The sequence below is a fragment of the Glycine soja genome, chromosome 6, assembly GCF_004193775.1.
Source record: "Glycine soja cultivar W05 chromosome 6, ASM419377v2, whole genome shotgun sequence".
NCBI classification, from domain to species: domain Eukaryota; kingdom Viridiplantae; phylum Streptophyta; class Magnoliopsida; order Fabales; family Fabaceae; genus Glycine; species Glycine soja.
In genome coordinates, this window is record NC_041007.1 from 21,295,969 (window position 1) to 21,368,057 (window position 72,089).

General features: G+C 31.8%; 2 protein-coding genes and 3 long non-coding RNA genes across 20 annotated transcripts; 2 read left to right on the plus strand and 3 right to left on the minus strand.

The window, feature by feature from the left end:
• Positions 1 to 1,265: 1,265 nt before the first annotated feature.
• On the minus strand, positions 1,266 to 2,022 carry LOC114416691. Its single transcript, XR_003667550.1, has 3 exons — positions 1,677 to 2,022; positions 1,479 to 1,563; positions 1,266 to 1,380 (listed from the first exon to the last, which is right to left on the minus strand). It is a non-coding gene; the product is annotated as an uncharacterized LOC114416691 (long non-coding RNA).
• A 5,494-nt stretch (positions 2,023 to 7,516) lies between these two features.
• On the minus strand, positions 7,517 to 8,153 carry LOC114416690. The gene is made up of 3 exons (XR_003667548.1): positions 8,093 to 8,153; positions 7,786 to 8,004; positions 7,517 to 7,691 (listed from the first exon to the last, which is right to left on the minus strand). It is a non-coding gene; the product is annotated as an uncharacterized LOC114416690 (long non-coding RNA).
• A 27-nt stretch (positions 8,154 to 8,180) lies between these two features.
• Positions 8,181 to 29,802, minus strand: LOC114416689 (phosphatidylinositol 4-phosphate 5-kinase 1-like). 15 transcript variants are annotated; one of them, XR_003667545.1, is made up of 13 exons: positions 18,958 to 19,058; positions 18,285 to 18,318; positions 17,685 to 17,757; positions 17,107 to 17,472; positions 16,009 to 16,156; positions 15,698 to 15,736; positions 15,466 to 15,591; positions 14,943 to 15,020; positions 13,357 to 13,667; positions 12,833 to 12,888; positions 12,379 to 12,434; positions 10,536 to 10,609; positions 8,181 to 8,404 (listed from the first exon to the last, which is right to left on the minus strand). XR_003667545.1 is itself a non-coding variant. In XM_028381662.1 (11 exons), exons 2-7 carry the CDS (start codon positions 28,767 to 28,769, stop codon positions 19,054 to 19,056), a joined length of 588 nt encoding a protein of 195 aa, XP_028237463.1. In that variant the 5' UTR covers positions 28,770 to 28,820; positions 29,678 to 29,802; the 3' UTR covers positions 16,975 to 17,269; positions 17,356 to 17,379; positions 17,685 to 17,757; positions 18,211 to 18,284; positions 18,958 to 19,053. The 15 variants fall into 15 exon arrangements, 11 of the variants coding, with proteins under 11 accessions (XP_028237463.1, XP_028237460.1, XP_028237458.1 ...); XR_003667544.1 differs by having other exon boundaries at positions 16,009 to 16,493; XR_003667546.1 differs by lacking the exon at positions 17,107 to 17,472.
• A 12,382-nt stretch (positions 29,803 to 42,184) lies between these two features.
• Positions 42,185 to 45,305, plus strand: LOC114414078. 2 transcript variants are annotated; one of them, XR_003667116.1, is made up of 5 exons: positions 42,185 to 42,665; positions 43,860 to 44,004; positions 44,249 to 44,472; positions 44,783 to 45,153; positions 45,227 to 45,305. It is a non-coding gene; the product is annotated as an uncharacterized LOC114414078 (long non-coding RNA). The 2 variants fall into 2 exon arrangements; XR_003667115.1 differs by lacking the exons at positions 44,249 to 44,472; positions 44,783 to 45,153; positions 45,227 to 45,305 and having other exon boundaries at positions 43,860 to 44,159.
• Positions 45,306 to 51,829: 6,524 nt separating this feature from the next.
• LOC114416692 (myb family transcription factor EFM-like) lies at positions 51,830 to 55,320 on the plus strand. The gene is made up of 4 exons (XM_028381663.1): positions 51,830 to 52,236; positions 52,810 to 53,445; positions 53,980 to 54,056; positions 54,502 to 55,320. Exons 1-4 carry the CDS (start codon positions 52,038 to 52,040, stop codon positions 54,991 to 54,993), a joined length of 1,404 nt encoding a protein of 467 aa, XP_028237464.1. The 5' UTR covers positions 51,830 to 52,037; the 3' UTR covers positions 54,994 to 55,320.
• The last annotated feature ends 16,769 nt before the right edge of the window (positions 55,321 to 72,089 follow it).

Here is a 72,089-nt window from a genome sequence, read left to right on the forward strand (position 1 = left end):
TTTCTACATCGATTCTAAGGGCGAAACCGATGTTGATTGGGTAGATTTCTACATCGGTTATCAGTCAACCGATGTAGAATCGGTAGGAATGTGAAGGTTTCTACATCAGTTATCAGTCAACTGATGTAGAATTGGAAGATTTTTTACATCGTTTATCATTCAACCGATGTAGCATGAGGAGATTTTCTACATCGTTTATCAGTGAACCGATGTAGAATTGAAATGATTTTTACAACGTTTATCACTCAACCGATGTAGAATATGGATTTTTTTATTATTATTTTTGCAAAATTTATAAACCAAGGTCAAATTTCAGCTATTATGTATTTCTCTTCACATGTATAATATGTACATTGTACAGTTCCAAAATATTATAGTAAAGCATTAAAGTTACTAGAAGACACATTCAAAGAAACCAAAATAACTGCATATGTTCAAACATAGTTTTTGATATAAACACCAAGTAGATTACATACTAAAATATCAGAATAAACTTTCTATAAACATCACAACCAAGCTGTTGATGTACAATTTCCATACTACAATGACAATATTTAATAAATTTAATTATTAAATTACAAAACATCACAACCGAAAATGATGGAAACTGTAAGCCAAATATGCAATGAACAATCATAAAAGTATGTTCACCAAACTATCGGTGGTATTCCAACTTGAATGGAGAGTTCCACTGCAGCTAAAGCAGTGAGAGGTGTAAGTTCAGAGGGCTTTATGACCACTGTACAGCCACATGCAAGGGCTGGACCAACTTGATATATTAGAAAACAAATATTCTTAAAATGATTGTTATTCCCTGACTCCTAAAAACACTTAAAGTGAAAATGGGTAAATATAGGACAGTGAAGATTCAAAACTAAAGATACCTTTCGAGTAATTATAGCAAGGGGAAAGTTCCAAGGTGTAATTGCACCTACAACCCCTACAGGCTGCAAATCCCAAAGAGGTAAATACGAGCCATGTAGATATATATTAGGATTATGATTTATGAAGAAGAAATTGAATATTAAAATCAGTAAAATCATATTCTAGAACTTCCAATATTGAAGGCAATTGAAACCATCATTTCTAGCATAATTCACACAGACTAAATCATTGGATATCAAGACAGAAATTTACTTTTCATGTGCTGAGGAAAGTGCCTCCTCAACATTCACAGGAATATACTTTTCAATTACTCAAGATATAAATATCTAGCTCAATTCATTAGAAACTAATCTCATTTCTTTTAATATGACCTCAGATAAAAAATTCTACTTGAACACACACACATATACACACCTAAGAAAGAGAACTGCATCTCCAGAAACAAGATTCTTTTGGCTAACAAAAATACTGTGAGCAGATGCCACCTTGGCTGACCTGACAAAAATTACCACAAGGACTTTCTATATCATTTATATCAATATAAGATTATGAAGTCAGTCACACAGTTTTTTAATTAATTTTTTTCCAATTACCTCTATAAATATGTCGAAATTTCCACTCCACACCATGCAAATCTTTGGCAACAAGTTCTTGAGAAGGTCTTTGCTGCTTATAATCCTGTAGTGGCCACAAAAAGAAATTTATCACCCCTAGGGAGACAATGAATTCAAAACTCCTAAACAATTTCATGTTACTAGAAATTCAAAACTAGAACATGTGAGGTGTCACACCAAACGAGAAAAACAGTCTTAGCAGCTCTGCGAGGGACAGAGAACCACACATGAGTGCTAGTATCTGAGGCTGTAAGAGTTTTGCAAAACATGTGAGAGGTTGACTTTATAGGTGTTATTTCATTTCCCTCTTCATTTGTTCCCAATTCAATTCCTGAGGCTCTTTTCCCTCTAAATACTACAAACAATGCTCAAAGTAATAAGAAACTTAGCAGAAAAATATAGTGGACAAGTCTAGACAAAATGGCAGTACTGGAGTTGGTGTTCTAGGATTAATTGAAGGAGGCTCATCTTCATCTGAAATTCACATATTTTAAAATATTTTTAAGAGTTAAATGACTAAATTCATTAACTTAAATATATAAAATAAAATCAAATTTAACCGAAAATAAGTCATGTGTTGCTTCAATTTAAATTTAGATTTAAAATTATTATTTCATGATTTGTTTTATTTATATTGTAACTAAGAACTCTATTAAAAATATATTTTAATCGAACATATAAATATTAAATACAACATATGTTTGAAATCAAATATCATATTAATACATTTAAAACAAATAAAAGGCTATATATGCATGCTTTTAACAGGATATCATTTTTTATTTAGTGAGTGAATTCAGTTAGGCAGATATTATATGTGCAATGTTACTTGAATTGTACTCTCTTCTTAAATATTTTCCAAATGATATTTAGAAAATGAAAGCTTCCAATAAGAACATACCATGTATGAAAAAACATGCTTATACGACATGTTTATTTGATGAAAAATTCTTATAACCTGATGACAGATTTGTTTGAGAAGCGAGAGCTAACCACGAAAATCACTAGGAGAGGAAGGAAATTAATTAATTTCGGGTGCTTTCAAATCCTGAGTGTTAATTAAAAGTTAAAAAAAGTTATTAATACTGATAAGTCATATATAAGTGCCATATGACATGCTCCTTACAATTTTTTTGAAATGTATTCATTAAAATTTTGAAAGTAATCTCATGTAACACTTATTACAATTTACAAGGCTAAACAACATTTTTTTTCTAGGATACGTTTGATGATAATAATAGTGTTTTTAATCTCTAGGCTTATTCTCCAATTCTGCACCTTTCTAATATCAGGTTGTCATTATTTCATGATTTGTTTTATTTATATTGTAACTAAGAACTCTTATCTTAGATTGATTGAAATATTATTTTTCAACAATTATTTAAATATTATTACCTTACCTAACTAAAATGTTTTTTATTTCTCCCATTTATTGTATTTTAAAAACTATATTTTACCATATACTTTAATAAATTATATATTTATAATTGACAACAATAATTAATAATTAAAAATATTATACTTTACAATCAATAATTAAAAAATTAATTATAAATAATTCCTACTATAAATTTAAAATATATTTATATATTTAAAATATTCATGAATAATATTTTCTTGTGTATGACACGAATCAATTACAGCTGTTAACTAGTGATATAAAACTATTATAATTAGTTGTGAAAAATAATTAACTCATTTGAATCTATCTAATATATCTATCTATGTAAATGAAGTTTGAATTTGTATGAATCGTTAGATCAAAAATTTTAAATTAATAATAACCTTTAATCTCTAAAGGAGACTTGAAACTTTGATAGCCATTGATCAAAATTTAATTTAATAACAATCCTTGATTTGATTTAGGTATTAAAAATGTATATAAAAAAGAAAAAAATGCTAAAAGAGAAAGAAGAAATAAAAAATAGAAAACGAAATATAAAAAGCAAAAGAAAAGATAAAAGGTAAAAAATTGAAGAAAGCATAAAAAAAGAATAAGAAGAAAAAAGATTAAAAGAAACAATACTTACAAGAAATAGAAAGATAAAAGAAAAATTTTAAAAAATTAGGTTTCTAAAATATTGTTGTGTGACACAAAATGTTGACATGTGACTAAAGAGAACATACTTTTATAAGATTTGTTATATAATTTGGTATACAAATAACATTTGTCTTCACTAAATGAGCTCTAGACATTAAGTCCAAAATTGCTATGCTTCCAAAAAAACACTAAAAGAGAAACAAGGGCGCTATAGACAATATAGTCAATAGTGAGTGGAAAGAGGAAATACGGATGTAAGAATCTTGAAACAAGACAAGAAACAGCTGCAGCATTTTTCACAAGCGATAAAAAAAAGGTGTCTACACATAATATACTAACCCAATGGTGGTGATAAAACTTGTTGTGAATGAGCCATCAGAAAACCTCAAAAGTAGACAACTCTTCCCCACACCTACAATGATTTTGGGTCACAAATAAAATAAACCAGAGAGCAACAGAACCAATAATGCCATATATAATCAGAAATTAAACACTAATCCCTATTCTCAACGACAACTAGTAATATTAATTAACAATTAGAGAAGAATAAAGAAAGCATTGAATTGAATCGAGGAAAAACTCACCGCTGTCGCCGATAATAAGCTTGATGAGGTAATTGTAATCAGCACACTCACACACACAAAAAGCCACAAAACTAGGGTCTTCCTCCCCAAAACCCATGTACTGCTGCTCCCAGTTTTCCATTTCCCCTTCACCTGATTTGCATGTTATCTACTCTAATTTCTATCCATCATAAAAGCCATCATGACACATCCAAATCCGCTTCTTATCCTAACAAGTTAAACAAACAAAACATTCCCATGTTCCTTTCTCTTCTTACCAAACTAACTACGACAACACATCAGCACATACATTTATTTAAACACAGCAAAAACCACTCTCACACAAAATATCATTAAAACCCAACAAGGGAAGCAAATAGGGGAATCAAATATTAGTTGCCAATACAATGTCATTTTCTAACTGTAATGAGATGTTCTTTTAAGCAGAGGTGATACTGGGTTCAGTGGGTTAGCCTTTACTAACACTATTAGAAAATACACTTTCAACATCGGTTATTTAGAACATTCTACATCGGTTCTAAAACCGATGTTGAAAGTGAAGATGTTGAATGTATGAATGTTAACATCGGTTCTCTAAATACCCGATGCTAAACACAATGAACAACAACAAAAAAAGTGTACGCATGATGAACGTTGACATCGGTTTTTCAGTAAAACCGATGTTAATATGTTGGTTTAACATCGGTTTTCTAAAAAAACCGAAGTTAATATATGCCCTTAACATCGGTTTTACTAGAAAATCGATGTCAACGTTAATGATGCATACACTTATTTGGTGTAGTTCTTTGTGTATAACATCGGTTAATTATAAATAACCGGTGTTAATATTCAAATATTCACATCGGTTATTTATAATTTACCGATGTTAATGTACAATAGTTGACATCGGTTATCTACAGATAACCGATGCTAAAATAAAACGCTGACATCGGTTATACACAAAAAACCGATGTTAATATACAAACGTTAGCATCGGTTTTCTATTATAACCGATGTTGGTTATGATATTAACATCGGTTTTTGTTAATAACCGATGTTGTTTTCAAGTATTTTTTTATATATACTTTCTGTTTTTACAGTAAACCCAAAATTGTACCTGTCAAATGCATTTTCAGGAGGCCCAATTCATAGCAAATAAACATTTTATTCTGCTTTCAAGCAGTTTTAATGATAATAAACATGAAATAATTGATTTATATATTATAAAGAACAATCAACAAATGAATTCAATGTTCATGTTACATAGAAAATGTAAAAAATGTCAAAAATGTTAAAAAATGTCCCTAAATCCTAGGCCTGATCTCTAACTCGGAGATAAAACTGTGCCCACTAGATCCGTAATGCTTTTAATCTCTCAAGCTCCAATGGTCTAGGATCGTTAAAATACTGCATGATTAAATAAATCATATTAAGTTAATAATGTAATACAAATTATAAATAAATCGATTTTCTTTGAAATAAACTTACCGCTTCCCAATTATTTCTAAAAGTTCTTAAAATGATGGTGGACATCCAGTGCATCACATAATAGCCGCACTCAGTAGTTCCTTTTTGTCTATTACACTAAATACATAATGAAATTTGGATATTAATTAAACAAATAGTGTACAGACACATAAAGAAATATATAAGTGGAAGTTTTATGTAAATGACGTACCTTGACGACAATCCACCTAGCAGGAGCCTTTGATTTAGGCTGTGGAGCATCATCAAGACCCTTGATAGCACTGTTCCATATGAGTAATAATTAAAAACTAGTGTTGTACGTTGAGGTATTACAATGCAAATGTATTGAAAAGAACACTAACCTATTAATAATCCCCTTAAGGTAGTTGTCTGGCCTGTTATGCAATGAACAAAACCAGACAACTAAGTGTTCCTTGGGCAGGATAACCACCATCTGCCAGTGTCCGCTGCAATGGAACCTAAAATGGGTTAGTACATTAGTAAAAATTAATTAAATTTTGTTATTTTGTGACTTACCCATTTAGGTAAGCTCCAATATATACATCGCGTTGTGAACTCTGCATCCAACTCTTTATGTAACTTTCAGATTCAAACTGCGATTGCCCATACCTCTGAATGGACTATGGCTCGAGGAATACATAGATATCAGAATTCCCCGCTCGCATACATGTTTCAGTGAGATGCCTGTTTATGTTAAGTCAAAGTTAAATATTTATGAATTGAAAGCCATAACTTAGGTAAATAAAAGCCTTTTATATAAAGACTTACAGAATCCACAACTGTAACACTGATATGCTGAGACATTGACCACCGTGTGCGATTTCGGAGAGGTCTTCGTGCTTTATGTACAGGGGGAAATCTGGATGAACGACCCCAAACACGGTGGCATCCCATCTAACCTGATAAGGCCTCAAGAAAAGCTCTGGGATGGTCAATGTCATCAGATAAAGCGGATCATCGACCTCCGGATCGGGCTTCGGAGGTGGTTTTGGCGGAGACACAGCTACCTGTTCATGAAACAAAGTTAAATAGCCAAATTTGAGGCACGCTTAATGAATTAATTTAAAAAGAAGAAACATATAGTAAGGACAATAAGTACCTGGTGTGATAAAGACTTGACCAAATGTGTCGGCCAAGCAAGGAAGGTGTGAAGTGCCTGCCCCACTAAGAAAACCTCATCAGTGGGTACAGGAACTGCAACATCTGCATCTTTAACCTCGTCCACACTCACCTTTACTTGGTCAGGCAACAAAGGAGTGTTATGAACAAGAGTGGATCCCTCATAAACTCTCCCCACGGCAACCAGGCGGGCAGGATCTACTTCTATGTACAAGCCGCACCTGTCAGAGTCACCCGTCTTAGGATCGTTTCCTGAGGGATCAACACAACTCCCATTTGTGCTCACCCAAGGACCGGAGGGACCAGGATCAACCAGAGGCTCAGGAGGCACTGCAAGTCCCTGAGATTGCATCTGTGACTGAAGCTGGCTGAAGGATGCCATGACCTACCTCGTCACTTTCTCTGTGATGAACTCCTCTAGTTGGTCCCTGATCTGCTGAGTCAGCTGCTGTAATTCGTTAGGAGGCAGGGAGAAAGCGCTGTGGGATGTTCATGGAGCCGATCCAAAGTATTGCTTGATGGTGACACCGGCTCCAGCAGCACGGACACGTCCAGGGTGCTCTGGACGTCCAATAGCAGCGACCAGAACATCCTGACGTCGATGGGAGACGATCGATCCCTGTGTGGCCTGCTCCTCAAACGAATCCTGCACAGAAAACACACAGTAGTACATGGCATTCTCAAAATATTCAAACATAATTGTAATGGTTAGTTGAAAATGACTTACAATCTTCTCAGCGATTTCCTTTGCGGCCTTAGTCGTCATCTCCCCTGTCTTGTTCATGCGGGCCATCTTCCACTTCACGTGGTGTCTGACCGGGGATGGAGGGTCGATGACGCCATCAACGCTTCCTGACTGTGCAGCTTCTTCTTGGTCTTCTTAGCTAGGAGCTTCTGCTCCAAATAATCATAACCCCCACGAGACAAAACGCGGGGGACAGTATTCTGCTTCTAGATGGCCTGTGCCTTGATGCGCACATCCTGGAAAAATTAAACAATAATGTTTGAAATGGGTAGAATGAAATATAACATCATGTTTGATATGAAAAACAACTTAAATGGCAAAGGAACATACCTCCCAAGAAGGGTCTTTGCGAGTCTGGCAAAACTGGGCCCACTTTTCCTTGCTGATGCCGTATTTGTCACAGACAATGTCCTCGACACTGTCCTGATCGGCTGCAAGGGCCCATTTCCTCATGAGGTCTAATTTAAACTACGTCCATCTCTCCCACACAGTTTGTAGTAACTTCCTTTTTGTCCTACTGTCGAAAGCCTCTGGGATATCAAATTCCGTCTGACAACATGAAACAAAGTTTATTTGTTACAATAATGAATTTTTTTGGCTATTAATTACACAAAATCAAATAAGAAAAGAGAAATACCTGAATATCCTCCCAAATGAGGTCCTTCTGAGCAGTAGGGACCTCCTTCCAGTTCTCGTAGGTGATGTCCACCTTATCACGTGCCACAATCCCCAAATATGTTCTTAATTTTTTCCTGTGGGGACCGTCGGTCTTCCCGGTAGCATGATCAACATGCACCACTGATCGTAGAAGTGAGGCTTTGCGTGTCCGCTTCATGGCAGACGTCGAAGCCAATGCGTTCGAAATAGGAGGAGGTCGAGGAGGAGAAGGAGAAGAAGGAGGAGGAGGAGGAGGAGGAGGAGTAGTGGAGGCAGGTGGAGAACCTATGATCTTTTATACAATAACATAAAAAATAGGATTAATGAAAAGAGGATCAGTGTGTATGTGTGTGTGTGTGTGTGTGTGTGTGTGTGGCGGTGTGTGTGTGGGTGTGTGGTTGTGTATGTGTGTGTGTTTTTGTGTGTGTCTGTGTGTGTGTTGAACAACCTGCCCCAAGACACAGCAGACACTTGTGCATACAGGATGATGCTGCTGCTGCTGTCTTGTGCATACAGGACAACAGACACTTGTGTTGAAGAACCAAGCCAATTCATATTCTTGCTGAGGTTATACGAAGCAGCTCTCCACGCAATCGAGAGAATGTTGCTGCTGTCTTGTGGTCACTATGCACCAGAGATCCATTGCAATTAAAACTAGCGAAAGAACATGGTGCAGAAGCAGCACTGCAGGAGTTGTCAGAAAATGGAACTGATAGAGCTAAGATAAAAGCTGGAAGCATATTGGAACTCTTGCAGTGAATGGAAGGGGTTGATAATCTGCAAAGTTCATAGTCTCAGTAAAGATACAAAGATACAATCCCAACTAAAGGGAATTTACGGAGGAGACAATTCTTATGGGGAAGAGGTATGGAGCAGAGGATAATTGCTTGGGTGAATTGGAAGGAAGTATGCCAACCAAAAGATAAAGGGGGTCTCAGTATTAAAGACCTTAAGACCTTTAACTCAGCTTTGCTGGCCAAATGGTGCTGGGACTTATTTCACAAGCAAGAGGAACCTTGGGCAAAAATACTCATATCAAAGTATGGAGGCTGGAGGGCATTGGAGGAAGGCATTAGAGGAAGCCAAGACTCTATTTGGTGGAGGGACCTGCTATCAAGTCAGCAGTAACAGCAGAACCAGGTAGTCAAAACGGAAAGAAATTGGAAGGTGGGAGGTGGGGAGAAGTTCAGATTTTGGGAGGACCCTTGGACACATAATGTTATACCATTAATGGACAAATATCCAAGGCTGTACCGAATTTCTGATCAACAGAAACAAATCATTATGAATATGGGGAATAACACCAACGACAGATGGGAGTGGAAGCTATCTTGGAGGAGGGCTCTTTTTGATAGTGAAATTCAAATGGCAGATAATTTCCTTGGAGAACTATCACAGCAGCAGATTCAGCCAAATAGGGAGGATAGGTGGAGCTGGAAGCATGATCAAAGTGGATACTACTCAACAAAAAGCGGATATGACTTGATATGGGAAGCACAGATGGGAGCTAATCAGAATTTGGACTTTGTGGACATTTGGAAGCTCTAAATACCAAGTAAATCACTGGTTTTTGCTTGGAGGCTAATTAGGGACAGACTTCCAACTAGGATGAATCTTAGAAGGCGGTAGGTTGTGATAAATGAGGTACAGTGCCCATTTTGTGGAGATGTAGAGGAGGAGGCTGCCCATTTAGAAATATGGAGACAGACTTTGAAACACATTTTAATCAGTGGTCCTCCAACCTAAAGGAAGTGTTTAGTAAATAGGTTGTAGAGGATTCAGAATCTATGTATCAATTAGCTTGTTGTAAGTGGTTCTGTTATAAAACAGCAACCAAATGCACATTTATATCTACCAATGTAATCTTAGTACCACTGGTAGTTTTCAATATATATAATATCTAATTTTGCTGAGCAAAAAAAAAAAGGAATTTGCGGACAAGACAGCTGGAGAAAGGCTTTGCCCAGCCCTACAACTATTGGTCTAGTAATTTATCAAGAGCATTTTTTGATTAGGGTACCAGTGCAGGGTTATTGTATTCTATTTAGATTGGCACCTGATTCGTGGGACCTATGGTTCTGCTAGTCTGTTGGTTTCTACCTTGTATATTTAGTACCTCTGGTACTCACAGTTATTAATACAAATTATAATTTTGCTGATAAAAAAAAAAAGATAATACAAGAGAGAGAGAAGGGCAGTGACAGTCACAACATATATATAGAGAAGGGCAGCAGATAAAATTACAAAAACATTCAACACTAACAATGAACAAGTTCTGAGAGTTTAAATCACAGTAAATACTTCAAAGATATCAGTCCAATGTAAGTAAGGTCATGTAGACAAGCATAGCATAAGTTACAAATATACCAGTAATGCATACAACAACAATTTCAAATTAGTTTTCGAATCAAAGATATAAATACCTGACTTTGAGGCTTCAAAGATATAATCAAAGCGCTTCCACAGCAATGCCAATTAGCAGTAGTAAATGATAGCCCTAAAAAAAACCATACAGAAATTAGCCACAGTGTATTTAAAGCCTTTTATCAACAATATGACTCTCACTTCATGGTGATACATTGACACTCAAAAGACATTATACTGAGAGTGTATTTAAAGCCTTTTTCAGTCATTCTATCAAACGGCTCATGGACAATTTTTTAAGAATACATATCATACTTCTATCCAGTCAAATTAAAGCAATAACTAATTAATTTAATTAAACAGGGACCAATTTAGATGTGAATCATTAAAGGTAGATGATGGCATTCAAAGAATGATAGCGCCGGTTCAAATTTTAAGAAGAAAAAAAAACAATTATACTATATTTCAATTATAGACAATAACAGTGCCCATCTTAATACCACCACATGGATAGCAACAGAATTAGTAAAACTGCAACCTGCCTGTCCACCCATTAACCTAATTACCCAGTCTCTGTAAAGTTTGAAATTCTTCCTTGTCCAGGTTTTTTTTCAGCTTGCTTATATAGCTCATGCTTCCATTTATATTATGTTTTCTATTGGTCTTTCCTTTTTAACCTTTTGATTTCATTTAAGTTCCAGAATGTGTTCTACTTTTAAAAAGTTTGATATGTTAAAATTTGTTCTACTTCTAAAGGCTTTACTAAGAGGATTTGAATTAGCTTCTGGTGTAAACATTAATTTTGGCAAAACTCAGTTTGGGATTATAGGTGGTGGAGTCAATTGGGCTCTGAAAGCTGCTAATATCCTGCATTGCAGACAACTGGATTATCCTTTTTTTTTTTGGAAGGCAAAAATATGTATATTAATATTAAACAGAAGAAGATTGCATGGGTATCTTGGACACAATGCTGTGCTTCTAGAGATGCAGGAGGATTGAGGATCAAACATTTGAGAATTTTAAATAATTCTCTACTAATCAAGTGGAAATGGTACATGTTTCACCAACCAGAACAGTTGTGGAATAGGATCCTGATTTCTAAATATCAGGGCTGGAGAGGATTGGATCAGGGGCCTCACAAATAGCATTTCTCCACCTGGTGGGCTGACCTAAAGGCACTCAATCAAGATCACAATATGACTGCTGTCTCTAAACAATTCTGCTAGAAGATGGGTAGGGGTGATCAAATTTTGTTCTGGGAAGATGCTTGGGCTGAGGATGGAATTCCACTCAAAGATCAATTTCCAGATTTGTACTCAAAGATGCCTCAGCAATGTCTTTAGTATTTATTTAACACTATTAGGAAGGGCTGGTTTTATATGTTGTATTTTGTTGGGTGCCTATATGGCTATTTTCTTATGTAATGTCTCTTTGTAATCTGTAGTACCAATGGTACTTCTAATTATCAATATAAATTATCTTTGTAGTTCAAAAAAAATATTAAACAGAATAGTACCACAGGTACTGAAAATAAAAGATACAAGACACAAAAGTGCCACCTTCCAAAAAGCAAAACAAACCCAACAATAACCCAGCACAAGGACCCCAATACATATAATCAGAAATTTAACCAAAGGCCATCATAAGATTGGTAGACCAATGGTTAAATGATGTATTGAAACCTTTCTCTCCATATTTTAGCTAGGACCAAGGTAGAATTAAGGCATCATCCAGCACCTTTTGAGGTTCAAAAGGAATGCCATGAAACAGCAAGGAATTCCTAAGCAATCAGCAGACCTTTCTATTTTTATTTTTTACACATTTAAAACTCAAACATATAAAATAAAAAATATATAACAAACTAACAAAGATAAAGACAAAAAAAAGGAAATATAAACTCACCTCAGTTGGTGCTGCTGCCCATCATTTCACTCTCACAACAAATAGGAATCATGTACCTGCATGGAAGAAATAATCACACAACACACAATGATCAGAATAAGCAAATGCATATAATTAAGCATGATACATATAATCAGAATAACCCAGCACAAGGACCCCAATACATATAATCAGAAATTTAACCAAAGGCCATCATAAGATTGGTAGACCAATGGTTAAATGATGTATTGAAACCTTTCTCTCCATATTTTAGCTAGGACCAAGGTAGAATTAAGGCATCATCCAGCACCTTTTGAGGTTCAAAAGGAATGCCATGAAACAGCAAGGAATTCCTAAGCAATCAGCAGACCTTTCTATTTTTATTTTTTACACATTTAAAACTCAAACATATAAAATAAAAAATATATAACAAACTAACAAAGATAAAGACAAAAAAAAGGAAATATAAACTCACCTCAGTTGGTGCTGCTGCCCATCATTTCACTCTCACAACAAATAGGAATCATGTACCTGCATGGAAGAAATAATCACACAACACACAATGATCAGAATAAGCAAATGCATATAATTAAGCATGATACAATATCAATATTCATGGAAGTAACAATGACTTGTCAAAAATTTGGATGAAATTCAATATGTAAATCAAAGCTTTGTCCCTGAAACCCTCTGTGTAAATCAAAGCTTTGTCCCTGAAACCCTCTGTGTAAATCAAAGCTTTGTCCCTGAAACCCTCTATGTAAATTTGACAGCCTCATCTCTCCCTTCCTAAAAACCCACTAAAAACTGCCTAACCCCCCTGCTATTACTCCATAATTTATTCTGCAATAATTGCTTAAGGCAGTTACATATAGTCCTAAATCACTACACATTCAATTACGATTAACCCTTTGTGGCTAACTAGGGTTTCCAAACATCACAACAGAGACAGACCATTGAACAATGGATTTTCATCATTAACATACAACAGAGACATACCTTCGATGGAAGCGCAGACACGAACTCCACAAACGCGAACTCGACAATGTGGTTGCATTCACGGAAGCGCAGCTCAGTTTGCGACAAACACGAACTCGGGCAGAAGGAGAAACAACAATAACGCCCTGAGAGTACCCTTTCCGGGACTCTTTCCTTTCCTACTTTTCTTCGACCTGCAAAAGTGAGCAAATGTTAAAACGATGAACGCCTAATGTTAAAACGAAAGGACGTACCTCAATGGATAAGTGGCAAAGACGATCTCCACAAGCATGATCTCCACAATGTGGTTGCAGTCACGGAAGCGCAGGCGACTTTGACACAAGGAGAAAGAAGAAGAACGATAGGGTTCAAGCGCAAGGAGAAAGAAGAAGAACGATAGGGTTCAAGCGCGCGGGTTGTGCAATTTCAGAAGTTTAATATATAATGATAACAACATCGGTTATAATAAAACCGATGTTAACATCGACTCGATAACATCGGTTTTTACAAAACCGATGTTAACAACGGCATACTAACATCGGTTTTGGAAAAACTGATGTTAACTAAGTCTACTTATTTACAAAAATGCCACCGCGCTTTCGTTAACATCGGTTTTAGCTATAACCGATGTTAATTGGGCGATGTAGAAAGCTTTTTTTTAGTAGTGTAATGATTCAAAAATGAATTTAAGTAAAAAGAAAAAAGAAAGAAAAAGAGATGTTTCTTGTTTTCTATGTAATTTTTCGTTAAAAACAAACATGAATTCACGTTGTAAAATACTTCCACTCTGTCCCTCGCAACTAAAATACAAGCATTAAGAGTTCTTATGAAATGATATTTAAAATGAATACCAACTAGAGTAGGAACTAACACTGATCCTCTCTTAATACTCTGGGCTGTACAAATGTCCTACTAGTATACACTTACCTTTTTTTTGTTAATCTGTAGCATCTTAGAATGAATATCTAAAAGTCTTGAGGCAAATTCATCCACATTCTTAGTTATGCATTGAGATGAAGAGAGAAATATTATATCTAATTGAAGGCATAAACTAAACTGAGTTGAATAAGAAAAAAATCTAGGAGATTATAGGTAATTACAAAATTATATGACAGAACAAAAGATTCCAACCAAGAGTTGATTAACGTCTCCTTGATAATTATTTTATAATGTAGAAAAACTTTAAATGATAATTGAGCAAATATGATTTTAATGGCAATTGAAGCTATTCAAAAAAAAAAAAAAAAGACAATGAAGGAAATTTGGATTGAGATAGAGAAGAAAAAGTAAGATGACATATATTATATAGATTGATATAGATTATCCCAGTATTAATTGGTACTCAACTCAGGCCGAACCAAATTCTATTTTTATTTTATTTTGGTTGTACATTTATATATCATGTCTTTTGTATATATCTTTAAATATATGTTTAAGGGGTTCAAGACATTTTTTTTTTACTATTAATTAGTTATAATAGTTAACAATTACAAATTTTTAGAAGCACTTTGAAATGTATTTTTAAACATAGGATACTTACGTTGAAGAGAATTGCAAATCAACTATCAACAAAAATCAAATGAACATGCATGGCATAGGATACTTACGTTGAAGAGAATTGCAATACAGTGGGCATATCGATCATGGCATAGGATACTTCCCTCAAGGCCAGCAGATACTTGAAACTAAAAATAAAGGAATACTTGAATGAGTTCAATCAATTAAAGATAGCTTGTCTTCACAAAATTCTGTTCCAAATACCTACGGAAAAAATTAAATATGTTTTTTATTTATGTAAGTTAACATTTTTTTATTTTTGATTAATGTAAATTTATTTTTCTAATTTTAGTTATTGTGAGTTTGAGTTTTTCAATTTTGATCCTTGTGAGATATTTTGATCATTTTAAGTTCATGTAAATTTTCATTTTATTAATTTTAATCCTGAAAATGTAAACTTATGAGGACTATAAATAAAAATAAAATAAAATCTTATGAGAACTAAAATTAGAAAAAATATAAATTTACGAAAACTAAAAATAAATAAAATGTTATAAGAAATAAAATTAGAAAAACACTAGAAACTAAAATAGAAAAATGAACTTATGGGAATAAAAAATGAAAGTTACTAACAATAGCAGCAATGTAGCTTAAGACAAGCAGCACTAGAGTGAGGCTCACAAACCCAATTGGATGACACCATTCGAATTGTTGTTGCCATTTTTGATGGCTTGACAAGCTCAAACCCAATTGGATGTACTACAAGTAAATTAAAACAATTATCAGCAATATAAAATCTATAGGTTCTTTAAAGTTCAAAGGAGGTGTAATATTGCAACAAAATGGAAGGTAAGTAATTAGGTACCATTAAAATGAAATGTGTAGGTTGTTACTATGACTGGAACTGCAGTAAACAGATCAAAGAAAGAGGTATTAGTTGGTTGCTAGAATTAAAAAAAATAAAAAAAATGATTCCCAAAATTATAAATCACCAAATAATTATTTAGTCTCTTCACTATTAGTTGGTTCATCTAACATTGATAAAAAAAATTTAATAAAAAAAGCAAAATCGATAGACCAATACCAAAGTAGTAACTAACTCACAGGCTCACATACATGGTTGTCACACTATAAGATAAAAATGAGCACAATATTAGTTCAAAATAAGCTGCTAACCTGAAGAGCTTGCTTGCCAGAGGTTTGAAATTGTGCCTGTATCTGCCTAGCCAGTGTAGCTTCAAGTTTTGGGCAATGGTGCAAACAATAAAAAAAATACCAATTGCCACACGCTCCCAAGATACCTGAATGAGCCCCCTTATCATCTCTACTCAAGGAAAGTACAAAAAAGTCAAAAATAAGAATAGCATAGTAGGCTAAGGATCAAATAGCAGGTACTGAATCTAAGAGATATCTCAGGCATAAGAGCTACAAATAGCGGCTTAAATTACATCAGCACCTCCTATAATTATATTGTATTACTATTGTATATTTGGTGTAACTAAGGTGAGTGTAACCACTAAGATAAAACCAGACTAGGTGAGTCCAAGAACTGTGACCTCTCAAAATTTGTCATCTTTGCAAAACCAAAAGAATTGGTCCATGTTTCTAGCACACCAGAAACAGCAAGCAAGACTAGCCTCTCCACTCCAAGTTGTGTGAGCCTTTGATAAAAAGAAAAGATCAACTGAAAAAATGATCCTATACTTAAGAAAATAACAGGAACACCGGGACTTTTTAAGTAAAATCTGACATTGTAATTATTTGAAGTTATAACCGCTCTTGCTAAATTCAATACAAACGGATTCTACTACATAGAAAAGAAGTTAATTGAGAGTAAGTAAGTGTATGATTTACATAACACAAGATCATGCTAATAGCTTTTAGTTATGTTTTATTAAATCTCATGTTAAATTGCTAATACATTAAGAATGAACTAAAAAATAGTTGACAGGAATATCCTAATGGAGAGAAAAAGAAATGGCAAGATCGAGGAGAATATGACAGGAATATCCTAATGTAGCAGGGTGTTTGAGCAGTTACTTGATTGTCCAAAATGGACATTGCAATATGAGAAGCTAATTATATGAAACCTTATAGGATAAGAAATTAGATCCAAATTGATGATAGCTTAACTTGAATTCCTTCATAAAACAATGCAGTAGGAATTCCTTTTATAAAAGAAATAGGCAAATGTGGATACATGGTGTAATGGATAGGTAAAAATTAAAAACAAAAATATATATCTTGTCAATTAAGTGTAAATTGTGAAATCACCAAAAGTGCAACACTGAGTTTGCTGTATTTCTCTGCCAATAAGTCATTCTTAGTACTACCAACATCACAACTCTCAGTTGATAAACTTCACTAATGTCCATGTTAGATTGTTCGCACCCACTATAAGTGGCTTTCCTAATAGACTTTGGAGTCCTTCATATATCTACAAAAAATACACACAGGTAAATGTTTCTAGCAGTATATAATGAAGAAACAAAGCCTTAAATTTAAATGTTTCTAGCCACAAACTTGTATGCTTTAATGAACGGAAGCCTGAAAGAAGGAAGACCATCGATGTCAGCATATCAAAATTTCCAAAAATCAGAAAATCACATCCTATAAATATGCACTCCTATAAATGTTCACCTAACCAAAAATCAGAAATCACATCCTTATATAAATTTCCAAAAAAAAAAAAGGAACCACAAACAACTACAATACAAGAAAAGATGAAATCTGATATATACATATATATATATATATATATATATATATATATATATATATATATATATATATATATATATATCAAGCTAGCATCAATGTATATAAATTTCTCTAACGTTTATTTTCTGTACCTGCAAAGGTCTCCAAATCCCATGTACTCTTTATTTTCAATCTTTTGAATCATGTGTGCAATACCTACTCCCCCTGTAAGTTGGAAAAAAATAAAATAAAAAATAAGCCATCCAAATGATGATACTTACCTAATAAAACTGCACTAACACTAAGTGTGAGTAACAATATATTTTGATAACCTCTTTTTAGAAATCCAATCAATTTTTACAAATATATTTTCACTAGCTAACCTTTTTTTTGTGAGTAACAATATATTGAGTAACAATATATTTTTACAAATCCAATCAATTTTTCACTAGCTAACCTTTTTTTTGTGAGTAACAATATATTTTGATAACTAGTAATTAATATCATATTTTTTTACAAGCTATTTTAGTATTTATATTTAATAAAATATGACATGTTGGTAAACACTAGTCAACCCCAACATTTACCATGGGTACTACTAGTAAGTAATAACCTGGGAAAAATAAAAAATATCAAAGAGAATGTCCACAAAGCGGTGCTCCAAAAGATGATACTTACCTAATAAAACTGCACTAACACTAAGTGTGAGGCTAAGGATGAAAATGATCACAGATAAATACAAGGATAATTACCTGGAAAAATTAATTAATCGAGATATAAAGTTACCTGCGAAAATTAAAAACTGTCTAAAATAAAACTGAAATATAAAACCTATCACTCCAAATTGCAACATCTTTTGCATTTCAAGATTATCTCATTGATCTGAATTTGAAGTGCATCATGCGATAGACAAAAGGAGAAATCATTGAAAAGCTTCCCATAAAAAGAAAAAAAAAACATTTGACAGCACAAAAATATTTTTGTGTATTATAAGGTCAACAATTGCTCTACATCCTGGACTTCAGCATGTAAATTAAAAGCAGATCTGAAAATTGTTAAGCTTATTATCTCATATATCAAAATTTCCCTAATATCAGTTGACAAAAAAAAAACTTTTTCCAAGTTATAAAAAAAAAGTTTCTAAATGTTTTATCTGTTATTGACCAAAAAGAAATTTTAGTTTCATGAATACTTCCAAACTTTCAACTGTATTAACTTGAGCCTAGTTTGGCCGAAAGGCTAGCCATAACAACCAATCCCAAAACAAGATAAATAATAAATTTAAATGAGAAAAACTGGAAATATATACTTATGTAACTTCCTTTTTGCACTAGTACACGGAGACAAAGAGAAGAGAAAAATTGGAATTTTTTTTAATTGGTGTAGAATTGTGATATGAGAGAAAGTTGGCATTATTGAAATTACCTTATTATCTATGCCACGAAATGAAGTAGTGTAAGGAAAGGCATCATCAGCCTCATAGTATTAAGACTTTCTTTCTTCTAGTTGTATCTAACAAGATTACTGCAAGAATATCATTTCCAAGTAACTAACAAGAACATACAAAGCTTCTTTTAAATATATGGCAGTAACACAGTATCTAAGAACTACTACATTTATGAACTTTGCATTTACCATAAATAAATTGAACACAAAAATAACATGTGCCACTCAACAGATTGAAATTTGCTAGCTGTGACTATGAGTCTCATCACAATTCTGAGCGCAATACGAAGAAAATGACTTTAAGAAATGTAACTTTAAGAAATTTGTACTCATGAATCAAAGTGATGCATCATATTTGTCTTAATTATAACACAAACATTACCTTTTCAATCATACCGAGGTAGCTGCCACGAATGTTGCTATCCAAACCACTAGATTCATCACTTGTAAATTCCCAGACATTCATCTCATATATAACAAGATCTTTCTGTATTAGCAGCCACAAAAATGATGAAAATGGAAGAGCATTAGACTTCATTCAGCCAGAACCATATCCTCAGTGAAATGAAGACTAGACATCAAGTATAATAGCATACAAAGCAAAGGCAAGATCTAGCTATAGACATAACACAAATCAGCTTGTAAGAAGCCTTGATCTAGGAAAAATATTGTAATAAATATAACTTATAACAACCAATTGTGCAGGAAAAATACCTCAGAAATATTTGGAAGCTTGTAATTTTCTCCCCAGTCAAAAGGCAAGCTGTCAAAATCATATGTGCCAAGAAACTTAGACAACTTCATGCTAATATCCCCGAAATATCTTCGACCTTCAACTAGTTTCACATAAGGATCAACAAGCACAATGCTGTTATCAAATCGATGCCCCTTACCCCGGTCTTTGTATGTCCAATCCTTTATCAATACACTTGAATCACTAAGAAACACACATTACAAATGATATTCAACTGTTAACAAACCCTACTAACCTAGCACACAACAAATTCGTAAGCACTCACATCCAATAAAAGCCGTATTACTATAATTCTAGCTTGTGAAAGAAAGATTGTACAACACAACATAAAGGGCATAGTGATGCACAATTGCACACACTCAATAACAGAAACTCCCTATAACAGCAAACAAAAATCCCACCACAAGCATACACACAGTCATTTCAACATACATTCAAACAATAACAATGCATATCCTCAACTCCGCACCAAAATTCTCTTCACATTACCTCATCCTAAACTTTCAATTGATTACTTTTATAAGCTGTATAAGTAAGCATACACAAAACACCCAACAACAAAAAAACAAAATCAACATTGTAAGAGAATTAAAATTAAGAAACTAACCTGAAATGGTAATGCCCATGGCCATGCTTAACCCCCCACTTAAACTCCCCAACATACCGACTCCCATCCTCGCACGTGTGAACCCCACACCCGTGGCTCTGTCCATTAGACCACTCTCCAGCATACACATCCCCGGTGTAAAACCTATACACCCCAAACTCGTGCCTCAGCCCCTGCCAGTAACACCCATGGTAGCGGCTCCCACGCGCCCACGTTTCCACCCCATACCCATCGTACTTTCCATCTACCCAATCACCCTCGTACCTCCCGCTCCTGCTGTAATAATACACCCCTCTTCCCGAACACTTCCCTCGATGAAACTCCCCTTCGTAAACGTCTCCGTTCCCGAACACCTGCACCCAGCACCGGTGATATAAGATTGCCTTGGCGGTTGAAAAGAGAAAACAGAAGAGAGACATCGTGGGTTCGAAGGTTCAAAGGATTCGAATCCCTCCCACTAACAAACTAACAACTAACATTGGCCGGATAGAAAACAACAAAAGAAAGAAAGGGAAAACAACAAAAGCTACTACTAAGACTGTGTTTAGATAAGCTATTCTAGGGGGGGAGGGAGAGCTTCTTTTAGTTGATTTCTAATAGAACTAGGTCTTGACAGAGAAGAAAATAAACAAAGTAGATGAAGTGATAGAAATGTGTATTATCTTCAGTTCCGGGGGAGCCATGTGGTCCTTCCTCTTCACCTCAATCGCCTCCTACCTCTTCCTCTCAATCCTCCTCCACCTCTCTCTTTCTCTCCTCTTTCACCGTTGTCAAATCCCTCTTGGGCCATTCCCCGCCGTCCACAGCCTCTCCATGTCCCTCATCTCCGTCACGATCTTTGTTGGCATCTTCCTCTCTGTCACAGCCGAGATCCACGGAACGCGGTGGTTCTGGCGGCGCTCCAAAACCCCCTTACAGTGGCTCCTCAATGGGGGACAGCTGAGGCTACGGGAGCTTCGAGAGGAAGAGGAGTAGGAGGGGGAAGAGGATTTGGAGCACGAGGGAGAACAGGACCGAGAGCGACAGGAGGAATGGGAGTCGAAGGGGGAAGAGGAACCAGAGGAGGAGCCGGAAATGGAATCGGAGGGGGAGCCACGACTTTACCCAGGTTTCGCCATAGTTGTAGCAGAGAGAAAGGAACGAAAGAAACCCTCCTGAAACCTAAGGAGTGAAAATGAAAAGCCGTTCAACGTTAGAAAATGAAAAAATAAAAAAATCAAAATATGATGAATTTAAAAACGGGTGCTAACTAAAATGGCAGTAATCATGTTACAAACAAAGACGGTTTTTATAAAATCGCTTTTGAAACATTCAAAACAAAGGCGATTTTATAAAACCACAGTTAATTTCTTTAAAAAGTTGGTTTAAATAACGAAAATGCCACTGCATGCTTTACTACATCGGTCTCCAATAACCAATGTAGATTTAACGATGTTGAATGACCAATTTGTAGTGGTGTTTATGCTGAAGAAAATACGATCAATTCAATTTCGAACTACTTCTTTCTTTAAACATAAACTACACAATACATATGAGGATAGTTTTACCGAATCATTTAAACTATAACTATGTTAATAAAAGGGTACCCACATTAACTTCCAAAAGGTTATAAATTTATAATCTTTGTTACCGAAGAGACAAATTCGTCTTTCTCAAGAGATAACATAAATGCTTATAATCTACATATTAATTTCAAAACAAATATCAGATAAAGCAGAAGAAGGACAATATGGCAAAGCGAAATGAGTGCATCTTTAGTGGCAGAGACGGATTTAGTATATACATATTTTTAAATTAATTAGTATAAAATTATATAAAATTAATTTTTATGTATGTTTTTATAAAATTGTATGCCGTTATTATAATAATGATTAAAATTAATTAGTGCAAAATTAGTTGTATTTATTGTTTTTATTATAATGTGTAAAGTGATAACTAATATAAAATTGTATAAAACTAATTGTGTATTTGTTGTTATTATCATTTAATATAAATATTAATTTTAATTTTATGTATAAAAATAATAATTTTCTTTAAAAGTAAGACATTTAAATAATTATAAAAAAAATAATTCCCATTTTTGGATCCGTTACTGTTTAGGTACCATGCCCACAGGATCGATCAGAACATTAGTTTGACCAAAGATAAGAATAAATATTCATGCATATAGCATCTGAATTCTAAAGAATAATAGAGTGGAGGATGGAATAGAATCACTTTGGTCGGACTCTATTGAAAGATGATGTTTCTTAAGAGAAAAGGCAACGCTAATTCAGTGTCTAGGTGAACATAATGTTAAAAGCATGTTGACTCGTTATTATCGTTTGTGTCAACCTAAAGTACACTATCCGCATTATATTTCATTGTCAAACTAAAACTCTGCTTTAGTTGTCACTGAGGCATTTTTATTTTTCATTTTTTCTTTCTTAAAAAAGTAGTTTCATTGTAAAAAAAATATCTAATTACTCAAGGATCAGATTAATTGATCTTTATCCTTTGGGACTCGTTTGGCACGTTGTATTAGACCAAATATGATTATTAATACAACACGGTATCACTTAGCTATTTTGGATAGTATAAGCATAATTTTATGTAAGTTTATTTAGAAAAATTTAAAGATTAAATGTTACAATTAAAATAAAAAAAAATTAAAATTAAAAATTAAAAAAACTAAAATTATAATTGAACGAATAATATATTAAAATGATGACTACCCTACAATACAAGATGTGTGAAAATGAGCCACATAAATGAGAATGTTCTTATACATTTTTTCCCTGAATAATCCTGTATATATAATTTCCGTTGGTTTAAGTTTAATTTTTTTTTTAAATAAATATTTTAATAAAAATAAATATTTTTTTTGTTTTTTAAATTGACTATTTAAATTGTTTTTTTAAAATTTAAATAAACTTGCTCAATATATATATATATATATATATATATATATATATATATATATATATTTGGACAGTTTCATTTTAATATCTAATTTCTAAAATATTTTAGCCAGATTTTTTTTAAAGACAAATATATTACGTTAAGAAAATGAAAAGGATTTACATATCTCTTGTACTGTTGTACCGTATGAGCCTATAGTAGAAGACATCCTTACAAAAAATACCTTTAAATACAGATTCCTTCCAAGAAACAACGCTCCTTTATCAAAAATAAAAAATACATTTGCAGTTTGATTATAAGTATCACTAAAGGATATGTTAAACGTGAATTTTCATACATTATGTTTTAGTATTTTTTTTATTTTGGTATATTAAGTTTTACTAATTTTTTTTATTTTGATATATTAAATTTTGAAAGTTTCATATTCTAATCTTTTAAATTTTTTAAAGTTTTATTTTGATTTTTATTTTATTTTTTCTAGTAACGTTAGAATTCCATCTATGTTTAAAATTTTGATGAAACACTAAATATATAAATAAAATAATTAATTTAAAATAATTGTGGATAAAATAATTAATTTATTTTAAAATTTAAAACATTAATTCAACACTAACATTTTTTATAAAAAAAAAAACAAAAGACTAAAACGAAACTTTTAAAAATATAAATGTCTAAAACATAAATAAATTAAAATTTTAAAAAATATATAAGATCGACTAAAATAAAAATTTCAAAAGGAATAAAAATAAAATTTTTAAAATTTAATTTACGAAAGTAAAAAAGCACTGAAAACTAATTAATAAAAAAATATCATATTTAAAAAATGATTTATACAACAAGAAAAAAAAAATATTGCCGATGATACCCATTGTTATGACGTACATAGCTTTGATCTGCTCTATTGGTCCCATAAATTCTGGTCTGCCAACCCTGAATATAATTCTATTCCATTTTCACTTGCCTCTTCAAGGATGTGGTATTCTTTGTCTTTCACCATGTAATCGTCTTGATAAGATAAATAATTTTTCTTACTCAAAATATTTTATTTTTTCAAAAATGTTCACCGTTGTTCTCTTTCTTCTATATTGACACATTTTTTTTATTTCATATACTACTACAAAAACATCATTCTACATTGGTTTTAAGGTATTTTTAAAGATGATTTTGAACCTTCTCTGTAGTCAGTGTCGTAGAATGTCAAAAATTTTTACGATAATTCTTCAAAAATTGTCTTAGAAAAATTATATATTCTAAGACGATTTTTTAAGGAACCGTCTTAAAAAGTGTAGATTTTTTAAGACGGTTGTCTGAAGAATCGTCTTAGAAAGTATACATTCTTCAGACAACCGTCTTAGAATATATTTTTTTTAAAAAAATATATATATATCAAGAATTCTAAGACGGTTTAATGAGAAAATCGTCTTAAAATGTTAACATTCTAAGACGGTTCAATGACGAACCATCTTAGAATGTATTTTTAAAAAAATATATATATATTGAAGATTCTAAGACGGTTTTCTAATAAAATCGTCTTAGAATATATTTTTTTTTAAAATAAAAAAAATATTAAAAAAATTGAAATATTGTACTACTTAATCTATAAACACGTTTAAATATATATTATATTTACACAGGATTCATGAAGTCAATCACAATAAATATATATCTATCTATTCTGTCTAATTTTTTACCAATCCAGGCTGATCACAACTATAATGCATAAAAAAAAACTACATTGAATATATAGTGATAATTTCATACCCTCACTATTTTTTGTTGTCAAAAGTCACTTTGGTGCTAAGGGCCTGACAAACAATGAAACAAAGAAGAACATTGCTGTAGATAATTTCATACCCTCACAAAAAATAGAAATACTTGATGGAATGCAAATTAATTTAGGCTCTAGTTGAGTGCAGTTTTGTAATAATAAAAGATAAGTACAACCACTTGAAATTTTTTTTATCTGCTCACTAATAATAATACTACTAGAGTACTACACTTTTGATTCAGGTAGAGCAATAGAACTCACAATTGTAAAAGCACCTTCTATCTCAACACATACATTTATAATATACTTTTTTTAAGCAAACTTATAATATAGTTAAAATATGTTTGTTGTGGAATTAAATAAAAAGATATATAATTTTCAAATGCTTTTCTGGAAATAAAAGAATGTCAGGTGTCATATTTCATAAACATTTAAAGCTACATAACTCACTAAATAACATAATCCTATATTAAAGAGCATGCCAAAAACCATGATAAATCAAATACTCATTTCATCCTTAATTATAAGATTAATTTTAGAAATTTATTTGTATCTTTTTATAAAATTCTTTTATAATTTTTAAATATATTAATTATTTTTTTTGTACATATCATTTCTTAATTATTGTTTCTCTAAATATTAATGAGAAATAATTAAGTAGACAAAGAGATAAGATTTTTTTTTTTGAAATGATAGTAAAAATAATTGACAAATTTAATGTGATTAATTAAACTAATTACCTTTTAAAAAATACGAATTAGTTGAAAAAATCTTATATTTAGAGAAACAAACAAATATATATATATATATATAACTAATTATAAATTAAAACATAGAATAAAGATTGAAAACCATTTTCTCAATGTGAATAGTCTTAGAGCATACAAAACCATAATAATAAACTGATCAAGACCTAAATCTCTCCTCTAATGCATGCACAAAAACACATGCACACACAACAGCTAACGCACAATCAAAATTGAGCACATGCACAAGAATTAATGCACGCACACACAGGAAAATCACACGCAATTTCCCAAATTAAATTTACAATCATACAAAAAAAATACCTAACACTATTAGAAAATATGTTTTCTACATCAGTTATTTATGACTTTCAACATCGGTTTTTGAACCGATGTTGAAAGTACCGACATTGATAGTATTATCATTAACATCGATTTTTTAAAAACCGATGTTAACGTAAAATTACCAACATCGGTTATATAAATAATCGATGTTACTAATATGAATTACACCAAAAAAATGTATATTAATGTTAAAAGTTAACATCGATTTTTTGAAAAATCAATGTTAACGAATGTGTTAATGTTGACAGTTAATATCAGTTTTTTGTAAAAAACTGATGTTAACGAATGTGTTACTATTGACAGTTAACATCAGTTTTTTTAAGAAAACCGATATCAACTAAATTTAACATCGGTTTTTTGTAAAAAAAAAAAACCAATGTTAACGAATGTGTTACTATTGACAGTTAACATCGGTTTTCTGTAAAAAAACCGATGTTAACGAATTTGTTAATGTTGACAGTTAACATCGGTTGTTTGAAAAAAAACGATGTTAACGAATGTGTTACTATTGACAGTTAACATCGATTTTTTCAAACAATCGATGTTAATCTGTAAAAAACCGATGTTAACAAATGTGCTACTATTGCCAGTTAACATCAATTTTTTCAAAAAATCGATGTTAACTAACGTATAATAATGTTTCGGTTACATGAAGCATGATTAATCAAGTACATATAACATTATAATAATGTTTCCCAAGATGACAGAATTGGGTATCATTGGCTGTAAAGTTTGTCTGTTAGAATGAAGTAATGTTAAATTTTCTAAAACAATTTGTAGGTTCCGTTTAATTGAATTAATTTAGAAAATAATTAAATAGCTTAAAAAAAGAATTAATGTAAAAAATTATCGAACAGTTTATTGTAACAGAAATATTTTTGGATTAGTTACTATTTTGATCATCTAATTTATTTTTTTGTTCAATTTTTCATCTTATTATTAGTGAAGGACTTAATTAAATTATTTATAAAAATTACAAGACTTAATTGAATCTTTTAATAATAAGAAGATCAAATTGAACTTTAAAATAAATTAGAGGATTAAAATAGAAATTATTTTTTTAATATTATAAACCCTTGATTATAGTTCAATAAATTAAGTATAATAAGCGCTCAAAATATTATAAAATTTTATTACATTAAAAATATTAAATAATTATTGAATAAGTGGCCAATGCTAGAAAGACTAAAAAGACTATGTTGAGATGTAACAATCACTAAAAAGACTATCGCTGTACCTGTTAAACTTTGTAAGGATTGCTCAATCTCCCAAGAAGCCTTAGTCAGTGCAATAAATCTCCAAGTGGCCAATGCTTATATTAATTTACAAGAAAGAATCTTGCTATACAAAGAACACCCACCACTACTACTACACAGAGTTTAACAAAGCTCAAGAAAAATAAAAACTTAATATATAATAACTAATTAATTAGACTGAGTAGGATAATTTTGGGGATAAAGATATTCGTTTGAAACATTTTTGGGGGGATACAGTAAGTTGGTTAGGAGGGGACCCTTTGCACGGCTTTAGAACTAACTTTCCTTGCTCCGAAATTAGGTGATTCGCAGAGTGGGGAACAAAATAAACAGTAATTTTTTTATTCCTTTGTTATTTATTACAAGGACCACATAAATCTATTAAAAATTGATTTTAATTTCTGTAAAAAAAATATTCAATTAGGAATAATGACATGACTTTTAAAATAGTTTAAAATAATTAGGATCAATATAGATACCAAATTGCAGTTGGAGAATAATGTAAAAAAAAAATTACACTACCGATACATGTATACTATTTACTCTTAAAGATCTAATCACTTCACCCCTCACTATCTTTTTTACAACATCTTACCAATAGAAAAAACTACCGCTAGTGACACTCTTTTATTTTGGATCACTCTATTTCAACGGATCCTTATAATTAGCAATTTCTTAAAGTTGCAGTTTTCCATCAAAATCCAAAGTTCCTAACAAATACATCTTATTGAAATTTTAATAATGTAACATAACATAATAAGTTTCGAAAAAGTTACCGTTGAATGGGTTTCCAAGTAGTACTGCCTCTATATATTGTGTTTTGTATTGGGTCATTACTCATTACACCGTTTGCTCTAAAGTATAGGCATAACGAAATAAACATGAATTTATTGCTGATTTCAGTAAGTTAAATGATGACATTATGATAGCTAAAAGAATAGACTTTAAAACCAAAATTTCCATTCGATTTACATCAATTCTAGAGTCAAACATGTAAAGTAAGATTGTCATCATAGTCTACAGACAGAAACTACTTGTAGAAGTAAGGTAGCTTGGTTTGGCACCACTTGTTTGTCCAGTTCAGAAGTTTTAGATTTTTTTTATAACAAAAATATATAATAAAGAACAGAAGCATACTATATAGCTTCATTTATTCTCACGAGTCTGGACTAATTATAACATTTTCATGAAAAAATCAAAGTGTGTGACCCAATACCTATATGATAAACAATTGAACACCAAATATCCTAAAAAGTAGACTATGACTATGCAGTTATATCTTACAAGTTAACCCCTATTATGACTGATGCATTCCCATTTCAAATTGCATAAAGTCATACACCAAAAAGGCAAAAAGGAAATCAACTGCAATCTAAAATTGATATATACGTACATCGTAAAAATGTAGTTCCATTGTCTGAAATGCGTGCTCCAAAGAGATCCAATGCTATCAATCCACTCAGACCTGCTAAAGACGAGCCAATCAGACAGCTAGAAATGAAGCTATATAAGCAAAATAAATTACAGCTTGCATAGATATTCATGTCAATATGGACAATCAATCAGTAAAAAAAATATCTTATAGTTGGCACCTAATAGAAAAGGAACATGATCCTGGACAGCTCAGGGTAAACACAATATATGATTGGTTTGATGCAGTTTTGGATTTGAATTCATTGCATACATAGGGAGTGTCAAATTAAAACTTTTATTTCAATCAACAATCTAAATCAAAGATCTAATTTTAATATAGATATTAAGGGCCTGTTTGATTTTCTTCTCAATTTTTCTTATAAAAATTGATTCTTAAAACAATTTCACAGTACTCAACAATCTATTTCTCATCCAATATGTAATAAGTTTCGAAAGTTGTTTCCAAAACCAGTGTTTTAAAAACCAAAAACAGTTGGAAGTTGTTTCCTCATCCTCTTCTATTTTCTTCAAATGCTCAAGGGAAAACGTTTAGAAAACAGAAATGTGCTCAAGGAGGGACAAAAACTTTCAAATGTGCTCAGGAAACAAAAACAAATTTTATAAAACACAAAACTGTTTTTGAAAACAGTAAACAAACAAAGCCTAATAATCAGGAAATAAAAGAAACGGACAAAAATATCACAAAACCCCCCACATTGTGTGCTAAGCAAACCCGAGTTAAGCACACTAAAAGGAAGAAACACGTGAAAATTGCTTACAAAGCACAAATCATAACATAATAAACGAAACTTCTCCCCAACATTTAAAGTTCAAAAAAACGTAAGAAGCTCTCAACATTTTAAAACCCTAAGGAAGAGCCAGATCGAAAAAATCGTTGAGGGAACTTACTTGCACCGCGACTACGACATGGGAACGAAGCAGAGGGGTGTTGTGTTTGAAAGGGTTGAGCGTAAACACACACACTCCCTCCCTGTTGTAAAGAGAGAGAAGAAAGCGGGAAGCCAAAAATTGAGTGTGGAGTGAAGTGAATAAAGAAATTTTGATGGAAGGGATGCCCCTCAAATTAACTTTTACAAAACATTTGGGTCGGCTTCAGTTGACCGGAATTAAATCCATATCTCTATGTCTATTATTATTATATAAAACACTTAGTTTATGCATAATTAAATTTTTCCATTAAAATAATTAAATAAATTTCAATACAAAATTAAAATTATCATTAATCAAAATAAATTCATATTTTTTTTTGTTAAAATCAATCATGATTAATATGAAGGACGAAATAAAAACAATTAAAAATTTGGAAACGTAAAATTCAATCATGTATTATATTTAATGAAACGATTGAATTTATTGTTTTTTTAAACCATGTATTATGAATTTAAATGCTAGATAAAAAAATAGTAGGGATATATTTTGTAATTTTTAAATTATTTTAAAAATTAAAAACTAGTTTTTTATGTAAACTTTATAATAAAAAAAACATTGTTCTATTCTTTTTAAGTGGTATACCTAATACAAATACTTAAAAATAATTTGGTATAAATAAACACTACACTGTCTATACAAAAATATTCATTCTAAATAAATAAAAAAGAATATATAAATACTCATTCATAAATAAATAAATAAATTTATAAAATATTTTGACCATCCATGTTTTTATATTTTTTTATAAATGCATATTTCACCAAAATTAATTTAAGCAACATATCTTAGAAAAACACGTAGATTTGGTATGTATTAAATATATTTCAGAAATTAATTTTCAAAATTTATTTGAATTCATTCACCAGGATCTAAGTTTTGCGGCACATTTCACTTAAAACACAAGTAAGAAAAGGAAATATTGACGGTGCAGGTTTGTGTAAGATCTAACAACTTCATCCTAGTTTTTTAGACGGAAGAAAATTTTTAAATAAAAAGTTTGAATTAAAAATAATTTGTTTTTTCAAATTAATTATTACTAACTTTTTTTTCTTTATTTTGCCATTATTTAAAAATACATTATTATTTATATTTTCTTTCTTCCTGTTTTTTTTTTCTTCACACCCTTGCAACTCTTTAAAAAAAAATTTGAGTTATCACCAATTCACCATAACTCAGGAAATTAAATAATTATTTTTAAGCAACGGATCCATCCTAGCTCCAATAAATTATGAAAAGTGGGAAAAAAATGAATGAAACTCAGTAGTGAAACAAAATTTTAACACAAGTTAATAATAAAATTCAATATATATTTTTTTATCTAATGCAAAATGACCTAAGAACATCTATTGTGTTGAATTGCTTGCTTATTGAGTTGTTGAAGTAATTTTTTAATGGGTCATACACATTACGCTACACTTAAAATCTTTTACTATTTCTCTTTTTTTTAAGCAAACTATTATGTTCTCTAATAACATACAATTGTGAGTTTCTTAAATAATGAGTCTAGTTGAAATTATTTATTGAAAAATAATTTTAAATATTAGAAAAATAGATCTCATAAATAATTAAAAATAACAATGTTTATCATAACATCATTTTGTCAAACAAATAAAGTTGACGGAAAAATCTAAAGATAAAGAAAAGTTTGAAGACTTTGACAAGCAAAATATTTGTTCAAATATTAAAATTAGAATTAAAAAAAAAGACTGAAAATAATTAATTCGAAATGTTTTTCTTTGTTTCTTCTTTCCTAAATGAGTATTAAAATATATTTAATTGAGTATTAAAATAACTTTTGACAAAAAAAAATTCATCACTATTTAAATATAATTCTTTTTCTTTGTTTCTTCTTTGCTAAATAATTTTTTTTATTAAATTTATTAACAAAAAATTCACATAATTAACAAATGAGGTTAAAAATAATAAAAAAATGACAAATGTAATAAAAATAAATTACATGTGGATTATAATTAACTCTAAATTTAAAGACTTAAAACATAATTTTCGTGTCTCATGAAAATATTTTTATTTTTGTTCTGAAAAATTTGTTTAAAAATAATGAAAATATCATTTTTTTAAATCCTACAAATATATGAGATAACTATAATTATTTAAATTAAATCACTGTAACATATATTTTCAATAAATCAAATTAATATATACAAATATTTTAATTTATTTTTAATTTAAAGATAATATGATAATATAAATATAATAAGATTTCATAGAATTTTTAAACAATATTCTCCATATACCTTTTTATGAAGAAAAAAAATTTTATTTTTATAATAATTAAATCAAAATATATTAGTTATAAATTTTAATTTTTTTACGATATAATTGTTTTTACCAACATTCTATAAAAATTCTATAAAAGTTAAACTCTATTATTAAAAACAGTTTTTTTTATTTTCAAATTAACTAATATCAAATAATTTATATAAATATGTATTATGTTTAAATGATAATCATGAAATAATAAAATTAAAATTACGAAATTCATTTTAAAAATTTAGTTTAATTTTTAAATGTTTACCTTTTGAATTTTTTATTTTTTATTAATTATTATATTTTTTTAATTAAAATATAATTAATAACACAATATATGATTTTTTTAAAATGTATAAATAATTAAAAAAAAAGTTTATATTAACATCGGTTTTTTTGGAAAACCGATGTTTACATATCATACGTTAACATCGATTTTTCAAAAACCGATGTTAACATCATTAGCTAACATCGTTTTTTCAAAAACCGATGTTAACGTGTATGCATTAACATCGGTTTTTTGGAAAACCGATGTTAAGAAGGATACTTTATTTACAAATATGCCACTGCGTTTAACTTAACATCGGTTTTGTCCAAAACCGATGTTAATAAGCCAATGTTAAAACTGCTTTTTATAGTAGTGTAAATCCCTAACTCTTCAAGAACAAGAAAAAGAGGGAATTAACTAGATAACAAACATTAATTCACAATTCATCAATCGAACAATAATACGTGTTTCAGGATATTCACAATTTGTCCATGAATTAAATATGAAACCTAAGGATTTGAGAACAAACCCACTACCTCACAAGAAATCACATATAGTAAGAGTGAAAGTCACTAATGACAAGAGAATAAATATAAATATAGGAAAACTAACGGGAAAGATGCACACATACAACAATCGGCACACATGCAGTAAGCTTGTTGGGTTTGAAAAAATTAAAACCTCTTTAGGAAAGCTCTCAAGAATCAAAATCAGAAGCAACAATGAATGCAAAAAAGAATGATGGTATGCTTTATTTTTACTTAAAAATTATTATTTCTTCAAATATCAAAAAATAATATTTTAATCGTAATATTGATTAGTTGGGGAAAAATTGCAACTTTGGCCTTAGTTAACACAAATTATCAATTTAATTACCAAAAGTATCTAGATTTTGCCCTTTTTAGTTTTAAGCCCATTAACTCTTAATTGGTCATTGTCAAAATATCAAATGAATGAGAATGCAAATGAGGATGCAAATGCAAAGCTGCAAAGTTCACACGGGTGCATAAGCAGAAAGGACAAAAGAGTAAATCATTGAGAATGTCAGCTTAGCAGGATCAATAACAAACTCTCCATCCAGAATCATCTATTTTTTTCTTTTTTTGTTTTTCAGCATTTTCTGTTTTTGCACTTTTCTTCTCATATAAATAACAGGCATCAGCCTGATGTAATTTCATGAATTGAGTGTCAATTCAATTCTCCATATTGTCTCCTTCCTTGCTTTTATATTCATTTATTAACATGGTATCACAAAGCATCTAGCTCCCTGTCTGCGTAACTCTGATGGCTCGTCTAGGCGGTTCCGGCAACAATCATGGAGGTGGTCCTGCAGATCCATCACAATATCCTTCCAGCCCGTATTATGTTCATGCAGGAGATGGACCTTCGTCTGTACCAGTCACTCCTGTGCTAAATGGCTCTAATTACCATGCATGGGCTCGTTCTATGAGATGTGTCTTGGGTGCTAAGAACAAATTTGAGTTTATTGATGGGAGTATACCCATTCTTGGTAGCTTTGACCCAAGTTATAAAGCTTGGTGTCGTTGCAACATGATTGTACATTCATGGATTGTGAACTCTATATCAAAATCAATCGGCCAGAGCATAGTGTTTTTGGAAAATGCTATTGATGTTTGGAATGATTTGAAGGAGAGATTCTCTCAAGGAGACCTTATCAGAATTTCTGAAATTCAACAAGAGATCTATGGCCTCAGGCAAGGTTCCCTCTCTGTTACTGAATTATGCTCTGAGTTAAAAATACTTTGGGAAGAACTTGAAACCTACATGCCTATTCCATGTTGTTTCTATCCTGTTAAATGCACCTGTGCTGCAATGAGAAATGATAGACATTTTCATTCTCTTAATTATGCTATAAGATTTTTGACTGGTTTGAATGAGAATTTTTCAGTAGTGAAATCTCAGATCCTACTAATGGATCCATTACCTAGCCTGAACAAAAAATTTTCTATGGTTATTCAACATGAAAGACAAGGGAACTTTGCAGTTGGAGATGACTTTAAGGATCTTATAAATTATGTTGATTATAAGAGGCCACAAGAAAGAGGGAGAGGTTCAATACAAAACTCGGGATCAAGGAGAATTTGTACCTATTGTGGAAGAAATGGTCACACAGTGGAGACTTGCTACAGGAAGCATGAATTACCTCCTCACCTTCAAAAAGGAAATGCCTCAATGGCAAACAATGCTTTCAATGATGCTGCATATTCGAATGGAGATTTCTCAACTAATGGAGAAATGCATACTGCTCCTCCCAGTTTCACTCATGAACGATATAAGAAACTGCTTAATCTGATTCAAGGTTGTGGTATTAATCAACATTTTGCTACCATAGCTAACCAAGCTAGCATAGTCACTCAGGTTGGTCATTCACCAGCTGAAAATCAGAAATCAGGTAAAATCTACATCTATTCCTCTTTTAATAGTTTTTCCCTTGGCTGTTGGATCATAGATTCAGGTGCTAGTGATCATATATGTGTTTCATTAAAGAGTTTTCAGACTTTTAATGAGATAAAACCAATTAGCATAAGATTGCCTAATGGTCAGTTTTCAGTTGCAAAACATGCTGGTACAATCACCTTTTCCCCTGGCTTCTTCATTACAAATGTACTGTATGTACCTAATTTTTCTTTAAACTTGATATCAGTGTCAAAATTGGTTTCTACCTTAAAATGTGTTGTCTCATTTAATGATTCAATTTGTCTCATTCAGGACCAGAAATCTCAGAGGATGATTGGTTCTACTGAAAGGTTTGAAGGGCTATATCACTTAGTTTTTTATGCCAAGCATGCCTCTTGTTCCAATGTTCAAGCAACTGATACATAGATTCTACCAGAAGAAGCCTTATGGCATTTTAGGCTAGGACACTTGTCAATTTCTAGAATGATTTCTATGAATTTAGAATTTCCTTTTATTGTTGTTGATCCAAAAGTTGTTTGTGATGTATGCCCTTATGATAGACACAAGGAATTACCATATAATACTAGTTTAAACAAAGTAGATTCACCTTATGAACTTATTCATTTTGACATTTGGGGGCCTATCTCCATACAATCTATTCATGGTCATTCTTATTTCTTGACTGCAGTTGATGATTTTAGTCGTTTTACATGGATTATTTTGTTGAAATCAAAGGGGAAGTAAGGCAATATATCCAAGATTTCCTCAAATTAATTGAAAATCAACACAATGCAAGAGTTAAGGCTATAAGGACTGATAATGGCCCTGAATTTGCAATGCCACAGTTTTATGCCTCAAAAGGCATAGTTCATCAAACAAATTGTGTGGAATCCCCACAACAGAATGGAAGGGTTGAGAGAAAGCATCAACATGTACTCAATGTGGGGAGAGCACTTCTTTTCCAATCAAAATTACCAAAGTAATTCTGATCTTATGCCATTCTACATGCTACTTACATAATAAATAAGGTGCCTAGCACCCTGCTAAAAAATAAATCATCTTATTTTCTTTTGTATAAACATATACCTAATTTACATGGTTTGAAAGTTTTTGGTTCCTTATGCTATGCATCCATACTGCACTCACATAGAACAAAACTTGCACCTATAAAAGCTAGGAAGTGCATTTTTCTTGGTTATAAACATGGTGTGAAAGGAGTTGTCTTGTTGGATCTCAGCAATAGGGAAATTTTCATTTCTAGAAATATCACTCACCATGAACATATATTACCATATAAATCTTCTTCACCCTTGTCCACCTGGACTTATCATCCCACACCATCCGCTTTACATCGTCAAAATAACACTCCACTACCTATTCATCAACCTACACCACCATCCACTCTTAAAACATAACCTACATCACCTACCACCATTCATCCAGAACCTACAAAAGCTGGAATCTCTAATTTTGAACCTGCTCTGAATCCTACTGCTCCAGATATGGCATAAACTACTACTGAACATATAAGGAGATCACAGAGGCAGAGGCACCCACCACAACATTTAAGTGAATATGTGTGTAGCCTTTCAAGCAGTTTAGTAGATACAATTACCTCAGGTATCTCCTATCCTATCTCATCCTTTCATTCTTTTTCAAACTTGTCACCTTCACATCATGCTTATTCACTGTCAGTCACACACAATTCTGAACCACACATATACTTGGAAGCTAGTAAGCATGAATGTTGGAATAATGCCATGAAGTTTGAATTGGATGCTCTTGAGAGGAATGGTACATGGATACTAGTTGATATGCTAGAAAATGTAAAGCCAATTGGTAACAAGTGGGTATATAAAGTGAAATATAGAGTAGATGGATCTATAGAAAGATATAAGGCTAGATTGGTGGCTAAAGGTTACAATCAAGTTGAAGGCCTACATTTTTTTGACACTTTTTCACCAGTGGCTAAGCTCACAACAGTAAAGACTCTGTTGGCCATAGCTTCTGCTCATAGTTGGCATTTGCATCAACTAGATGTCAACAATGCTTTCTTGCATGGTGATTTACATGAGGATGTTTACATGGTTATTCCTCAAGGTGTCCAGTGCTCCAAATCCAATCAAGTATGCAAATTGCTTAAGTCATTGTATGGTCTCAAGCAAACAAGCAGAAAGTGGTATGAAAAGCTCACTTCATTGCTAATAAGTCAAGGCTATCAACAATCCAATGCAGATCACTCATTATTTACATTTTAGAATGGTAAAAGTCTCAAAACTCTTCTTATCTATGTGGATGATGTGATTCTAGCAGGAAAATCCATTGAAGAACTCACTAGAATGAAGAGAATTCTGGATTCCAGTTTTAAAATCAAAGATTTGGGAACATTGAAGTATTTTTTTGGGTTGGAAGTTGCACACTCCAAGTCAGGAATCTCAATCTGCCAAAGAAAGTATTGCTTGGATTTGTTGCAAGAATCTGGTCTGCTTGGGTCTAAGCCTGCCAAAACACCACTTGATCATTCAATTAGGCTGCATCAAGATGAAGGGAAACCATATGAAGATGTAGCATCCTATAGAAGATTGATTGGGAAACTTCTGTACTTGAATAACACTAGGCCTGACATTACATTTGCCACCCAACAATTGAGTCAATTCTTAAGCAAACCTACTATGACCCACTATAATGCTGCCAGCAGGGTTGTTAGATACCTCAAAGGCAGTCCTGGCCGAGGTCTATTCTTCCCAAGAAAATTAGAAATTCAACTGCTAGGATTTTCTAATGCAAATTGGGCTGGTTGCTTAGATTCAAGGAGGTTCATTTCAGGATATTGCTTCATCTTGGGTGCATCTTTGATCTCTTGGAGAGCTAAGAAGCAGCATACAGTCTCAAGATATTCCTCCGAAGCAGAATACAGGGCACTCTCCACCGCTGCTTGTGAATTACAATGGTTACTATATTTGATACATGATTTACACATTACTTGTACAAGACCACCTGTCCCATATTGTGATAATCAGAGTGCTTTGCACATAGCTGCCAACCCGGTGTTTCATGAAAGGGCTAAGCATCTTGAAATAAACTATCATTTTGTTCACAATAAGATCCAAGAGGGTGTTCTTCGCTTGCTGCCAATCTCATCCAAGGAGCAACTAGCTGACTTTTTCACCAAGGCATTACCTCCTCCTTCCTTTGTTCCATCTATTTTCAAGCTGGGCATGATTGACATTTACCATGCTCCAGCTTGAGGGGGGATGTCAAAATATCAAATGAACGAGGATGCAAATGCAAAGCTGCAAAGTTCACATGGGTGCATAAGCAGAAAGGACAAAAGAGTAAATCATTAAGAATGCCAGCTCAGCAGGATCAATACCAAACTCTCCATCCAGAATCATCTATTTTTTTGCTTTTTCTATTTTTCTGCATTTTTTGTTTTTGCACTTTTCTTCTCATATAAATAACAGGCATCAACATGTAATTTCATGAATTGAGTGTCAATGCAATTCTCCATATTGTCTCCTTCCTTGCTTTTATATTCATTTATTAACAGTCACTTTTAACAAATAATAAAGCTATGTATTAAACTATAAAAATCTGGTTATGCCAGTCTTTTGTCCTAATACCACTGATTACTAAGCATGAGATAATTATAAAGGCAATGTGATACCTAATCCAGATGAGAAAGAGAGAGTTAAATGAGGTAGTATTGATTACAAATTATTGTATCTCTAAAGGAATGGTCACAAAGTATAACAAATATCTGATAATATGAAAAAAAATGTATAACAAATCTCTCAAAAATTTAGTCTTGCACATAAAGCAACTATGACCAGAGACAACTACTACAACGATTCCATGCATTAAAAGAATTAGAGTCTAGAACCACAAGTCACAATGATCATCTTCTTAAATAATTATATATAGGAATCATTTATAAACGACGAAGAAAAGGAAAGTCATTGATGTGAATCAAAGAAGCTCTTAAACATTCTTCGTTTTTAATCACTTATTTGAATATCATTGTATTAGTTCCTAAACACTTAAATATTCTTTATATATCTGTTAGATAGCATTGAAAGTTTTATTTTCAGGTATTTGAAAAGGCTTTAGAAGATACAATATTTAGAGTTAAAGTTTAGGGAGGCTTGTCAAATGAATGTCTAGCTAAATGTAAGATTTATGTTATATTTGAAGTGGTTATAGTTATAAAAAAAAAATGTATTGATTTGCGTGTTAATTATTTGAACCTAGCTCTCTTGAAGGTTTGAGAGTGAACTAAGAAGTCCCTTGATTGTTATGTTCCTCGTCTTCTTGTTTCATTTTAAATTTGGGCCAGTCTTGTGAAAATGCTCTTTTGAAACTGTTTCCAAACTAAGATTTGATCAAACTCATGCATGTTCAAGAGAATTGTTTGAAACATACGAAGATCATTTCCAAACTTTAGAATAAGTTATTTTGTCTTTATTTCTTTGGCTAGTGAATGTTCGGAAAAAAAATTATTTTACCAAAAATCATTTGGAGACAGATTCACTCTCTTCTTTTTGTTTTTCTGTGTTATTTTAGAAATATATTAGAATTTTATGAATAAATAAAAAATATTTTTTATTGGGTATTATATTGAAAATTAATTTTATTTTTCTCTATCCAAAATGAATATATGTAATAATAAAAAATCAATGAATTAATAAACTAAAAAATAAAAAATAAATGAAGTAATAAGTTAAATTAAAAATATAAATTAAGATAAATTCTATGAGACATTTATAATGATAGAATTTTAGTATTATATAGAACTATAAAAAGATGGAAAGATGAAAAGACGGGGGGAAAATTAAGATTTTTGATAAAGAAAAAGATGAGAAGCGTGAGTTGCACACCTGTTGACGGCCGGTAACCAACTCACATATAATCATGTTATATTATACGCTAATTAAACTTTATTATAGATTTTACATGTTTGCCTGCACGGTGGAAGTAGAAAGGAAAACAAATTAGTTAATGTAAGTAGCAATATTTTTCGAAGAGAAATAATTGTCGTTAAAAGGTAGAATGATTCTTTCAATGGTAATGTTGGAACTTCATTGGTCACTTTGTGCCAATGACATTCCTACAGCTTTCTTTATTCCAATTTTATTCGTTATTCGTTAGTCTTCTGCTTTTGTTAATTAAAGCTTTTGACGCAAGAGCACTCTTGTCTTGATTTATATTGGATTCAAAGAAATAGAAAGGAAATCTTTTTTTTTTTTTTTCCCGAATATCCTTTTTCCTAAAGCCAATCTTATTCTTAAAAATAATCTTATTTGAAATATTGTCATATACTAAATATGCACAATTTTTTTTAACAAAGATTCAAATTTGATTTATCACAGTAAATTAATTCCTTATGCTGAATTACTAGTTCCTTCTGTTAGACTTAACTCTCCTTGGTTGGAGAGAAATTTTTTGGCATGAGTTGTATGAAAGAAAATGTTAATTAGTATCATAAAATATTTATTAACGAATTAAAAAATATATATTTTTATTAAAATATATAAAATTATGTTATTCATAATTTTTTATACTCTTTTTATGATATTCATATTAAATATTTTTTATTTGATTTCCTAAACTAATATCTTAAAGAAATTAGTCACCCATATCCAAAAAGAATAATGAGTTGAGAGTCGTGTATTGGTTAACTAATATTCATAAATGTTAATTAGTATCATAAAATATTATTAAGTAATTAAAAAAATATTTTTATTAAAATATATAAAATTATGTTATTCAAATTTTTTTTACTCTTTTATAATATTTATATGAAATATTTTTTATTTTAATTTCTTAACTAATATTTTAAAGAAACTCGTCACCCATATCCAAAAAAGAATAATGAGTTGAGAGTCGTGTATTAGTTTGCTGAACTAGTTCCAATACCATTGTGGGGTCGTAATAGTCGTATATATAGCATTGAAGATATACATTTTTATTTTTCTGTTCTGGGAAATAGGGAATGGTAGAAGGAAGGAATATTCTGCGTCCTTGTATGTTACTGTTCATGGACCAGACAAAAGGGATATTCGAAGGAGGATATGGAAGAACAATACTACACATGTCACCCACAACACTCTTCCCAGTCTTCCCTTTTCTTTTTTATGAGTATGTTTTTTCCCTCTAAAATTTTCTTTTGCTTTTCCTTTCTAATAGAGAACAAAATAAAAGAGATGAAAATGGATATTAAAGGTATGGGTTGTAGTCTAGCTTGAACGAGAAGAATGAAGTTGGAAAGCAACGAACCACTCATTATTAATTGTATGCTCAGCTCAGGGACAGGGAATTTGATGCACTCTCCCTCTTACGCACACTAGCCTTTCCCTTTTTTATTTTTAATTAAGAAAGAATCACATTATCTTTTGTTTCTCACTGTCCTTCTACTTTTACTCTTTTGGTTGTTAGGTTCCTTTTATTTAATAATAAAGAATAAAGATCAATAAAGAGGGCACTTGACTCGGGGCAGCCTAACAGATCCAAATTAACAATAATTAAACCTTAATGCGACCATTGTAAAAATAAAAAAAAGTGACTAGCAATCAATATCTATATACTAAAAGAGAAGTAAATGGAAAATACTGAAATACTCATGGTTGAGAGGTTGACAGCTGTCCAAAATTTTGGTTTTTTGGTCAAAATACTCATAGCTGAGAGTTTGATACCTGTCAAATTTTTTTGTTTTTTGGTCATTTATGCCTTTCTAGGTTGGGTTGGTTTTCTGCCACCTTGTTGCCATGTGTTTTTTGGTCCATTTCCTTGGTTTTTTTTGTCTTTTAGGCTTTTCATTTCCCACTCTCTTGGTTGCTCCACGTATTGTTCCAGATGTCCTCTTTTCTAACCTTTTCATTTTCCACTCCCTTGGTTGCTTCACCTATTGTTATAGGTGTCTCCTTTTCCAATCTTCATCCCAAGTCTTTTCAGTTTTCTTTTTATTTTTCCATTTCTCTTTCTCCCGTGGCAAAAGGCTCCTTTCTCTTTCTCTCTCACTCACTTTCTTTCTCTGTACAACTTGGAAGCTTTCTCTCTCTCAAAACAAAGCTCCTCGAGAGGGGTTTTGACGAAAATGCAATTGAGGTTTTAGCTTCAGGGGAGAAGCTCATTAACAAAGGGAAAACAAGGGAGGGTTAAGGAGACAGAGGGTGTTTTGAATGAAGCAGTTTATTCTCACTGCCATGGCTTCTTCTCAGTTCAGAAGATTATCAGGTTTCACTGCTTTGCAGTTTTCTTCACGAGTGTCCTTTTATAGCATTAACATCTCGGTGTTATATTTTTTCTTACTGATTTTTCAATTTTGTTTTTGGTTCCTTTTTATTTTGTCGGGCTATCGTCGAAGAAGCATCCAACAAGCATGTTTTTTCCTCTTTTGTTGTTATGCATGTTTGTTTCATTACTATTTGTTTTTATTTGTAAGGTTCTAATTTTGTTTATTGTTATGCATGTTTGCTTCTTAATAATAGTTTTTTTTTTTTTTACTGATTTTTCAACTCTGTTTTTGGTTCCTTTTTTATTTTCCCGAGCTAATTTTTTTGTCATCTTCCCCATATGGGTTGTAAGTTATGTGTTTGATGAAATGCCTAAATGAAGTTTTAGTTTTTAATCTTAAAAATTCATGTGCATCAGTGCACATCCTGCAAATTCCACGCTGGGTGTCTAATGAATGATACATGCAAGATTTTGATGATAATCATTGTAACAATTGATTGGTATTGATATCATTTATATTCTTTAATTATTTTAATCCATTGTTCAACAGGAAGAAGCGCAGGTTTTTTTCTTGTTCTCTCTAAGTTTGTGTTTTTTTATTTTCTTTAATTATTATTATTATTATTATTATTATGTAGTTGGGTATCCTTTTTTATCTTATAATGGCCGAGTGAACTTTGAAATTTTTCTTTGAGGTTCCTGGTGTGTGTAGGTGGTGATAACAAAGAAAATCAAAAAAGGTCTTAGAAGATTAAAAAGGTACTCCCTTGACTTGGTTCCATTGCCTGTGCTTAAAGTCTTTATAATTATTGTTAGTCAAAAGCTTTATAAAAAGTGATTTTAAGATTCTGAAAAAAATGTGAGTTTTTATAGAGACTGTTTTAGAAGCTATTATTATTATTATTATTATTATTATTATTATTATTTAGTTGAATGTCCTTTTTTTTGTTATAATGATCGAGTGAACTTTAAAATTAAATAGTCTCTAATATCTATTTTAAGTTTATAACATATGAAGGAAATTCTTTGGGCAATTATTTTTAACATTTTGCTTCTCAAGCAGTAGAAAAGAAGCACACTTTATTTTATTTTGATTGGTTCACTTCTTTTAATGGGTTTGAGTAACTAATGCACCTAAATCATTGTCCTCCTTTTAAGTTTGGCTTAGGACGTGTATAAACAGCACTGGTGTGGATAAGCATTCTTTAGGGAAAATGGCATCAGTAAAGAGACAAATGAGAAAGCCAATCACATTTAACTTTTGTGTGTTCTGCCAACCATTGTTAGCCTCCCGAGAGACTTGATGGTTAAGAGCATTGATCTCTTTATTGCATTATTGATGCTAAAAATGATGTGGTGTATTGCTAATTTGTTGTCGTGGCATATACTAAGAAGATAATATGGGGTATTGTTAATTTGTTCTTATTCATTTAAAGTTTTATTTGAATTTTTTATTTTAATTTTGATATGGTGGGTGCAGCTGAGGGTTACACACATGGGGATGTATTTTTACATTAAACAAGAACTTCTATCATTTCATAATATATCCATTGTACTGATTGTTCACTTTTATTTGATGAGGCTGCAAACTTTTGCTTCCCTGCTTCATTCTTTTAGTCAATATTTTGTATTTAATTAAAAAAATGTTTAAATTGCATCCCTTGATATAAAAAATTATAATGTATGTACCTATTTCATTCTTTTGAAAAATAACTCCTCGCCATCCGCTAAAATTTGTCCATTTTTTTATACATTTACCTCGACAAACCTGGGGTTTTTGATGCATACAAGTATTTTTGTTGGAACGTGGATATATAGTTAAAGAAATTGCTTAGTACTTTACTGATATTTCTCAATTCTTTTAAACACATTCTTTGCCTTGCTCTATTTTCCCATTTTTTTTTCCTAAATCATGCACACATATTGGCTGATAATATTAATGTACTGTTGCAGGCTTTAATAGGTCGAATTGGTTGCCTTGAGCAGCCAGTGTTAACATGCAAAGTCGGGTGGGGATTCCAATGATATGTCGACTGAGGTTGTCAAGAATTCTTGGAAAAAAAGAGCAAAGGAATCAGTCATGATTAGCAAAGGGGAGGTAAAAATTGCATCTGTAGGCTCTTCTTAGATGTGGTTTAATGTTGATGACTCAAATGGTTTCCCTGAATTAGGGAAGAATTACAACTATATAATAATTGCTCAACTCTTGCTATATGGATACCGTGTAACCATGACAACTTTCTCTTTCTTTTTCCTCTTTTCAGGCTCTTTGGAATTTTTTACAATAGTAGTTACTGCTTTATATATCAAAATTTAGTGTTTTTTCTTATGCATCAATATAGGGCTCTGATTTTGTGGCAAAAGCTGTGGATTTAGTAGCCAGAGAATTAATAACAAGTGCATCACTAGGACAAGGTTTGATCTGCGTTGCTTTTTTTCTCTTGCTATGAATCCTGATATGTGCCAAATTGAATATAGGCTTCCTGCAATGGTAGTTACACAGGTACAGCTTGACCGTGCCAAGGTATTCACGAAGTCTGCAGTTCTAATGAATTTAGAGTCCAGAGTATGCTCTTTCTAACTCTCACTGGTAGTTTGAATGATATCTAATTTCTTTCATTTGAATGATATCTAATTTCTTTCATTTACTCTTCTCTCCGCACCTGAATTAAAAATAATGTGTCCCTCTTGTATCTTTGCTTCCTTCTATATTATGATATATTTTGCCAAATCCCCAAAACAACAAAAAAAAAATGATTGAATGTAAATAGGGAAATTAGGTATATTATTAATCTTCTTTATAAAGGAAATGTTGAATAATTCATTATTTATATTATTACAATAATTAATATTTTTTATATCCTTTGGTTTATCAGAAGGAGTAGTGGATACAATTTAGGATCATTGTTACAATAGGCAAAATTGATGGTGATCGTACATAGTGGCTAGGGAAGGATATAATGGCTACTACTGCAGTTATTGGACTCGGTGGAGGAAAGAGACTCTTGAGTTCATCATACCATTACTTTGATATTATAGAAAAGCTTTCTTATGGCACTGATTTTGGATCCACACACTATCAAATTGGATTTAAGTATTATGACTTTTTCATCGTAACCATGAACATATTTCATTTTATGTTGAGTATTGGCAATTGTTCCTTATGTTATCATGTGCTTGGCATGATATCAGAAGAGAGCTTGGAATGGAAATAATTGAGGAACATACGGTGATGGAATATTCTAAGGTGATGCATCCTGCAATACTTAGTAGTTTTTTAGCAGATTTTTGTATGTTTAAATGTTATTGTTTTTTGACAGGTCAACAAGAAATGTGAAAAATGTGGCCATGGGGAAGCTATCTATTATACTAGACATGTATCTTTAATGTAGATTTGCCAATTCAATTTGAAGCTCTTATTTAACAGTTTAAATTTATTTATTTTAATCATTCTAATTTCAGATGAGATCAGTAGACAAAGGAAAAACTACTTTCTACACATGTACCGGCTATGGTCATCCGTCTCAAGAGAATTAGTGGTTTACTTTAAGGTTATGCTTAGTTTGGGAGAGAAAAGTGGAAGGAAAAAGAAAGATAAAGAGTGAAAACTGAGATGATTTTTTGGTAGGGGAGAAAATGAAAAGAAAGTTAATTTTTCTTCTTCTTATTTGATTGTCTATAAAGGAAACTTTGTTGGTTATATCATATTCCATATTACAAAACTTCATGCCACAAAAGAACTGGCCAAAGCATTTGCAAATTAAAAAATTACGAGCATAAGGCTACATAGATAATTCAACGTAAATGATATACACAAAGTTAAATATTTATGTTCCCCTAAGCTTTGATGATTACAAAATAAGGTTTGGTCTTTAATTAAATAAAGTGTTACTAAAAATAATCCCACAGACAATGGGAATAGACATGGCAAAAGAGGATTTCATATATAAATTCATAGTGCTCGAATATCAGTGTTATTCAAAAAAGAAACTATACACATATAAATATACAATTCTAAATACAAATCTATTAAAATGCTGGAATGAAAATATATCCCATGTGAAAAATAAATAATTTTTAAAGTGCCACAAATTTAAAAGGGAGATTGGTTATTATTACTAATAATAATCGAGTGACCCGCTGCTGTAATTTTGTTGTTGTTGTTATTATTATTATTATTATTATTATTATTATTATTATTATTATTATTATTATTATTATGTGTTGTTAATTTAATTTTAACAAGTGTGTTTATTTTTTATCTTATTAACTTTTCAACTTATTATATATCCTTTTTTATGTTTTATTTTTTAAATCACCCTTTTCTTTTTCAGTTAATTAATAATGTTTATATTTTTATCTTGCTGATTGCTTCCTGTATTCTTACATAATATATTTCTGATTTTCTGTGTATTTTAGTTATTTCTCTTTATATTTATGAGTGAAATCAAATTATACTATGAATTTCATATTTATTGTAATTGAAAATACTCTACTAACTTTAATGCTAAGATTTACACGGGAGACAAATCACGTCGGTAGTATAATGAAAAGTAGAAATTTTCCTTACCTTCTCTTTTTGTATTTAATTAATTAATTAATTTCTTTTGTTATTATTATTATTATTATTATTATTATTATTATTATTATTATTATTATTATTATTATTATGTGTTGTTGATTTAACTTTAGCAAATGTGTTTATTTTTTATCTTATTAACTTTTCAACTTATTATATATCATTTTTGATGTTTTATTTTTAAAATCAGACATATACAATAGTGAGTAATTATATAAAAAATTATCTATTTGGCACTTTAAAAATTAATAGTGAGTAATTTTAAATTTGTGACACTTTAAAAGTTATTTATTTTTCACATGGGATATATTTTCATTTCAGCATTTTAATAGATTTGTATTTAGGATTGTTTATTTATATGTGTATAGTTTCTTCTTTAAATGCAGTTAATAGAACATGAACATGGATTTGAAATTGATAATTTTTCTCTCTTATTCCAGGTAATTAGAGAAAATAGTGTGGTCACTGATGAAGTGCTTGAAATTCAAGTGTTTAACTGTAAATTAACAATTGTTATGTGACCTCACAAATGTAAATATGGAGTAATTTATATTATAATTGACATACTGTGATATATTTATAAAAAAAACTATTTGACTTATTTGAAATTTCAATTCTCAATTTAATTACACTTTCTTTTTACTTTTTAACCCTTTTAGTTTTAAACACTTATTTTGTTTATTATGTTTGAGCCTTATGAGATTCATCTTAATATAATTTGTTAATTTTGTGTTCTGAAACAATTATTTTGCATGAACATCAAGTTTCCTTAATCAAGTGATTTATGTGTATGCACAGATTTTAAATTCGCATAAATAATGAATTTCAAATTCACATAAATATCAACCTTTGAAGTTTGGTTAATCAAGTGACCCGTGAGTACGCACGAGTTACTAATTAGTAAGGAATAAAAGTTTCACCTCCATGAGTTTAGGTTACGTGGACTTGATATAGTGTAAATCTATCAATTTATCCTCCTATATACCCCTTTGCGCGTGTGATAATGGTCATGCAACCTTTTTACATTGTGATTTAATAAAATTCTTTTTAAGATTAATTTTAAATTCAACAGCTTACCATAAAATCCTTGTTTTTAATGTGACAGTTTTTCATTTGGTCGAATAACGAAAATTGTATAGATTTCTATTTTCTGTCTTCAATCATCATTAATCATTTGACCATTTTATTAATTATGAAATTTATGTTTCAATTATCATTAATTATTTTTAATTACCGTCTTTATTAATATTAATTCTTCAAACAGTCATATGGTTCCCTTCGGTCTTGTAATTAAATACGAGTCTCTCTGACCAAGTTTGTCACACCAAGAAAAAACTTCTCTTCTCTTCCTTTCATTTTTCTTCACTGCTCCTAGATTCAAATTTTCTCCCTTTCTAGTTTTGTAGCCTCAACAAGTCAAGTTCTTGTTGTATTATGCGGATTTACATAGGATACCGTGGATAAATCCTTCAGAACATAACTCATATACACACCCGGTGAAATAATTCTTCGTGATCTTCAACAATGTTTTCAACAGACAACAATACATTTGTGAGCCAAAATGTTGTTGTTATTGGCAAACACTATTTACTATTAACTAGTATCGATGCTAATGACAACCCAATTAATAAACAATCAAACTAAATATATAATACATTAATAGTTTGGGGAGACATGTTAGTGGTTATTGATTAAGCAACTTGCAAATTGATTCTTTACACCATCAATTTCCTCAGTGGAGAAAGGATTTGGATTCTCAATATTTTTCCAATTTCAGAGCATAAACCCATTAACTAGATCAATCCAAATCAAACTGAAGAGAAAATTCTCAATTAGTTTGAATCATCGATTCGATTTGTATTTTGAAAGTATAAACCTGATAAATTTGTTTCAAAGATCAAATTTGAACATGTAGAACTCAAACTAACTTAAATCCATATTATTTAAAAAAATTATGTTGTTTAATTCTATAATTCTATGAATTTAATGTTTTATAATTTTTTATGAACTAATGTTAGTTAGTTTTTTTATTAATAAGAAAATTTTGAACTCACGACTTCTTTTTTCTCCTTCTTTCTTTCAACACTAAATTAATTTTATAACTCCTTTTAATGTTTTGTAATATATTTTTGGATCGAGTGTCTTAAAGACATTAATTAAAGAATCTCAATAAATATAATTTTTTTTTATTAAGAATTACGTTGGGATTATATTCAAAATCAAGAGGAAGTACACTGTTACATTTCTTAATAAAAAAAAACTTTTCATTTTGTATTTCTTAACAAGTACCTTTTAATTAGAACACTAACTAGCTTTTTCCTATAGTTTTAACTCAGTTCCTTCTACGTTTGAAGTTTGCACATTAAAAAGGTCCTGTACTGAAGTTACATCTCTTTCTCGTTAGAAAAATGTTGGTGGAAAGGATTAACCCTGTAGAGTATTGAATCCTATAGAAACTCTGATAATTTGAAAAATCAACCTTACAACGAAAAGTTTAATCTAACCTGACCTGGATTTCCAAATATCTTGCCAAAATTTAACAAAAAGAGCAAAAATCCGTTTGCATTGTAAAGGGGAATCTTCTTGGCTTCATACCCACTTCACTAAAGATAGTAGCAGAAGAAGATTCTCCGTTGTTAGCATCCTTTATCGCTCTTTTAGGGAGGTGATTTTTTATTTCTGCCCTCTTTAAGCTTCGTGAGTTGTGTTCCCTTAATTTACAGTCACCGAATTGGAACTAAGATATTCGTTGCTTGTGCGCAAATATTTTATTCTATATGGTGAATGTCTCATTTTTTAGAATTAGATATTCCTCTTTTTAATTTTCTCTCTTAATGCAATCAAATCCGGACAATTATGCAACTTTTGGACTCGGAGAAAGTTGCAAGGTGGATTGATACTAAACCTATTTTGAATATGTGCTTTCTTTTTCCCTTTCTCTTTATTCAATGTGGTGGTGAAAATTATGTTGATGGTATATGCTCTCCCAGCTCAAAGTGGTTGCTATTAATTAATTAATCATGGTAGAATCATTAATACCTGCTCTAACAGCAATATTGCATACTACATAGGTAAGGACACCTACAAGTACAACGTTGCCCTACACATAGCCAACATTTGGTACCCAATTGGCTTGATGGACGATTATATATTCTCGTCACTCCTTAAATTTGAGTTTTAATTTTGCTACAATACAAAACTATATGGCAAACCATCTATTTTTATTTAGTGAAAGTGAAGAACTATAGTATCATACTACTTAGTTTATATTTCATGGTGTTTGGTCTAGTCTTAATAAGGAATAATATATATATATATATATATATATATATATATATATTTATAAAACTAATACCATTTGAGAATGTTAATGGTGAAATCCTACATGGCAAATGACATGTCATCATCTCCTTATAAATACAAACTTATCATTGTTAGATAAAATTGACGGTCACAGCTTAATTTGACATATTTTAAAAATTAAAAAACTTAATTGAACTAAAAAAAATCAAATCAATCCAGTAAAACATAAATTAGAGGAATAAAAAATTAGTTTATTTTTTAATAAATTATTCCAATAAATTTTATGATGATAAAAATTTATGATAGTTCTCAAATAGTAATAGATTATTAAATAAGTATTTGATTAAAAAAATTTGATAAAATGATTACTTTTTTTCAAAAGTTATCTTAGAAAATAATAACTAATTAAGAATAGGAAAATACCCTTAAATTAAACTAAATATGTGTGGGTTACTTACCCAAACACAACTTAAACAACAACTATAAAATATAAATTACATACCTCATGACAAATACACATGCGTTTTCCTTGTTTAAGATGGACCACTTGATCGATGTTCTTGTATATGCATCATTATCCTTGTGGTTATTGCACAAAGAGAAACTTTGAACCAAAAACTCATGGATATCCGCTAAAGCAAATTCAATCCCAGGTTAAAAGAAAAAGAAATCAAAGAACCAAAAATAAAGGAACAAAGATAACACACTGTTAGTGAAGTTTGATATAAAGTTGCTGGAGAATCTGAGTCTCATTTACAATACAGAACTGCTATTTTAGTTCAAAAAAAGTCATACGAAAATTGACAACACTGTTGTTTGTTAAAGGTTAAATAAAGAATTAATTCCTAGACGACACTATTTTTTGACTTTGTCTCTACTTGATTGTTTTTTGCATTTTACCTCATATATATATATATATATATATATATATATATATATATATATATATATATATATATATATATATATCCTACTTCCCTCCATTTGTCGACATTAATTATAATGGTAATATAGTATACTCCTATAGAAAGTAAATACAAAAAATTGTTTGTTAGTTATAGGTAAAAAAAAAATACTACATCTAATTAATAATGCTGAAACGTGGACAAATGGGAAGGACTATTTTGTAAATGTCTTTTTCATGTAGGAACATAAAGCCTAAAACTTTATTTCTCATCATGAGTATTAATCTATTGGTGTTTTAGGCTCTTTGTCAAGAAAATTCAGCAAAAAAAAAAAAAAAAACAAAGCCTAAAACGAAAAATGTAGAGACTAATTAAGGACCTGTTTCAATCCCTTCTTATTGCTGATAAAAAAAATCCCTTTTTATTTTAAAAATTATTTTCTAAAATAATTTAAGCTACTCGTCAATCAATTTCAAATCCAAAATCTATAAAAAAAATTTAAAATTATTTATAAAACAATAGTTTTAAAAACCAAAAAACAGAAATAGTTGGAAGATATATATTTTTCCATCTTGTTTTGTTTTTATCTTGTTAAATCTTTATTAGTTGGAAAAAGATACTCATAGAATATATATATAAAAATAAATCCTAATATTAGAGCACAAAAAACTGATTAATACGTAGTATTCTCGAACTCTTTATTATCTTCTCTTGGCAGTAACTTATATATATATGAATAGAAAGTGCAAATAAAAAAAACTTGTGAAAAGAAAGCTAAAATTAGGGAGGTACAAGAGGGATAGAATGAAAGAATAAAGTATACAGGGGAAAAATAACAGTAAAAAGAAGCTTAAGAATCATCTTTTTCTATATTGTTGATTTTGAATTGATGCAATAACACTCAAAGTAATTTGCTAAAACCAGGCTCTAAGCACAAGACTCTGTTGTCAGATTCTCTGATTCCTTCTCTCATTGCACCTCTCTCATTTTATTTTTTTAATTTTTGTTTTTGAAGGAAGTTAAATTGTTCTCCTTTATCCCCCCCCTACTTTTCTTCTTTTGTTTTCTCTCTCTCCAAAACCCTACTTTATTCCATTGAACTCACTCCTAAAAAGAAGACGATCCCCCCTCGATCCTCCTTGTGTTCACAAACAACATCACACCCCTTTTCTCTCTCTCTCTCCCACTTACACTAGAAAGGAATAAGAGGCCAAACACCCTCTTTTCCTATTGTTTGTTCCTACATACCTCAAGTGTTGTCATTAGCATATTTTCATCCTAAACAATAGTTCTTGTTGCTATATATTCGTTATCCTTAATTAACCACATACGTGAAATTTAAAGATGCCATCACAAGCAGAGCTAAGCATGATGGATTACAAGCCCTACAGCTACTCCACACTGCTGAAATCATTTTTAGATCAAACTGAAACTGATCAGACCTACAAGCTTGAAGAGTTCCTCTCTCGCTTAGAGGAAGAACGTGTCAAGATTGATGCCTTCAAGCGCGAGCTTCCTCTCTGCATGCAACTCCTCACCAACGGTACAAGTTTCAATCAATCATCATCATGGTTTCACCAAAGAAACATATCAAACGTAGTTGATGATATTCCAAATTCCAATGAACCAATTAAAACATGGAATGTCCTAAACCCTAAAGTTTCATCAATACCCCATGATGAAAATATTATATATACTTTTATAAAAAAAACTCAGTATATTCATCTTTTTTTTCTTCTGTTCTTCCAAATAATATAAATGGCTTTTGTATTAAGGTCTTTTTTTTTAACCTCTTGCTCTCTTTCTAGTAGTCTTCTTCTTTTGCTTTTCCTTCTCATGTAAAAGTGAGAGAATTACATCTTCTTTATTGTTATTAGAGAGTTGCTATACATAACCACAGAAATCTAAGAGTTTTGATACAATTGTTTGGGCACATAAAAAAAGGGGAAAGAAAGTTTCTCAATATACAAAAACCCTTGGAAAAAATTTAGGGTACCATAGAATTTCTCTTATTATAATTTATTATTTTGGTATACACAATCATTAGTCTCAAATTTTATCCTTTTTGAATGCAAAGTAACAATCTTAATTTCTTTCAATCTTCAATTTCGCGTAGCTGTGGAGGCTTCAAGGCAGCAACTACAAGCCTTCAGATCAAACCAAGGAACGAGGCCAGTTCTGGAAGAATTCATGCCAATATTAAAGCATCCAAACTCTCAAGAAAGCGCTGAAAAAACATCAAACATATCTGACAAGGCGAATTGGATGACATCAGCTCAACTATGGAGCCAAGCAAGTGAAGGAACCAAACCACAATCCACAATTACATCATTACCTAAAGAAGGTGCTGATATTGGCTTTAGCGTGAGCCCGAAGCTAGCCCTAGACAACAAACATAGGAATGGGGGAGCCTTTTTACCATTCTCAAAAGAACGAAACTCGTGTCAAGGATTAAGGGGTCTTCCTGAGTTGGCCCTTGCATCTCCTGAGAAAGAAATTGAGGAAAATAAGTGTGAATTAGAGGCAGAGAAATGTTCGAAAAGGGAGAATCCAGGCAAAGGAGGGAGTTGTGAAGGGGTTAATGTTGATCAGGGAAAAAGTGCTTCAGTTGCATCTGAGGCACAAACAGCAAATACTACCACCACCACAACTAACACTAGTGGCCAAACTCATAGGAAAGCAAGAAGGTGTTGGTCACCGGATTTGCACCGTCGATTTGTTAATGCTCTTCAGATGCTTGGTGGATCTCAAGGTATCACCAATTAAATATATTTTTTGCTCTATTGAAATATGACTCTTATTTTTTTTTATTTTAAAAAAATCATCTGTTTTGTTTTTTTATTAAGAAAAACACCCTTTATGAAAATATAATTAAAAACATAATTTTTATGCATTTTAAAGATTATAAATAGATAAAATTATTTTTTTAAAAAATAATTGTAGGTACTAAAAATAGATTTGAAAAGATTACCTCATTTGTACTTAAAACAAAACTATTGCAGAGAAATGGTAATTTTACATAAAAATAATTAAGGGAGAGAACAAGATACAATTATGGGATGTAATAAATGATACAATGAAAGAAAATATATATAAAAATAATATTGTATAAATCGATGCATGAATTATTACATGGATAACACATTTCTTTAGCAATCCTGAACTTATTTTTATAAGCTACATAATAATCCTGACCGGAACTATAATCATTGCTGCAATCCAATTATAATCATTGCTGCAATCACTAATAAGTGTTCTCTTTTTTTTGTTGTTTGTCACTTTACAGTGGCCACCCCAAAACAGATTAGGGAGCTGATGAAGGTTGACGGTTTGACCAATGATGAAGTTAAAAGCCATCTCCAGGTACTTCTCTCTCTGGATTGTACATATAGACAGGAATGAAAGAGCTACTTTGTTGTTGTACTATTATTATTGCTTCACTGACATCTTAGTTAATATCACTTTGAACAATATCTATTATGAAGATGTAACCAATTAATCACAAGTGAAGCCTAAACAATTTTAAAAGAAATATTTTACTAACGAGAAAATTATATATTATATTTTTGTTAATATGTGATATTTTTTCTAATAAATATAATATTTTTTGTTTTATAAAAATTAAAAAAAAATGTATTTTTGTTGGGTGTCTAAAACTTATATTTTAATTACTTTACCCTTAAACCAACTATGCATATAGTTGAGCATTTGGAAATACTTTTGTTTTTGGTTGTCTTCTTTTTTATAGTTCCTTTGTCTTTTTTCTTGCACTTTCTGATCAAGTTCCCATGTTAAAATTTGTTCACAGAAATATAGGCTTCACACTAGAAGACCCAGTCCGAGCCTACATACCGGAGGACCAACACCCCAGCTTGTAGTCCTTGGAGGAATTTGGGTGCCACCGGAATATGCCACAACTACAGCAGCCATGACAAATTCCGGTGACCCCACACTCTATGGCCCACATCCTACCTCACAAGTGGCACCACCACACTACTGTGCAGCCACCCAAATGCCCCAAGAATTCTATAACTCAGCGTTGCCGTTATCGTTGCTGCCACCACCACATGACTACACCCTTCATCATCATCATTTTCACATGTACAAGACAGCAGCACAGACACAAAACTCTCCGGAGTCCGATATTCGGAGCAGTGGCGACCGGTCAGAGAGCATTGTGGATGGGAAGTCGGAGAGTGGTAAATGGAATGGAGAGAGTGGAGAGAAGAAAGGGTTGGCAGCACTAAGAGATCAAGAAGGGGAAGAGAGCACTGGAAGTGAGATTACTCTTAAATTCTAGGGCTTATGTGGTTACTATGAGAATCAATTTTAGAACTTGCTAGGATTTTTTATTTTGATTATTTTTAACCTTGCATGATAGCATGCATCCCATGTTCAATTAGTCATTTAACACGAGTGGGAGGAAGTAACAACCAATTAAGGAGAAGATATCCTCATAAATTTAAACTTTTCATAGAAATATCTGTTTGTATTGTAAACAAGGGATTGGTGAAGGTAAGGGCATAAAGTGTGCGTCTGTTTTGTTTCGCTTTGTGTGAATACGTGATGTTAACAACATAATATGAGAGGAAGAATTCGATTATATATATATATATAGTTCTTGGAATTTTCTGCTTCTCTTGATTACATATTTGCCCTTTGATTTTTTAGATAATGACAATGGCCACAACACTCACCAACCCTTGGTCCCAACTCGTTGGCCAATATTTTAATTAGACTATTGTTCGGAATGATTTACAAGAAATGTTTCTCTATAGCTTGGGTAGGGTGGCATTGGGTTCCATTTGTGTTACTCCAAAAGATCGACTCACTAAAACTTTTTTGAAAAATGAAGTCAAAACTTATTCAAGTAAGTAATCGTTATAATATATGGATTATTTTTTATTATCGTGTTTGGATTAGCGATAATATTGACATTAAGGATAAATTACTGTAAAATCAATACAAAAATAATTATTTATTGCTTCAAAATATCACGCTTATCAAACATGCATGCACGGTACTTTTAAATTGTTGTCTGCAATCATAATTGTGGACTTAATATAAAAGTTTTTGACTCACCACAATAGCATCAGAATTACAAATGACTGCATTAATCACACTTTTTCGTAATTATCCGTAACAAAGGTTTTTCGACTTAGTGCAAGCAAAACCATGGCAGGAACTTTGTTGGGTACCGGTAGACCACTTGGTTACCACGTGAATTCCTCAAAAGGTTAGCAGCTTGAGAATGGCAATAAATGAAACAGAATACTGCAGAAGGTAATTCATTGATCAAATTCTTGGTTTTTAAGATGCTAAAATACTTTTGAACAAGTTAAATGTACCTTTTCCGTTCTTTATTACTCTTTTCTTCTGAGTAGGATAATGCGCTCATCACCGCACACGATAAGATGCAGGATTCCGACACAGATCTGGTTGAAGCTGATCTTCGTCCGTTTATTATTTTCTCAAAGAATGGGCCATAAAAGAACCACCGAAAGTAAAGAATTGAAGTGTATTTTTCTTTCCACCTTAAGTCTTTGCTGCACTTTCTTGCTTTCTTTGGCTTTTGTAATATGAAAGAAGAATTATTATTTTTTTTCATATTAAAATAGTATGTATGCAATGGGATTTGCACCCATTTCTGATGTTATTGGTATATCTATCAATGTTTGTCGTGGCTTACCTTCTAGGGAGCAACCATATCTTGAAATGAAATTGGTCTATCTATTGAAAGATCATGCTTACAAAACAATGAGTTACGGCTTACTACTATAAAATTGTTAGTGGTAAAAATTAATTAACTTTTTTGAAGATATATTAATTTGGAAATGCATTTGAAATGAGAAGATTTTATAATCTCTTGATTATTCTAAAACTGTTTGATGACATTTTTGTCATAAATTTTAAGGATTGTTTTCTCTGAAATAAATAAAAATGAAGTATACAATGTCAGTTTTTTTATATTTTAAAAACCAGATATCCCTTGGTTGAAAACTAAGGATTAATCTCTTAAAATACTTAAATATATTTAAAAAAATTATCTCTCTTGATATGATAACAGTTATTGATTAAATTAAAAATCAACTACTAATAGGATATCTTTAAACAATTGAATGATTTGTTATACATATATGTGCATATAATATTAATCATTAATTTTAATTACTTTTTTTGTCTATATATATAAGATATTGTATTTGATATCCAATTAATCCTGTACCATCGAATTGGCCTATTTTGGGACAAAACCTTAAATCAACTTCTTACTTTAGAGTTAGTTCTCTTAATATTAATGCTTTTGAATTTGAGATAGGGGTTTCCAATTAATTCATCTTCATTATTCGATTGAATGGTTTTGATAAAAGTTTACGTATCACTGTCAAAGACTTGGGTGATCAAACAAAAGGAACAACATGTAATTTTTAACTCTAAAACCATGAATATAGTTGAGAGCAAATATCCAACTTCCCAGGTTCTCTGCACTCTTCTTATTGTTGATATTGTAATCTAAATACATGTCTAATATATGCTTGGACAGAAGGATTGCATTTTGTATGTAGTTGTTATTCAGGAACAAAATGATGCCAAGTGATCTTTGCTTGTACGAGTTTAGAGAGCTTCTTTTTTGAGTACCTCTGATACTCTGAAGAAATAATTGTTTCACTTAATTTAATTTGCTGATAAAAAAGAAAAGAAAATAAAGCAAATTAAGGCTACAAAGTGTCATTATTTTTAGTATATGATTTCAACAGAGGGAAATTTGTCAAAGTTTAAAGTGAAGATGATGTTGATGTCATGTTGATGTCAAAGCAGAAAATGGTCACCAAAGGAGACATTAACGCTTAGTGAAAAAGTTCTAGAATCTTAGAGGTTGACAGGGTCGTAACCTGGCTAGTGGATGGCCAGATTGAATTTTTTTTAAAAAAAAGTCGCCATAAGCGTTCTTGTATAGGTAGATTTAGAGTTGGTTAATTAGCAGTACTTTAATTTTTTTTTAATAGTAATTAGCAGTACCTAGATAAATAAGTATGCACTTAAATACATTCAAGACACATGTGAGACAAGTGCACCCATTGAGGATACTAGTTAAGACGGATGTTTGACATGAGTGGTGTTTTCTCGATAATATCCTACATATCCTATGACACGGTGATGCCTGGATTCATGTATTAAGTTAAGGTTATCTTCCGCTTTCAATTTCTTGTAATTTTCATTCATATCAATGTAATTTGAATTTTGTTACTTTTAAATTTCTTACATTATACTTTTCTTGCACTTTTACTTTTCCTATACTCTTTACATTCGTGTACTTTAATTTTTCCACTTTCTATCTTTCGGTACTTTTCATTCAACAAATTCTTTAAATCCCTATTTATTTTACACTTCTTTCAATTTAAGCGTTTTTACTTATTATACTAGTAGCCAACATTAATAAATGCAAATTAGAAAGAGAGCAACTCTTACGAACCCTTCTATTTTAGTCGGTTTTGATACCCTCGCCTAGGTGGACAAATAAGATAGTGACACGTCATTTAATGATACCAAATCAGATTACCTTTAATGCAGATAAGTCCCGTTTCCAGTTAATTATTTTTTCATTTTTTATTATTTTAATGTTTCTTTTCAAGTTGTAGCCATAAGTGTTCTTTTCCCTTGTATACGAAACCCTAACGCAGCTGTCAACCGAGGAATATAATAGGCAAAGGAAAAGGTACGGTGGGTGTTTTTTTTTTTTTTTGCTTTCCCAACTTACATCATGCACTACAAGAAAAATGTCTTGTACCTAGATTTTTTTCCTACTAATATAAAATATTATAGGTATAATCTAAAAATACTTTTACCTAAGAATTTATGCTGTTGGTAAAACCTTGTAATATTCTAATAAATATATAAATGTCTAAAATATTTTTACCTACTAATATTTAGTGTAAGTAAAATCTTAAAAACTTATACACACTTATTTTAGTATAAGTAAAACTTCAAAAAGAATTCTACCTACAAATATCCATTTGGTTCAGGTAAAATTTCAAATACTTGTACCTACAATTCTTTAGCCTAGGTAAAACTAAAAAAGTTTACATGTACAAATTTTTTACGTAAATAAAATCTTTATAATACTTAAAATATAATTTATATATTTGTAAATATTTATTTATTATAAGTTTTAACTATAATATTTAAAAATATTTTTTTATTAAGAACTATAGTCATATAAAATAAATATTTATTCTTTATATAAGAGACAAGTTAAAATATATAAGAATTAAAATATTTTTTTTATCATATTTTAATAAAATAATGACTATCAAATTTAAATTACTCTAAGAATGATTAATTTAATTTCAAAATCAAATACTAATTTAAATGATAAAATAAAACATGATGTGACATTGCTCTATTTGTCTCGCATGTAGGGCTTTGCACATTGGCACAGAGTCTCGCGAGCAAAGCAGCGACTTCGCGGTCTCAATGGTGGCACAAAAATGTTGGTTCAATGACGATGAGTCCATGGCGGAACAATCAGTGACTGGCGCGTGAGTTTGGTTTGATCTGAAGGTGTCCTCAATGGCAGATTTGAAGAAAAATGGTTTCGTGACCTACGCTTACATTCTTCTCCACAATAATGTTTCCATTGGCCAAATCTTCAACAAGGTTATCATCAATCACTTCAAATTCTTTCATACAGTTTTTATTTCCTGATAAGTTTTAGGGAAACGCTTTGACAGGAAGATATCTTGAAGATAATTATGTGCTGATTTCGAAGCAAGAATTCAATGTTCTTTTTGTGTTTTTAATTTTAATTTTATTTATTTTCTTCTGTTTGAGAATTCTTCTATTTAGATGAATTAAGAGTATAGCAAGATGTTGATGAAATGAGATATATAACATCTTGATGTTTCATGTTCTTGTAATTGGTTAGAGAGCAAGAACAAATGTGATTAGTTTCAGTAATTATCTGCAGTAATCTGGTATTCTATGCAAGTTTGTGGATTAGAATAGAATAGACATCACAAGGAGCTATTAAGTGGTCATGGCTTTCGCACAAGTACACATCACAACCAATTTTGTCTATGGAGGTATCCATCAATGACTAATGTGCGAGGCTTGGATGGTCTTGCTTTTGGTGTCCTTCATTATGTCAAGGTATGGCTATAATAATAGTCTTTAAAATTGAGAAATTGTCTTTAAATACTGTTTAAATGTTCAAACTGTCTTTAAATACCATTTAAACATTCGCTAAAGTATGTTACAATTGTGATTTTTTTATCTCATCTATATAATTAAAAAATATGAATTATATTAATACCACTTTGAAGTGATATTGTAGTCAGAATTCAATTAATGTTATTTTATTAATTGTCTATCTTTAGGTGTGAGATCATTTTCTTTACCACAGTAAGATTTACTTTATTTTTCTACAAAAAATGTCGTTTAAATGGTATTTCTTAAGAGTCTCAAGTAATTAGCTATTAATGGAGCCTGTTTTAAGAGACTCTCTTGATCTTTGTCTGCAAAGTTTCTTTTGTGCAGTATTATGCTTATAAAGCATGTTTTGGAAGCAAGACTTGACATGGGAAGTTAGATATGAAATATGTTTCTGACACAGAAACTTGGTGCACTGTCCTTCATCTTCACTAATGAAGGGGTTTTCTATTTTCTTTGAGTTATCTATTTTTCTGTTTCCTTGTGTTGTAGTTACATTTTGTCATTAGATAAATGAGCATAGAAGTCAATCAGTAACAAGCTCTTGAATTTTTCTTCATTTATTACTATTAGAAGATATTGTCTAAAGCCTCTACATCAATATTACTTTTTTTTTTCCTATACTTTTAACAACTGCTTATTTCTTTTCAGCTTGCTTGGTATAACAGTAAAGACTAAAATTTTGTTGAATGACGATTGTAGCAAGATCAAGCTTTCGCAGGTAGTGATAGGTTAATTTTATTAAAAATGAATATCTGACTTATTAGATTATTTAGAAACAGGATCAATTATTTAAAAGTAACATTGTCTGCCAGTAACAGGTTAGTTAAAGAAACATTTGAGAATTTCCAAGTAGGAAATGCCTCTTTAAAATTGTGAAGCTCCAGCACCTTACTCTAATATGCTCCCTGGTAGGTAAGGATTCATAATATCATCGAGTCTTCTTATTGATCCAATTCACAAACTCATAGTTTTTATGTTTATCCTTTTATGTGAGAGAAGCTCAATCTAGTCAAAGATGTTTTTTTTAATACCTTGTTTATTCTTAGCCAACTGTTTATTCAAGTATTTAATTATATATTAAATTGAAGAATAAATTCATTTAACTATTTCTTGGTTTTTAAGATAGGACCTATAGTGGAAAAACTTACAAAAGAGACTCCACGGGATTGGATACATTTGAAAGAGTTGTTATCATTTTGTGAAAGTAAAAGAAATTTGCATAACTTTCTTGAAACATGTATATATTAGATAACAAACACACAAGCACGTTAAGTTTTTCATTTTGAGGTTTTGATTGTCCATTGCTCTTAATGTTTTTGGAACCGAATGCTTAATTAATTGTTTCGTAATTTTATGACATATATGCCATGAAAGTTTTGCATGGTTGTCTTTCTATGTTGCTTGCATGTATTTATAAAGTTTCATTTATCATCACTTTGTTTAAATTTGACCAATAAATATGACTTTTTAGATTATTATTTTTAAATATAGATGCTTATATTTTATTGAATATTGGTTTATGATATTAGTCATGTTATTCTTAATAAGTGATATTGTTATTTCAGGAACATGGTTTAGATGGTGATGAAGATGTGAGGATGCTTTGATTGGAAAGACATTGATATTCTAGATCTCTTGAGTGGTTATTAATTAAATTCTAAATTATACATATGAATGTCTTTACCTATTGACTTGTGAAATTCTAGTACACAGGAAATACAAACAAAAGAAATACGAAGAAATATTTTAAGTTTCAACTTTCAAGTGTATAAATTATTGGTGGTTCCTTCTATTTCAAGTTTCAATAATCCTTCTTCCAATTATATTATTTTTTAAGGGAAAAATTAAAAATATTTAATTAAAAATTATGATCGATGAAGAATGTAATTAGGAACTATTTTTATTATTATTATATGACCTTTACCTACAGATGATCGTAGGTACAAGTAAATGACTTTTACCTACATTTAGAGATTGTAGGTATAAATTAATACTTTTTACCTACACATTTGAAATTGTAGGTGTTACCTATAGTGACAGTCAAATGTGACTATAGGTAAAAATATATCCATAGGTAAAACCTATGGTGATGTATATCCCCTCAAAGTTGACGCCTAAAACGCTTGTAGAACAAAGTCCTTTATACATCTACCTATGGATTTTAGACTTCTAGTGATAGTTTTTGTGTGTAAGTATAAGTTATTTTCCTTGTGGAGATGCGTAACAATAATATTTGCACAAGGACAAACGCACCCTACGTAATAGTAACAATGTACTAAAAGTTTAGATATCAAACCCAAAAAGATCAATTGTGTTCTCAAATGATAAATTTTGTAAAACTAAGCATTTAATGTAAAAATTAAATGAAAGATCGATAGTTGTGGTCAATTATTCAATTCAGTAAATAAGAAACAAAGATAGAAGAGTCAATGTGAAAATAGTTATAATAAGCAACCTAGGATTGTGATTTCACACTTACTCCAATTTTTCCAAATCTAATTCTAACAAAATCCCAAATGTTGTCAATTACAAGTATTCCCAAATTCAATTATTAATTTTTAATTATTGTTTAATAACACTCTTTGCCCTCATCAATACTCAATTGATTATGGAAACATCGTGCTAGGTCAAAGGATTAAGATCAAAACAAGGGTGATCAATTAATTAATTTACCAGAATTTCTCATAACCATTTTGATCATGCAAGTTACGTAGAAGTAGTCTCTTCCTAAGTCAATCAGTTACATCCAGATGGTCACTGTAATGCAATAGATCAAGGTTCAGAGTGATCAATTCCAAATTAACATTAAAGAACAAAAAAATATTTAAATGACTGAAAAACATCGAGAGTTTAATTAAAATTAGAAAAGGGGTACAAAAGTATGACTACATCATAATCCTGGACTAAGGAGACTAGCTATTCATGGCCAAAAGTATGACTGCATGATGGAAGCTTGGTTGAGAAACTTCTATGGAGGTTGAATCTTTGAGCTTCAATGAGGTCCTTCAATGGTGATTTCCAGCCATAGAGTTGCAGCGGAAGATAAAGGAGAAGAGGTGAGAGGAGGCGCCATCCACTAGAGAATAAGCCATAGAAGAAAAGGCTTCACCACCAAGAAAGTGTCTTGGATAAGAAGCTTATAGGGGAAGCTTCAATGGAGGAAGAGAATGAGAGAGGGAGAGAGAGAGAATGAGAGAAAGAGAGAGAGAGAGAGAAAGAGAAAGTGGCGTGGGAATGAAGGAAAGATAGGGAAAGAAGTTGAACTTTAAAGTTTGTCTCACAAGACTCTCATTCATCAAAGTTACCACAAGTGTTACACATGCTTCTATTTATAGTCTAGGTAGCTTCCTTGAGAAGCTAGTGTTACACCCCTCCAATAGCTAAGCTCACCCCATGCCAAAATACATAAAGGAAGAAAGTTTCCTTGAGAAGCTTCCTTGGGAAGCAAGTGTTACACCCTCCAATAGCTTAGTTCACCCCCATGAGAACACGCACCCAGCCAATAACTAAGCTCACCCCTCCCCCCCAAAAAATACATGAAAATACAAGAAAAATCCCTACTACAAAGACTACTCAAAATGTCCTAAAATACAAGGCTAAAACCCTATACTACTAGGGTACCCTTAACTTGTAGGGTAGGGTGCCCTTAATTTGTAGGGTATCCTACAAACCTAAAAATGACCAAAATACAAGGCCCAAAAGAAGGAAAACCTATTCTAATATTTACACAGATAAGTGGGCTCATATTTAGCCCATGGGCCTAAAATCTACCCTAAGGCTCATGAGAACCCTAGGGCCTTCTCCTGCATCTCTGGCCCAATCTTCTTGGAGTCTTCTATCCAATGCCCTTTGGGAGGATTGCATCATCCCCTCCCCCTTGAAAAGGATTTGACCTCAAATCCAGAGGTTCTTGAAACTCTAGGCTTCTTTCCTCAACACCTGTAAAAAGAATAAAAACATATATATTAGTGGTGTTGGGTATGTTAGAGTAGGGTGAAGTCTGAAATCCCCTTTCCTAGACATTTTCCCATAAGAGAACATGGTTCCTTACCAACTCAAAGAGTGGTGCTACAAGTATAGGAAAATATGGAACAAACCTTTTGTAAAATTTTGTTAAGTCATGGAAGCCCCAAATTTCCCTTATACTTGGTGGAGTGGGCCACTCAGAAATGACCTTTATTCTCTTAGGGTTTGTGGGAACCCCTTGATCACTATTTAAAAAAATTAAGGAAAGTAATGCAATAAAACATACCTTTTTCTATATTTTCATGTTGATTACACCTACCAAAAAGTATGATAAACCTAAGGTGTCCCATATGAGCACCTAGGTTTGTATTGAAACCAAAAATAAGAACAAACCTACCTAATGAGTCCCTATGTATGCGAATTATGAAGATGTTGGATGTGTGGGTGATTTTACAAAAGAGGGTTGGATCACTCAACACATTCATCATACCACCTATCATAGGGATTTGGTGCCTCATAATACCTATTTTGGGCACCAACAAAGCACAAGGATTTAAGCTCTTATGACCCAAACCCTCATCCAACAACTCCTTTACTTGAGGACTAACCTCAAGCTCAAGAGGTATGGTAGTGCTAACAAGTGTTCTTTTACAAAGGAGAAGATGTGGAGGTTGTCTAAGAAGGGAAGTTTCTTTAATGTTTGTCTTTATTGTAAAATGACTTTCCTTCTTAGCTAACCTCTTGGAGGAGACACTTACCTCCTTATACTGCTCCTTAACCATTAAAGATTGTTCTTCTTTTCTTTTTCTATTCTTCCCCTTATCATCTTTGGGCTTAGAAGGTGCAGCCCCTAAGATGCCTTGACCTTGGTCTTTCTTTGGATAAGAGTGAGAGCCATAAGATTTTGAATTAGGCTTCCTTTTAAGTTGTTGCTCTACCCTTATGCAAAGTTGGACTAGGTCATCTAGGTCCCTATATGGAAGGAACTAAACCTTATCCCTCACTTCCATATTAAGTCCACTAAGGAACCTAGCAATACTGGTTCTTTCCTCCTCCCTAAGCTCAACTCTCAAAATGAGTAGTTCCATTTGTTGCCTATACTCTTCAACACTCATACTCCCTTGTCTAAGCCTTTGGAGCTTGTCCATAAGCTCCCTTTCATAGTAGGAAGGGATTTGCCTCTTCTTAAGGGCATTTTTCAAGTCATTCCAATACTCTACTAGAGGATTCCCATGAATCCTTCTTTCCCTAACTAGGGAAGTCCACCAATAGAGGGCATACCCTTGGAAGCTAAAGGTAGCCAAAGGAACCTTCCTTTCCTCACTTGTATGATGGCAAGCAAAGAGTTGATAAACCTTCATTTCCCAATCTAAATAAGCCTCTACATTGTCCTTCCCATGGAAGTATAGGAGGTTAATGTTAGCCTCTTGAGGATTTCTTTCCTTTTCTCTCCTATGAGAGTGAGGTCTAGGATGTGACCTATGCCCTCCTCTATAATAGTCACTAAGTTCTTCACTTAGGCTCTTCCAGGAGTCATGACTATTATAGGAGGCATGTTTTTCTTTATAAAACCGATGTTGTGTTATACATAAATTAAAACCCAAAAGCCTCTTTCCCCCCGCGCGCTCAGTCTCACAAACGAAAGCTTTCTCTTCTCCCTCATCCGCAAGACCTGTCACCGTCGTCTCCTCCTCACCATCGTCACCATTGGGGTTCATGACCGTCGTCAGGGTTCGTCACTGTCGCGAGTCTGAGTATCCTCCGTTGGAGTCCGACATCAACGCAAGGTACGTGTTAGCTTAATGGTTAGTTCAGTAACTGATTTGTTGGTAATGCTAACTTCGTGTTTTCCACAACCATGACCATGACGACCATGTTGTTCTTCTTGAAGTTTAAGGCTAACTTCATCTTTTCCATCCACAACGCAATTGATCTGCAATTGTGAAACAACCGACACTACCCTATCGAGTCGCACGAGCAACTCTCACAGGTTCTTATGTCATTGCCTTTACAATGTTGCATTAGGGAATAATGGGTCGTTTAATTATTATTATCATTACTTTCATACAGTCTGTGTATATTTGTATAGCTTCAATTTGGCTTATATATTAAGAGTAAAGCACTTGCATGCAATTTGTGTATATTTTTATGCTGATAACATCACAAATAAGAGTGTGTTTCTGTGCTTGCATATGAAGATGCAAAGCATGTAAGAGTTTGTTGTGTTGTAAATTGTAGTTTAAGTTCAGCTTTACTACATTGTTGGGTTTGTTTGCAAACACTTGTATTTGTCATACAGTTCATATGGTTAAAATTCTAGATTTTAATTGCTTGAAGGATTGAATACGTTGCCTTGAGTGGTGCATGAATTTTGAAATGTCCAGCATTTTAGAGAAAATAAGGAAGGTGATATATACCATAGATAATAGTATTCCAATACAATGTTGCATTAGGGAATACTGGGTCCTCTTTTCACTCAACAAGCCTTTCTCTTCTGGCATGTTTATGTAAGATTAGTGAGTACATATAATGTATGCAATCTATGTTAATCAAACTTCAATCAATCAACTTGGTAAGAAAGATAGACAAAAAAAATTATTCACACTCAATTTGGTTAACAAATTTCCCATTTCATTATATAAGACAAGAATCTAAAGCTATGACTATGAGCACAAAACTGCTTAATCAACACCATCCTGATTTCCAAATCAATTACAAGAAATAGCACATCAAAACATAAAATTCATGTAGAGTAGAGTAAGTAAGGATATTATTAGAACAAATTACACTAACATCCTCCCAAGGAATATTGAAATTGCACATGACTTCATGCTTTACTTAAAGTATACAACAACTCCCTTATGCAGTTGATAGGTAGAGAACCATAAGGCCCAAAAGAAGCATCAACACACCAAGGCTTCAACAGATTTTGTTATAGGTTGAGGAGCTTGCTAGGAGATGATATCTGCCATTTACCATTCTGCTATGGTTCTCCATTTCCTTTGGGTTATGATTTTCTGTAATTCTTTTATATTTTTGTTAGTGTCCTGTACACAACACTCCGTATGATGTTTCTGCAATATTTTTTTTATCCATTCTTCATTTTCTTTGTTAATTTTTGTTTGTCTAGACAGGGTACTGATTCTGGTGTTGACACTTACTTTGTCTATTATTGGAATTGATTACCGCAAATACTTGACTTGGGTTCCTACTGAAGAATCCAGGTTAGGTTCTCAGAACCTGTAATTTACTTTGAATTATGTTTTGCAAGTTGTGATGTAAGGTTAGGTAAGTTGTGACCTTGGTTTTCATTTACTTGAGATGAATATATGTATCCTTTATGGTGCAGTCATTACATTGTTCCTGAAATAGGTCTAGATGTTAAGTTCTCCTATGCATCACACAAGGTTGTGGATTAATAAAAAAGAGGCTAAAATTGTAAGTTCAAAGATAGCTTTGGCAGAACTATGTTGCATTTGATCTAAAATTTCATAATGAACAACTGTAGACTCTGGTCTTAGAAAAATTTTCACTGCCTAACCTATGACATACTACAAAAAAACTCTGATCTAGGAAGAATGTTTATTACAAAAGGGAACAAGAAATTATTTAGAATTATTAACTTCATCCCCTGATGCTTATAACCTTATTTCTAATATGCAGCTGAGAATTAATATTGTACCTGTCTAGATAGGGTATTGATTCTTTGTTAATTTAATGTTTTGACACTTTATTAGGCAACTTATAACATGGTTGATTTTAATGTTTTGGCAGGTGTACCCAATAGACATATATGCTTTTGGACTTGTAGCTTGGACTGGAAATGACGTCTTGAATACAAGGTATACTTGCTTCTCTATGCACTGAACTTTGTCTATACAATGCAAATTAATTTGGATAAATCACCAAAAGAGTGTAGCAATTCATAGACTTGTTTAAGTGTATATCGCCTTTCATCATGACACCATCCCCATCCATCTCTCTTACCCATTGTTGGTTTTCTACCTTCCAAGTGTTGAGAAAGATCTTGCACCGCTTCATGCTCCCAAACAAGAAGAGGCCTCCTCCATGTAAGTTTGCATTTCCATCTAGAATCACTCCATTCCCCCATATCAACTACATTGCTTTACTTTTATCCGATTAGTAAAGAACCTATTTTTTATATGATCTTAATCTATTAAGATATATTTTTTGTTAGAATTCACCCCTTAATTTTTGTAATTATATATGATCAAGTCATGCAATCAATTTCTTTCTACATAAAACTCTTTATTATGTAGCAATACAAAAGGTCAGTCTTCAGCCTTCATATAGAAAGGAATTGTATTACACCGATAAGTTCTTAATTAAGTCACTTGAGTTATTTTGTTCTTTAATTAGCTGACTTTTCTTCCCGTGAATGGCATGGATGCTCAAGACACAAGTGTAAATATTATTGTTAACTTGATGAGACATTTAGTCCCTCATGTTCTTCAGATTAAATTGTTCCAATATTGTATTGGAAGAATATATATTTTGCTTCCGTAAAATTAATTGTTCCACTTATTCTTCGCCAATCTGATAATCCCAGTCTTAATTATTAGTTAATATTCCTTGTTTCTCAGTTGTTGACTGGGGACAATTACAATATATTTTGCTAACTGGTCTTCCAATATTGGCTGTGTGAGGAGTACGCTTACAGTGCGCTTGTTGTAAAAATTCTCAAGGGGTTTCCTAGACTATCAATTATAGGAAAATACACGATCTTGAAACCTATGATTCTCACAAACAATCAGTAAACAAAATAAACAGATAATGCATACCTTTCTCTATAGGAAGACTTCTCTAAGGTGTACTTTGATTTCCTTGAAAGAGGAGAGAAATAAGATTTCACTTCCTTTGACCTTTCTTTCTGCCTCTCTCCTTTCGTGATGACTATGAGTGAGAGAGAACACTTTTCTGCCAGGAAGGGGACCTTATTTCACGTTAGTGGGTATTAACCCCCTTTTATAACCACTACTCCCATCAAGTAGCAGTTAACTCTAGAAACTTTTCCTATTAAGCCCAATTGCAATTTAGTCCTTAATTATTAATTATTTATTTATTAGTCCTTACATAAGTCACATGTCTCTCACATGAGACATTAATTCTAACATTCTCCCACTTGGCTCATGTGACATTAATAAACATTATGGACTAAATAAATAAATAGATTAACTAACATAATGCACCTTAAAAATGACTAAATTGTTCTATACATTTGGTACATCATAATTTCATGATTAAGAATAGGAACCATTTCGAGTCATGGCGGTTGTATATCATCTAATCGACATAGTCCCTTCCATGTACTACAAATTAGTCTTCTCCTTAATATGACCATTAGTTAGGAGTACATAATTGGTCCAACATAATGTCTTCTTTCAAGACAAAACCTGTTAACATTACTCTAACACAAACATGCATGCAAACATAGAGAACATGTAATCATAAACATATCATAATTAAGCTCAGAGTGTCACTAAATGCATAAGATAAATTACACTTAATGATCATCAATAACAATAATGCCCATACTTTCAACATGTTCTTTAATGTCTTGGGCGATAATCCCTTATTCAAAGGGTCAACTATCATAAGGTTTGTGCTAATATGTTCTATTGACACTCTTTGTTTCTGAACTTCTTCCTTCATGACAAAGTACTTCAATTCCATATGCTTAGCACCCTTAGAGTACTTGTCGTTCTTACAAACTTTTGCTATAGAGTTATCACAATACATTTTCAGCGGCCTAGCAATACTGTCGACAATTCCAAGCCCTAAAATAAAGTTCTGCAACCAATTAGTCTGAATTGTAGCCTCAAAACATACTACAAATTCAACTTTCAGATGCAACAACAACTGATGCTTACAAATTGCTTCCATTTGTTTTCGTTCCATATCATTTCTAGGACATTGTGCGAGACTAAATTTGTCTCCTTTCTAAATTAGAACAGGTGACATTAACCACCTTTTCATCTTGAATATCTCTAGTACTTTATTGATATATGCTTTCTGAGGTAAGCCTAACAATCCTTGTGATCTATTACGAAATATTTCTATCCCTATCACATAGCTTACCTCACCCATATCTTTCACTTCAAAGTTTCTAGAGAGAAATTTCTTAGTCTCATGAAGAAGACCAAGATCGTTAGTTGCAAGTAAGATATCATCAATATATAGAATTAGAAAAATAACCTTACTCCCACTGACCTTCAGATACATACACCGATAAACAATATTTTCCTTAAATCTAAAGGAAACAATGGTATCATTAAACCTCAAATACCATTGGCGGGAAACTTGCTTTAAGACTGCATATTGATTTCTTTAGTTTGCACACCATGTGTTCCTTTCCCTCAACTGAGAATCCCATTGGGTGGTCCATACAAGCATTCTCCTTTAAATCTCCATTAAGAAAGACGGTTTTCACATCCATTTGATGTAACTCCAAGTCATAATGGGCTACTAATGTCATGATAATCTTGAAAGAATCCTTTCGTGAGACCGGTAAAATGTATCTTTATAATCAATGCCATCTTTCTGAGTAAACTCCTGTCATACCCTAATTTCGTCCGGGGACCTTTGCTTGATGACATGCGACCTTTCTTTGGTCCTTGTGAGGTGCTTGGCACCCATCATTAGGCTATTTGTGAAATTCCAGGACATGCCGGAAAACCAAAAAATATTGATGCACAATCCGTAAGTTTCCGTGACACACCGGAAATCAAATGGAAGCATCGTTGCATAATTAAGTGAGATTCCGTAACATTCCGTAAGTCAAAAAGGGGATGATTATGTAATCCGCAAGGTTCCGTAACATTACGGAAAGAAAACAAGTATCGTTACGAGATTCGTAAGTTTCCGTAACTTTACGAAAAAAAGAATCACCAAAAAAGGTAAGGGGGTGAACTTATCAAGATAGGGGTGTAAATAGCAATTCAAATCTAGGCCCTTCTAGAACATTTTGGAAGTTGGGTTGCTTAAGGAGGAAGCAACTGGGCGGCAAGCTCCTCCACGTTTTTGAAAAATGGTTTTCGGGGCTTCCGCGGCTTCCGTAATACTTCCGTAAAATTTCCGAAAACCTTGGGTAAGCATATTCCACTTAACATTGGTAAAAGGGAAAAGAAAAAAGATGAAAATCAAATTCGAAAACAGTTCCGTAAGGCTTCCGTAACTTTTCCGTAAAATACGAAAAGGGGGGTGAACTTCGTAATTCGGGTGCGCTTAGAAATCTTCTTCATTAAGTCTTTGGGCGGCAAGCACCTCCTTTTTTTCTATAAATAGGGGAGGGGGGAGCTGTTTCAAAATGTTCAGCCCCTTTGGCACTTCTCTCTCTTTCGAATTTGCTTGGAAAAATCGTTTCCGTGAAGAAAATCTAAGCCGAGGCGCTTCCGAAATGCTTCCGTAAGCGATTCTGTGGAAATTCTTCATCGTTCTTCACCGTTCTTCATCCGTTCTTCGTTCGTTCTTCGTTCTTCAACGGGTAAGTTTTCGAATTCGAGACTTTCAATTCATTTCTTGTTTTGTGTACTTTCACTTTAATTTCGTTTACTTTCAGTTTTCTTTTCTTCCGTTTTTAACGTGCTTTAACCATTTATTTAAGCCGTTTTCTCGTCTAATAAATGATAAAATGAATTTCAACCGATCATTTGTGTTGTAATCTCGTTTAATCACTGTTAAAACAAAATCTAACCGATCGTTCACGCTATAACCTCGGTTAAACCAAAAAAAGTAAAATAATAATAAAATAATCAAAATATCTTGAAAAATAATAATAAAATAATCAAAATATCTTTGAATAAAATAAATTAAAAAAATCAATCGGACGTTTTTCTTTGGAAGTTTCCTTGAATGAATTGATTAATAACCAAAGTGAAACTAAGACTAAAATCAACTCACAAATCAAGTTTTTTTTTCCGAAAAATCACTAAAAACCGTTTTAAGGTCCAACGCCTTAAACGGTCCTCTTTGCTTTTATCGGTTAACATGGACCGTTCAAAAGCATAAAATCAACATGTAACTTTACCGCTTTTGCAAGAACTACGTAGGTCTGATTTCCTCATCGCAATTGAGGATACGTAGGAGCAAAAGCCCCGCTTTTGTCGACCACCCCGAGAGATCGTTAATGGTCCAACACCTTAACGTTTCTCTCCTTTCAAAATCAAAAGATCATTTAATGGTCCAACACCTCAAATG

Coding starts and splice junctions, on each gene's coding strand:
- LOC114416689 (XM_028381658.1), bottom strand. CDS start 28,769: ATGGAACTACATTTTTACGAT. Junction 21,501..28,748: donor TGGAACTACATTTTTACGAT/GTACGTATATAT, acceptor TTCACTCCTTAG/GTTTCAGGAGGGTTTCTTTC. Junction 19,742..20,339: donor CATGGGCATTACCATTTCAG/GTTAGTTTCTTA, acceptor TGATTTTGACAG/CTTGCCTTTTGACTGGGGAG.
- LOC114416692 (XM_028381663.1), top strand. CDS start 52,038: ATGCCATCACAAGCAGAGCTAAGCATGATGGATTACAAGCCCTACAGC. Junction 52,237..52,809: donor CATGCAACTCCTCACCAACG/GTACAAGTTTCA, acceptor AATTTCGCGTAG/CTGTGGAGGCTTCAAGGCAG. Junction 54,057..54,501: donor AAGTTAAAAGCCATCTCCAG/GTACTTCTCTCT, acceptor ATTTGTTCACAG/AAATATAGGCTTCACACTAG.